A 56512-nucleotide genomic window follows, 5' to 3' on the forward strand; every position below is an offset into this window, starting at 1 on the left:
TAGTATACACAGTTCTTAAGTCTTTCCAGTTCAACTTAATTACTCTCAGCCACTCTCTGCCAAACAATGGAGGTGCATCCACTTTCACTACATACAAAGGCAGTTTAGCCTGTTGTTTATTTAACTTTACTTGCACTTTGATGACCCCTTCTGGTGCCAGTGGTTCTCCCGTGTATGTCTTTAATATGACATCTGTAGGTTGTAGAGGCAGCTTACTTAGAGTACTTTTGTATAATTTCAAAGGAATCAATGACACTGCAGCTCCTGTATCAAACTCCATCTCCATTTTCTTTCCATGAATTTCAGGCAACACAGATATGCGTGAATATCTGCCTTTCTGAGGCAAAGAATATAGCCCCAACTCAGTCTGTGTCAGATTTTGTGTCTTCACTTTCATTATTGCCTTCTCTGGTCTCTACATGATATATTCTTTTCTTTTTATCTTTTGCACCGTGTTTCTTTGTATGTGTATGTGTATGTGTTCCAGTCTTTGTGGTTTCCTTTCTTTGGCTTGGTTACTTTTGTCTTTACTCCTGCACATGCGTTTGGTGTGGCCTTTCCTCCCACACTGATGGCAATCGCGATCCTTATACCAGCAGTCCTCTTCTGAGTGATTCATTTTCCCACAGTGGCGGCATCTTTCACCTCTCTGTGCCAACACGGCGTTCACTTTGAGCGAGCTGCTTAATTGCTGGATGTCGCGCGCAGCCGTCTCAGCTGACACTGCGTAATCCACTGCTTTCTGAAAGGTGAGGTCTTTCTCCGTTAAAAGACGCTTCTGCACGGTGTCACACTTTAATCCGCACACAAATCTGTCTCGTAGTGCCTCTTCCAGATAAGCACCAAACTCACAATGTTCTGACAATCCCTTTAGTACAGCCACATACTGTGCCACAGTTTCGTCTTCACCCTGGTTCCGCTTGTGGAATCGGAATCTTTCCGCTATAACGAGCGGTCTTGGAGCGAAATGAGTTCGCAAAACATCCACAACATTGTCATAGTCTCGTTCCCCCGGCTTGTCAGGAGCAACCAAACTGCGGAGAAGTCCATAAGTCTTTGCCCCCATCACACTAAACAGCACCGGCAATCTCTTCGCGGACCGGATCTCATTAGCCAGGACGTAATGTTCAAAACGTTCAATATACGTTGTCCTCGGTTCTCTGGTTTCATCGAAATATTTCCAATCATTCTCGCCATTGTGCGTCTTTCGGTGGGCTCCACGGACTCCTCAGATGAAGACTGGCTCATTAACTCGAAAAAATTCACTCCTTAGCTCCGCTCAGTAGCTTGCCTTCATGCAGCGCGTGGTCTAGCTTTTCACGTCCGTCCACACTTGACTCTCACCGGCAGTTCAGATGATGAGAAAAGTTCAGGACTACACGACTCGTCGCCAATTTATGTTATATCTCTCGCCACTGAATCCTTATGGGAACACACGTTCAAATATCCCGGCGAGAAACGACACCACGGCTGTTGTTTTTGTCACACTTCTTCGGTCTTCTTTTATGATACAGATAGAACACAAACAACACTCAAACAATACAGACGCCACCTAATGTTCGGTCTCAGCATAGCGTCCATTAATCCCATACACAACACACATGGTTTGGATTTCTTTCCATAAATAAACTCCAAAGGTTTGTGATCGGTCACAAGATCAAACTTTCGACCATAAATGTAGTGATGAAGTCTTTCACATGCCCACACAAGAGCAAGCGCTTCTCTCTCAGTTTGAGAATATTTCCGCTCACAGTCAGTCAGACTACGACTGATATAGCACACTGGTACCATCTCCCCTTCTTGTTGCTGCACCAATACAGCACCGAGACCTACAGGACTTGCATCTGCAATTACCTTGGTGGGTGCATCCTTATCAAAATAGGCAAGAGTACCTGATTTTGCTGACTCATTTTTCAAAGCTTGAAATGCTTGTTTTTGTTCAGGACCAAATTTAAATGGTGTGTCTTTCCGAGTCAGTCGTCTAAGTGGTTCTGACAATGTTGCAAATTGTGAGATGAATCTGCTACTGTAACCTACCAGTCCTAAAAAACTTCTGACTTCGGTGGCATTTTCTGGTTCTCGAGCTTCCAGTACTGCTCTCACTATTTCTTTTGTTGGTGCAATGCCCTTTTGGGTCAACAGTATTCCCATCGACTAACATTTCCAAACTGACACCACCCACTGAAAATGTAAGTTTTTCTGACATTTCACTGTCTTTTACAACAAATGCATCATTTTCAACTCAATTCACTTTTCTGTCCGAGTGTCTTTTAGTGCGACACATTTTTGAAAAGTGGTCCTTCCCTTTGCACTTGCAACAAGTTTGTCCACGTGCTGGGCACTTTGGGTCTTTCCCCAGGTGATCAGTATATCCACATCTGAAGCACTTCTTGTCTTTAATATCCTCTTCTCTGTTTCTCATTCTTCCACTGGGATTCTTGAACTTCCCTCCTTTTTGAGCAACTTGATGAACTGTCTCAGTCTCCCTCTTTTGGCCATTGGAAGACATGGCTGCCAGCTGTTCCTCCACTCTTTCACACTGTGATGCCACTTCCAAGGTCCGAGCTAGAGTCAATCCATGTCCCTCTTCCAGCAATTTTCTATGCACATATTCGGATGTACATTTACTCAGAATTGCGTCTCTTATCTGATTTTCCATTTCCATTCTAAAATCACAGTCTCTGGCTGCTTGCCTCAAACGTGTGGAAAATTGTTGCACCGTCTCACCTTCTTTTCTGATGCAACTTGTGGAATGTCTGACGGGCAAATGCGGTGTTTACTTGTGGCACGAAGTACCTGTTCAACGCCTCCACAGCTGCTCCGTAATCCGTCTGCGCTCCAGTGTTCGGCAACGTCATGAACACGTCCTGTACATCTGCGCCAGCAAGGTGTAAAAGTAGCGCTCTCCTCCTCTGTCTGATGACATACTCTGAATTATCCGTGATGATTAATCCTTTTCCGTCTGCATAAAGCTCGAACGACGTAAGCCAACGTCTCCATCGAGGTCTGAGCGTCGCAGGGTCCGAGTAGCAGGAAAATGACTGAATTGCAGACTTTTCCATGTTAATTGGTTACCTGAACAGCAAACTTTTATCGCGCTTTTCAGTCTGACGTTTTCACAACTCCGGTATCCTCGTCGCCATTGTCGTGTGTACACTGTCAATCTATTGCATAACACACGTTTCTGAATTGAATCACAACGGGTTCGACAGTTCTCAACCGTGTTTATTCCTCTCCTCAGACCACCACATACCCTTCTGTTTCCCGCTTACATCCGGGTTCCTTTCTTTCCTTTCCATCACGTGACATACACATTCAATACACGACGGTGCCGTCTTAGTGACAGTTGAGTGTCAGAACCGCGCCGGAAATAGTCCGGATTTCTTCCAGTTGTGGGCAGACAACATGCGGTCGTGACCTGTGTGTAGTCTCCCCATTCAACGCCAGCAGGCCGTGGAGAGAGAGCTCAACTTTGATACGACGGGCAGCGAATGACAAGAGGCGCGGGAGAAGATCAAGCGGGAATCTCCTTGACTCCACCACCCGGAACTCAGCCAACTCTGGGAACTGAGTCTCCGGATCTACCTCAAAGCAGTGCGTGGCTCTCGTGAAACTCATCCCATGGTTTGGAAGCAGGAAATGTGGAACGGTTCGGCTGTTTGTAGTTCAGTCGCAGCGCCCTATTCCTAAAGGTTTAGTGTTGAATATGCTAGAAATAGTGTTTTTCCTATAGTTGCAGGTGAAATTTTCATGTACAGATGCATCCGTGAGCAGTGATTGAACAGTGCAGAAAACGAGTTTTCAGCCCGAAGGACTGTGGTTTTCAGAATCGACAAACGTAAAAATGTTAACTATCTGAAACCACTTCAGACATGTTGAATTCGTTCGGCACTTACGAGAAACACCCCTTCTGCTATAGTGCCAGGAGAAAATTTCATGTTCTGAGTCAGCAATAAGCAGTGAGTGAACAGTGCAGAAAACGCGTTTTCAGCCAGAGAGACGGTGGGTTTCCGGTAAAAGTAAATTTGTTGATGACCCTTTGAAAACAGTTCAAGAAGTTTAGTTTAGTGCCAAATATACTAGAAATAGTCTTTTCTCTATTTTTTTACAGTTGATAATTTCATTTTTCTTAGTCTAATCTGATCAGCGATTGAACAGTGCAGAAAACGCGTTTTCACTCCAAGAGGCTGTGGTTTTCAGACCAACAAACCTAAAAATGTTAATCTCTGAAACCACTTCAGAGAGGTTGAATTAGTTCTGCTGCTACTAGAAAGACCGCTTCTGCTATATAGACAGGTGAAATTTTCATATTCTGAAACATTGCTGAGCAGTTAGTGAACTGTGCAGAAAACACGTTTTCAGCCAGAGAGAAATTGGGTTTTGGACAGGCAAAAATAAAATTGTTGATAACCTTCTGAAAACAGTTCAGAAATGTAGGTTGAATGTTGTTGAATGTACGAGAAGGAGTGTTTTTCCTATAGTTGCAGGATACATTTTCATGTTCCCAGGCATCCCTGAGCAGTGAGTGAACAGTGCATAAAACAGGTTTTCAGCCAAAGAAAAGGTGCTTTACAGATGGACAAAAATAAAAATGTTGATAAGTCTCTTAAATCACTATAGACACGTTTAATTAGTTCTGCACCACCTAGAAATACCTTTTCTGCTATAGTGGCAGCTGAAAATTTCATCTTTTGAGATATCGCTGAGCAGTGCGTGAACAGTGCGGAAAACGCGTTTTCAGCCCGAGAGAAGCTGGGTTTCAGACCAGAAACAAAAAAAAAATGTTTATAACTCCCTGGAAAACAGTTCAGAAAGGTAGATTAAATGCTGAATATTCTAAAAAGGGTGTTTTTCCTATAGTTGCCGGTAAAGTTTTCATGTTCTGAGTCAGCCCTAAGCAGTGAGTAAACAGTGCAGAAAACTATTAGAAAGACCGCTTCTGCTGTAAAGTCAGGTAAAAATGTCATGTCCTGAGGCATCCCTGTGCTGGGAGTGACAGTGCAGAAAACGCGTTATCAGCCCGAGAGAAGCTCGTTTTCAGACCAGGAAAAAAAAATCCCCTTGAAATACAATTCGGAAAGGTAGAATAAGCACTGAATTCACCAGAAAGAGTGTTTTTCCGATAGTTGCAGTTGAAATTTTCATGTTCTGAGTCACCCCTAAGCTGAGAGTGAACAGCGCAAAAAACGCATTTTCAGCCCGAGAGGAGCTGGGTTTCAAACCTGGACAAAAAGAAAAAATGATAATCCCCTGTAATGCAGTTCAGAATGGTATTGGATTTAGTGCTGAATATACTAGAAAGACTGTTTTTCCTAAAGCTGCAGGTGATATTTTCATGTTCTGAGGGGTCCCCGAGCAGTGAGTGAACATCACCTATCCCATCCCTCAATGACGAAGTCCGGCTGTAGCAGAGATGGGAGAACCATAGGCTAATGTGGAGCTGCGCTAGCCGGGGCTCCGCCCGGAACTCCAGGTTCGCCAGGCAGGTCAACTTGACGAGGTGGAGACAGAATCCTCACCACATAGTCTGACCTGAATAAACCATGTGATATGAACCATGGCCACCCTGACAAACGTCGCACGGACTCGCAGCCCGAAAAGTATAGCGGTCGTCCAAAGGAGAGTGTGCGTTTTGCCGCACTTAACTGCTTACAAACAGGTGACGCAGCACCAGCAGAGTACAACCAGGACAGCACTGCAACATCCAGACCTCGCGCCTTAAAGATTTCAGCCGGACCTTGCGTGGTGGCCACCACTGCGCATCAGTGGAAGATTCACCGGTGGCCTGTCTCTTCAAGGTCTCTGCCAAGAGACCTGCTGCTATCTCCAAACACCAGGTCTCACGCCAGTCCGGCCTACTAGACGTCTTGAGCCAATTACCTCACCCCTAAGGTCACGCAAAATGTTGTTAGTCCGAATGTGAAGTGGCACAAATAACCCTCCATACAATGGGTGTGGGCGTCCCCCTGGGGCACTCTCGTTGCCAAATTAGGTGCCTCCCTGCTCCGGCGACTACATGGGGAACCTGACGCCATACCATAGTCACAGCACTGGTTTCAGCCCAACGTGGAAGAACACAATTGGCACTAATAACCGTCCATATTTGGAGGGACAACTCACCAGCGGAGACACGTTTGGCCCATGACAAAGCGCTGCGGAAGAGAAACAATTGCACCAAAAATACAAAAGCATCAGCGCTCCTGAAGTTCGCTCGGCTCTGGAGGGAGGGCGCTGCACCACCTGACCGAAGGAAAAAGGTGCATTTAGATGAAGAGAGCCTCTCCTCAGTCAGCTAGCAATTCTCTCATCTATTGGCCAAAGCTGCTGGAAGCACCTGCAGACAGGACAAAATGAGGCAAAGAAGAACCAGCTACGTCAGACAAATAGAAATCTGCAAAAGTTGAGGCGGAAGCCCAGGAGGCTGCTTGGCAGATTTCTGCCAAAGAAAATCCTCTGAAGGCAACAAGGCCTGTTGCCCCTTTTTACCACCTGCCAGTGCCACCCAAAGCTTCTTTGTTTTCCTGAAGGCCTTGACTCCATTCAGATAAGCTCTCAATGCCCTTACGGGACACACCTTGTGCAAGCGCCAGTGGTTCTCATCCGGGTGGGGGCTAGGACAGAAAGCCTTCACCGAAAAATTGCTGACCTCAGAAGAGGCAGACAGAAATTTGGGAAAAAAGGTCGGAGTGAGACCGCCGAATCACCAACACCAAATGAAATACACTCAGGACTAATCGAGAAGGCACATAGTTCTCCAAACCCTCCTGATGGAGGGCAGAACCATGACAAGAGCTGCTTTGTAAGCCACCAGCTCCAAGGGAGCCTGATTAAGTGGCTCGAAGGGAGCTTCAGAGAGAGACTTCAGTACCAATTGAAGATCCCAATAGGGGCAGATGCGTCTGGAGGTGGGTCTTCGTCTTCGAGATCCCTGCATGAACTGGACTAGCAGTGGATGTTTACCCAACGGACAGCAGTCCACACCCATTTGGCATTATATGCTTTGAGTGTTGCGGGTGCTTTAGCATTTCAGTTAGTCAACTGTGTGGTGTCTTTGCAAATAATCCAAACAGATGCAGAGATTCATACCACACAACTTTACTAGCAAGCGGTCGGAGCGTCAATCTTAGAGAAACAGATCAATGCGCTGGCACAACATATAGTGCGTGACAAGGCACAACAGGTAATATTACTCCGATGGAATAAATAGTCCATACACTACAAACTGCACCTTGGGGCACAGAGGACTCCCTGCTAGCCTTGAAATAGCCATGCTTTGAGGGGACGCCCCAGGATCGGCGGACCCCTCATAATTTCTGCCCCCTGCTGCAGGACTGTTTGGGAGGGAGGCTGGGTCCAGGGACAGCTGGACACAAACATATTCCAGGAATATTACACCAGGTTTCTACTTCACTGGAAGTGCCAGGGGACTCTGCAAAATGTGACTGTGAAATTACAGAGACGTGAGTGATTTTTTAATTGTGAAATTACAACCATAGTCGGCGCATCTGGCACATCAAGAGAAGAAGCTTGAGACCTGAAGACGAGCGGAGCGCCTCGTCTGGACCACGGAAACTTCAGGCAGGACTGAGGTCTCGTCGCAGTCACGGGACAGACTTGTCACATCAGCGCAGGAGCGGATTTAACCGCAGAAGACTCAGCGCTGGTCACGGTGTGTGCATGGACATCGGGATCTTCGGCAGCAGCTTCACCCGGGGCGGTCGGCTTCCATTCTCTGACCGGAGGAAATTTCTGTTTGTGTGGAAATTTTTTTTTAAATAAAAGCATTGCTTGAAGCATAGTATTTGCGTTTTTTTATTCGCATTGAATTCACTCCTTCCAGCGCCTCGGCCTCGAGCGCTCCTCCGGGCCTGGTCACCTGGGGTCCTGTAAATTGAAAACTCCTCAGAGAGACGCACTGGACCCTGGAGCAGAGGATGGTCTGATGTTGGCAGTCAGCTGTACATGCGTCACCTCATCCCCCGGGCAGAGTTGCCTTGTCTGCGGAGAGTCGATCCAGAGCGCCGCACAAAATGGCCAAACTGTTGGCCATTGCTCTGATCTGTGCACCTCCCCTCCCCCATTCCTTCCCATGTAGTAGAGGGGAGCCGCCGTACGATCTCGCTGAGAGGGCTCCGTCCCAGACAGGTTTTGGCTGAACCCCGGCATCAGCGTCTCGTCTCGCCTCGTCTGGTCCACGGGAACTTCAGGAGAGACTGAGGTCTCATTGCAGTCAGGGAAGAACGATTGCCGCGCACCCTGACTCGCTGGTCTTTCACAGCTAGTGATGCCGACATCCTCCTATTCACGGGAGCAACACCGTGTAGCTTCAGCCGAGTACCGAGGCATGTCGGACTTGATCCGGTAAACTGTAGGGTCCCCGTCTGCCTGTAAACTCTTAGCGGTCACATGCACTGCCGGAATATAGTTGCTGTTGATATTTTCATAACAGTACAGTGGCCACCCTCTGCCATACTGTGGTTCGGGGTTGGCACGATTCACACTCTCATCCCACCCTGTTGAAGTAAGGTGGAGAGAGAAGTGTTGTGATGGCTGGACAAATCACTCCCAAAGTTTCAGAAGAAACTAGCCGCATAACTGTGCTGGATTTGAGATAGTAGAACAACCTAACAATATGCTTATTAACGTCAACTTTGTTTGAATGAACTGAAGGAGACAAGTGATCCAAACACTAAAGCACAGCTTCAAGAAGCAACGCAGTCCTTGGCCACTCTTGAGTTCCTGAGTTCCACTCCTCCATCCTGCAGTGACCGGAATCCGAGTGTAGCCAGGATGAAGGGGGAGCTCAGGTGAGCAATCCGGAACTCTGAATCACCTATGAGGTCATCTTGACCACAAGACTTGAACCCTAGCCTGGCAATGAAGCCTGACCTGGAAACCAGGGGACAAAACCATGGCCGGACTCACACCGGACCAGTCTACGAGAGTTCCTACGCCTACACCGGTCTATCCAGCCGGAATGAATGAATGAATGGGTTATGAAGATGTATCATTAACAACCCCTCATACATTGAGTGTAATTTTACACTCCGGGTGGCAGGAGTTACCGCCTCGCGTTTGCCAGCATAATCTGAAATAGAAGGTGGCATTAACAACCCCATATATATCGAGCGTAACTTACACTCTGGATCAGCAGGAACTGCGTTGCCCTCTTTCAGCCACTAAAGCTGAAATAGAAAGTGGCATTAACAATCCTCCATACCTGGAAAGAAAACATTTACTGAGCAGCTACAGTCAGGGTTCTAGTCTGAGCTGAGCAAGAAAGAGGGTGTTTATTCACAAATGAATAGACAGTTATTCAAGAATCCGGTGGATCTTGGGACGCTGCACACTCCACAGCACACACTGTAATGAAGCATATACTGGTGTCCCAGAGCCAGTGCTGTCAATGAGGGCCGACTGGTCGCAGTGTTCGGCTGCTTCTGAAGACAGAACGACATGAGGGAAGGAGGATGCAGACATTAGACAAATAGTGGTCAGCAAAAGTAGAGATTGATGACCAAGAACCTGCCTGGCAGATTTCTGCCAGAGATACTCCCTTGAAAGCAGCCACAGATGTTGCCAGGCCTCTGGTCGACTGTGTTCTCAGGGATTCCGGTGCCTGTTTTTCCGCTGTCTCATAGGCTTTCGCGATGGCAATTCTAAGCCAATGTGACAACCTGTGAGGGGACAGCGCTTGCCCCTTCTTACCATCTGCGAGAGCCACCCACAGACTGTCCGTCTTTCTGAAGGGTGGGACTTGATCCAGTTAAGCTTTTAGCGCTCTAACCGGACACATTTTGTTTAAACGCTCATGTTCCTCGTCTGAATGCGGAGGAGGGCAGAAAGCCTTTACTGAAAAGGTGCTGACCTGTGAAGAAGAAGAGAGACATTTAGGTGCAAAGGCAGGGTTGGGTCTAAGTGACACCGCCAAGTCATCGACACCAAAAAGATGCATTCAGGGCTGATAAAAAAAAAGAAGAGCCGCCTTGTAAGCTGCTAGCTCCAGGGAGGCCTGATCAAGTGGCTCAAAAGGGGCTTCGGAGAGTGAATTGAGTAGCAACTGCAGGTCCCAGTAGTGACATAAAGGTCTTGAGGTGGGTCTAAGCCTTAGCACTCCTCACATGAAGCAGCTCACTAGACGATGCTCGCCGACGGGTTGGCCGTCCAGACCATTGTGTGGCATGGAAAGGGCTGCTACATAAACCCGTAATGTAGCGCTGCTGCCTCCGTTAACCAGATGCTGGAGAAAAGAGAGGATTAGAGAAACAGGTGCCGATTCTAGGGAGGCTTACTGGGTTCCACATCACCGGGAAAAAAATGTCCATTGAGCATTGTATCCTCTGAGGGTTGACGGTGCTTTAGCGTTCTGAAGAGTCAATTGGACATCAGTGGGCAAGTGACTAATTGTTAACCCTGGAGAAGCCAAACCTTGAGGGGTCGTCCTATTATTGGGGGAGCCCTCGGGGTTCCTGATGCTTGCAGAAGCGCTGACCTCGATGGAGGGAACTCCCAGGGGCCTTTGATCCGCATCTGACACTTTAGACCATGTTTGCCATCTCCTGAGATAAACTCCATTCATCTGGGAGTGGTCTCCGAGATAATTCTTCTGGTGCCACATTGTCTACACAAGGCACATGCAGAGCCCTCAATGAGGCTAAATGTACATGAGCCCAGAGCCAAATCTTTCTGGCTATGTTGTGTAACGCAGACGACCTCACGCCACCTTGGCGGTTGATATAGGCCACTGCGGTGGAGCTGTCTTATCTCACCATAACGTGGTTCCCACTTAGATAGGGAGAAAGAGCCACCAACACTTCCAACAGTTCCAGCAGGTTAATTTGACGACCTTCGGAACTGCTACAGATCCCGCTGACGCAGATCTGATCCAGGTGGCCTCCCCAGCCTGACAGAGATGCATCTGTAAAGACTTGTAAAGAAGTGTTTTGACAATCCAAGGATACAGTGCGATGGAGGTTTGAAGCAGAGTTCCATAACCTCACATCTCTCAGAGCTCGTGGATACACTTTCACCAACCGTCTCGGATCCTGGACTGGGTGAAGATTGAGCCGGCTGAACCATGACTGCAGACTTCGAATGTTCAGGAGACCCAGGCGGATGACGGAGTGGGCTGCTGACATCATGCCCAGGAGCCTCATAATCCATAAGGCTGGCACCACACATGGAGAAACCGCCAGAACCTGGGCTGACAGATGGAAAATAGGATAAATAAAGGATCTGCTCGTCTGTCAAGTGAGCGCACTTTCCATGAGAGTTCAGAAGTACACCAAGATAAGCTGTAAACTGAGATGGCTGTAGTTGACTCTTGTCTTCACGCACTAACTTCAGTGACTACCTCTTCATAAGGCTGAAGAATGGTGAGAATCTCCGTGGCCATTTTCCACTTATCTGGTATCAGAATCAGAATCAGAATAGAATTGATTGCCATGGTCAGCGGGGGTCCCACTAACTAGGAAAGTGCTTCGAAATAAAGTGCTGTTAATAAAATAAAATAAAATAACAAAGGCTGATCACAAAGCCCGATGATGGTGGTGTCATCCGCAAACTTGATCAGCTTCACGGTATAGTGGCTGGAGGTGCAGCAGTTGGTTTACAGGGAGAAGAGCCATGGAGAGAGAACACAGCCCTGGAGACCCGATGATGAGGGTCCGAGTGTTGGAGACAGTCGTCCCCAGCCGCACACACTGACTCCGGCTGGTCAGGAAGTCTGTAATCCATCTACAGAGGGAGTCAGGCACGTTGAGCTAGCGAAGCTTGCCTTCAAGCAGAGCTGAGAGAGTTGTGTTGAAAGCAGAGCTGAAGTCTACAAACAGGATCCTGGCATAGGTTCCTGGGGAGTCCAGATGCTCCAGAACGAAATGAAGGGTCTGGTTCACTGCATCGTCCACAGAGCCAGCTCAGCAGCACAATGCTTCAGGATGGCAGGGGAAATTCTGTCCGGACCCGCAGCCTTCCGAAGGCTTCCAGCTTCCTGAACTGAGTGAGCACGTCCTGCTCCATGATGTCAAGAGAAAGAGGGGGAAGGGAGTGGCTCATCAGTGACTGTGATCGTCTTTGCTGTCTCAGTGACATCGTTCGTCTTAGTTGTGTCACTAAGAGATGGTCTTGGAAGCAAAGATCAACCTTGTCAGTACCTCGAATGTGTTCAGACTCTACATAATTTTCTGTCACAAGCCTATGCAGTGGCCAATAGGATGTCAAGGATTGCAAAGGAGCAGGAGAAGAAATACTATGACTTGAAAGCTAAGAGTTCAGTCCTGGTGATCGTGTCCTGGTAAAAGTGTGCAATATGGAGGGCCGACAAAAACTAGGAGACAATTGGGAGTCCTGTCCCCATAGTGTTGTGAAGAAACAGCATGGTCTTCCAGTGTATATTGTGAGGGGCATGAGTCAGAGAGCATGGTAACCTGCTCACACAATGTATGCTCCTACCAGTGGAGGAGAGCACTTGCCGGAGACAGAGGAGGTAAACCAGGCAGAAGAAGCCACAGAGGCATGAGTAAGAAGTGATGTGAGACAAGAGGTCAATGTGCAATGTGCCACTGACGCATGATGAAGTTGAAAAGCGGGTCCAGCCGAAGTAGAGTGTGTGACAGCAAGACCCTCCCATGATGTCACACCGATGAGAAGAAATCCAAACCAAAATCGTCGTGCTCCAAAGAGGTTGATCTGTGAGCACCAAATTGTGGACTGTCCGAATAAAGATCCGGAGAGGTTTGGAGTTGTGGCAGAAATTTAAGGCCACAAATGCTGCCACACGGGGTACCGAGTAGTATGGACGCATGTTGTCGTTTGTCAGAATCAGTTTTTATTTACACATGTTCAAATGTCATAGCTCCCCCACACGGGGGCAGCACTTGATCGGTTTGGCGTGTATAACCTGCCAGTCGTGTTCTGTATGTTGAAAAGGAGTAAAAAGTCCATACACAACTTCCGAACCGAAGCCTAACCCCGCACATCAAATCCAACAAACACAACGGAGAGTACCGGCGGGTTCAGAGTCATCGAGGCGGCAGTCCGGTGTAGGTACCAAATGCATCCGCTTACCAAATGTATCCTACCTGCCACTGAGTGATGATGTCACATCCGGCATATACAATATCTTTTTTAAATGTTTTAATGAGCCAGAGGAAATTGAAATGAATTGTTTCAAAGCGCTTTCTACCACATTTGTAGCATTTATTTCTACAAAATACAATGATTGTCATCGAATCGTTTGCGAAGTTTATGTCTGTTCTTCTTCGCGGTCTGCGGAACAACGCGTTGTGATTGGCTGACATGTGTAGTCATTACTTGCTGTGATGCACGCACACACGCACTGTGTCCACACTAGTGAGAGCTTTAACAGTAATCTCCCATATTTTAACTAAATGGAAAAAAAGCATTTTTTTTTCATCAAACCTTAAAAGTTGTGGTAAATATATTCTCTTGATTATCACAGTCAGCAGAGAGCTTTCAAACAAACCTTTTAATGATTTCTGAACAATGGGAACATTTGGAAGAAATAAACCAGTCCACTGCAACAGTAGCTCCTTCGGTGTCCACAAATCCAATTATAGGTTGATTTGAGGATGAATAAGGATATTTGCATTCTATCAGTAAACGTTCATGAAAACTAATGGGTTTCTTTCTCAACTAGAAGTGCATGCACAACCTAAGGAATTACAGAGAATCCAATGTCAACCAAAACATATTCATCAACAAGAAATAACAGTAAACATACAAGTTCATGTAGTGATGGCAAGTGATTTGGGGAATGTTTAGAGTACTAGTTATACAGCTACAGATTTTCACCTCAAAAATATGACTTCCAGAGTAATAAGGGGATTAATGGTGTATTTAATCTGACTATTTTAAACATTCTTTTAATCTTGTATAGTAATTTTGACCAAGCTGATGTTACCTAATTTTTTTGAGGTGCACAGAAAAAGAATCTTCAGTTCAAGGCAAACTAAACCACATTTTCACAACTCAGGTCTTTGCCGTGGACTTTGTTGTTTGATATTAGGTGCTATTTAGCACTATGTCACTGGATCACTCCAAAAAGTCCAAAAACTACTGAGGAATAACAACAATAGTAAAAAGGTGGAAAATTGTCGTTGACGTGTCACAGTTCTAGACACTTCCCAACAAACTGGAGTGTATCAGAGATCAAATAAAGGCAGAGCTACTTGAAATAAACATTGCAGAGTAAGGCATCTGGACTTTCCTTCCTGAAAGATCCACAAAAATACTGCTGAAAACAGATTGTCAGAAATCAGGTTAAAAAGCTTTGAAAAGCGGTGTTTTTGGCAGTTTGACTGACAAATACTGGCATGTTTTAGAGACACAGTCGGGAGGCAGAGGAGTCTTTGTATCATTACAATCAGATATAACAACCAAGCATTCTTGAAAAACTATTTTAAAACCCTAAAACAATGACGACTCACTGCCTTTCACCGGCTACATATATTGAGGCGAGGCGTGGGACCACAAGAAACCGGTGTCCTCCTGAAAGATTTGGATAAAGCCATCACTTTGAACACTTTCATATTGATCAGCAAACAGGGCAGTTGAGTAACAGTAACAGGAGAGAACCTCTTTAAAACTGAAGTTCCTGTGTCTGTCCAGTTCATTCGGTTTCAATAACATAAACAGTCATGCACAGTTTGTCCCGAAACACTACATATTCAAGAATTCAGTTACTCTCTAAAAACGTAAAAAAAAAAAAAAAGCACACAACTGGGTACAATACACAAGAGGAGAAGTCATTAACTCGAGAGCTAACATAGCTTATAATCAGGCAAAAAAAAAGATGTGGGTTTGTGTCGAGTCCTGAAGTCCCTGTGTGTGGAGTGTGGAGGTGGGTCCTCTGAGGCGAAACAGGGCTTAGACTCTGAAACTCTCTCCTTTCCCATCAATGTGGCGCAGACGCAGGTAGACGTCAGTGCCGATGCCCTGCATGGACTGAATGGAGAGGGAGCCACCGAGGTACTCAGCATAGGCCCGGGATGTAGGTAAGCCAAAGCCGAACCTGCAGGGAGAACCACGCAGACACGAAGCATTCAGAACGCAGACACGAAGCATTCAGAAAGAAATCAGGTGACTCTCTCTTTCTCTCAGGTGGCTCTTACAGTATGCTTGAAAAAAATCTCAAACAACAAGAGAACAAGTCCGACCATTAAACCAGGACATAAACATCAAGTGTGGTCCAGCTCACCCATGCATGGGACTGGACTGGTTCCCACTGTTGGTAATGTTGTTGAAAAGGTTGTTCATGCGTGGGTCCTGTGCGCTCTCCTCGGCCGTGCTGAAGTGGTAGTCCATCACTTTGTCGATGATCTTGTGCGGGATGCCGCCGCCGCGGTCCGAGATTCTTTAACAACAAAGGACGGATGGTTCAAGCTAACACGGCAGCGGTCACACAAACCATTGCACCAGAACAAATGCTGACTCACCTGATGACAAAATCAATGTCGTTGTTGGCGATGGTGACGACTACATCAGGGACATTGTATGGAGTTTCCAGATGAGACTCCATGGTGGCTCTGCAGGGGAAAATGTAGAGTCAAAATGAGTGAACCTATAAGAATCCCTGCACTAATTGTAACCAGCTCAGAACAACAGATGCAGAAAACAATTGTTTCTCTCAGCAGTGTGTCCAGTTATATGTTTGCCCCCATTTTAACAAAGGTCACCTCATAGCATTCTTGAGGAGTTCAGGCAGGATGTAATCCAGCGGCAGAGGGATGAAGGGGAAGCGAGCCGCTACGTGTCCGTTGATCCTCACTCTGGGAGAGTTTCCATACTGGTGCTCACAAAGACGTCTGGAGAACAAGCGGACAGCATGTCATCAACAGCTGGAAGATATTCTGGTTTTCTGAACCACCTTTAAGTAGTTCAAATAGAGTATTAATTGAAATTTCCTGAAAATAATCGTCTCAGAACTATGTGAAAACACGTAGCTTGATGGGCAGTGGTGGTGAAGAGAAGTTGCGGTTTCTTAATCCATTCAATCACATTTTAGACATCAAAAGACAACACAAATGCAAGACTGTTATTCCCATCATTTAAATTGAAACACTGACGGACAGAAAACAAGCAAACTTCACCGATGGGGGGAACCCTGAAGTGCTATTTGGACAAAGATCCCCTGTGGAGCAATTCAACAGGGCATTGGTTTGAAGGCTCCAGGGAGAAAGACCCAACCACTGATACTCAGTGCATCATCAGCATGTGTGTTCACAACATTCACCACATGATTCGAGTGCACAAGAGGAGGCTTCTCTTCATGTCATAGATGACTGACTGATTGACTGATCCTGAATTTTGACAAAGACGTCATTTTGATCACTCTTTTGTGTGTTTGGATAACTAGCTCAGAAAAGACGCTCACCTGACCCAAGGAAACAGACACTTTGATCAGTATTTTGAGGCACATGTCCTCAGACAACACAACCCTCCATTAGATAACAGGATAGTAGAAAGGAGATACGGCAACTTTGTCAACAGCTGATGTCATCAGAACACTTATCAGATGACTTCTCACCTCTCCTCTCCTCTCCTCTGTGCAGCCAATGATCATTATCAATAGATTCCGGTGAAAAGGTCACGGATCAAGTGGTTAGAGTGGTTCAATAACATTTTGAAAATAACATCAGGAGCCCATTTAACTGACCTGGCAAAGTCCACCCACTTCTCAATGATTTTCTTTGGAGACAAGCGTCTGCAAATCATTCCCACAAAATCCGGCTGCAACGAAACAAAGCAAGAAAACAATCAACTTTCACTGTTCAGAATGTTTCATGAAAGTCCTTCAATTGGGTTTTTTCAAATGCATATTTTTCGATTTTCTTAACTTCAGCTTGATCTCGGGATCAACAGGAACCGTATAGAAATATCATTATAGATATCATCATAAGTAATTCCAACTCTCACCTCACTCTCCATGAACTGCCACAACAAAACTGACCTTTACCTCAGTAACAATTTACCATGGGATTATGTTTTAGTTTACAGAACTCAAATATCCAACTACAAAAGCTCAGTATTTGCTGCAGCTACCTTTGTGTTTATTTCATTAGATTTTCTGCTACTTTAAATTAGACCTTTCCTGATAACTTCACTTTCAGTTAAGATTCTTCCACCTGTCTTCAATAATTAGCTAATCGCAGCACAATTTCAGACATTTTAAAGCAACATCTTTCACATCTAAATATAGAAACATTCTACTTCATCATTTCATTTGACACAAGCTGCAAATAAATTAAAAACAGCTACCTCAAAATGTATTTCTGCCCTAAATATCATTCCTAAAGTGCTTCTTTGTGTCCATTAACTTCAGGGTGTATAGACACACTGTTTGACAGCGGGGATTAAAAAAAATTACGACCCTCAAACCAAGCACGAAAACCCAACAACGAAGACCTACATTGTCTTCATGGAGAGCCAGGTGATGTGTGGCCAACATCCGGATACCCAACCGAGAGCACAGTGTTGTGTCCAGGAAGTTTCGAATAATGGTCTCATCCTGTGGAAGAAAAAAAGAAAAATTGTTCTTGGATAATTCGTTGTCCTGACTTTACAAGGCTTGGCAGCACTGACCTGGATGTGTCGGCGAGACTCCCGAAAACCCTGAGCCAACATGGTCACCACATCTTTGTGGTCATCCAGCAGCTGCCTGACGAGCTTGCAGAATTGAGTGTCCACCTCCTGATCTTTAATCTGTCGATACAAAACAACATTTCACAACAGTGCGAGGAAACACGAGGGAACAGAAGCAGAGGAGGTGACTAGGACAACAGCAGCTAAACTTCTCAAAGGACTCAGATGTGACCGAGTATACTAAGATGTTATTGCGCTTCAAGTTGTTCATCAGCTTGGTAATAAATGTTTACAGTAAGGATGTATACTGATTGTGTCAGTAGGAGAAACAGTATACAAATAAGAACCAAATTGCATGTCTATGTAGGGCGTAGGGGGACTTGTGTTTTGTGTTCCTACGACCTTGGATTACCATGAATAAGCAGACAAATAAATACAAACAGCTATTAACCTTACATGCTTCAATTCTCTTGCTAATCTTGCGATCAGAAAATAGTCTGCATTACTTTAGGTGTCAACAACAGGAGAGGCCAGATCGCATATGCAATTGTATGCAAAACAGCTATTGATCCTAAACGACAGCATTTGCACGTAAACTGACATTCATTCTGGTGGGTTTCACCCTTAAAAGCCTGAAATGATACCTAATTGACTCATATACATAATAAACATTAAAATCTAAAGCTGATTCAATGACGAATGATGAAGTGACGATGATGAAGTTAATGCAATTGCATACTGTTCTTTTATTGCATTACAACAAAGGAAGCTGTATGATGAAAAATAAGAAAAGATAAGAAGAAAATTATCAATCGAAAGAGAGCCAAATGAAGAGGCTTAAGCAACTAACAATGTGGTAGCATAGTGAATACTCCAGTAAAGAAGTACATTTTGTGGAATATTTAATGAGTAAAGTAGCTTAATAGATTTTTTTTCAAGTTAGACCAATATGAGAATGTCACCAAAATATAAACACCTCAAGACAAGTGCATCACACAGATCGTTCAACTTCCTGTTCAGAGAAGTTCCCACTCAGCCGGTGAACTTTTAAACCCTACATATTTTCACTTCTTTGTCGAGTACATATGTTGAGGACTCACCGGGGGAAATTCACTTAGCATATGGTAGGCTCTGATGTAAAGCTCGTGCTGTAGAACAGAAAAAAGGAGGTGTTAGAAAACTGCTGCTGCTGTCCATTCAGACAGAAACCAACCAGCCACGGTGCCCCATAACCTGCCTCCCTTTCCAGACCCACACGTGGCTGCTGTTACCCTACTTCATTATCCTGGTCACCATGACCCTTCAACAAGTGTGTTCCTGGATGACACTCAAGTATGTAGGGGCTTTAAAACATTATCAGCCAGTTGCAACATTCGATCAATCACACTTGCAAACGGTTTAGATCCTGTTCACTCTGATCTGAAGGCAATGAAAGAGTTAATCCAAGTTGACCCACATTTCAGCTGCCCATATGACAAAAGTAAGCACAATTTTGCAATCGACACCGAGAACCTCCACAGTACAGGGAAAGTAGGAATCTGGGTGAAAGTTCATCTCAGGAATAAGGCAGTGCAGAGAAGGAGGAAATGCTCCACAGTAGAGGCAGGGAGGACTGGAAGACATGGAGGTGGGAGTTTGATCCCATACATAATTTCTGAGACAATTTTTCACATTTAGAAAAGTCTCACAAGAAGGGACGGAGAGAGACCAATTGCATGAACATAAATTTTATGACTTGACTGTTTAATTATACTAATTACAGTAGGTGCACTCAAACCTGTTCGCAAACTTGATGTTTTAAGCCACTTGCTAAAAATTACTCTCATCAGAGTAAGGGCAATTGTGCATTTATTATACAATATTAATATTGTTGGAATTGGAACTTGTGCCACTAATAAAGAAGTTATTGACACGCAGAGATACACGGGGGTGTATTTCCAACAAGAGACAGCCAGGGAAAAAATGTCAAGGATATCTGGTTATCGTGTGTTTCATGGATCTGTTAGTATGAACGTGTTTATGACTGTTTTTCAGCCTTGAAGAGGGGAGCTCGAAGCTCTGCAACCCAAGGGTATAAGTACAGCCTTATACCCATCCTGTGGGGGCTTCATTAGCAACACTTACTCAATTGGCATCACAGTGGTTGAGCCCTCAGTGTCACGTCCACTGAGGCAACTGTTCTCACAGCAACAACCAAATTATTTTGAAGCCCGGAGTGCTGCAGTTTTGCAAGGTAAAATAAAATACCACAATGGTCTATGACTCTCTTCTACTCTGCCTGCTAATCATTTACCACACCAGGAAACTCCAAAAATGTTTATGCAACACAACTTAGAGAAGAAAGTGTTGTTAGAGTAAAAACATTTGCATCTGCAATATTTGAGAGAAATTGAAGCTTAAAATTACAGCTGATCATGAGTACCTACCACTTGCAGAATTGTGGGGTTGCAGCCAATGATGAACGGCAAACTACGAAAGCCCTTGATGCGATGGGCAATTCGCACAGGCAGCTCCTTGTGAAGATACTTGGCACTGCTCTGGGGGGAACACACAAGGTGGGACATATTGATTGAGTGCGAAGTCTCAAAAGCATAACAATGGCTGTTCATTATTCACGTGTGAGAAAAGCTTACCAAGATGTGGTGTCCATCCGGAGATTTCCCAGAATACAGAAGGGTTGCTAAGGTCAGCCTAACTGAGGCCTAGAGACATTACAACAATGTTAGCAAAGAAAAAGTTATAAATCAGTAACAGGAAGTGAGTGTAAATGCCCTGATTAGATTACTCATTACAGTAAAAGCGTGGACAGGGCGCAACCTTGACTCACTCATCACTACAGATAGCAGGCATGACAGACAAACTATTATAAAGATGATACATATTCAAGACACATAGAGTGAATGATCAATGAGCAAAGGTTCATTAGTAGCCATTAGATTTTTAATCCCATGAATGTAACAATGTAAATTCTATATTAAGGTTATGAGAAAGTATTACTTAATACAAGAAAAACTCCTGAAGCGAAGTGCCGATGGGGAAACGGTACTGCACTCACGTTTCACTCGTAGCTGAAGAAGCTATGCACCTCACGCATCAAGAATTTTCGCTACATGGAGGAATGCTGCTGCTTCGTCTATCACCCTTATGTTAATGTTGTCGACGATTAGTTATACTTATTGGATATTCTTACGATTTACACTTCGATGACCTTTACAATTCTCCGTTAATGTGTATAAAGCGTACAGTTTACAACACTCTCGGTGTTCTTGAACGCAGCACAGCCATTGCTAGCAGCTAGCTTTACAGTAGCGCTGCAAAGAGCAATACAAGGAGGCTATTGAGTAGATTTTTTGTTACGAATCCCAAATGTACCTTTTCTGCTGAAGCGTCGATAGCCGCTTGGTTGTAAAACGACGTGACAGTAGCCATTGTAAAAGTGGCGTGGAAGCTTCCGCTGCTTGACTTCGGCGTAACTGTCTTGGTGCCAGCTGCGAGCAGGAGGCTGCCCAGCCTTGAGCTGGCTCTGCCGGTCAGGCTACACAGCATCTTTCTCTCTGTTCAGTGTGGCTCGGTTCTTGAGAGGTCTTGTCTAGAAGTACCGAGAGGCCATCTGGGGTGCAGGGCTACAGTGCACAATAGCACATAGCTGGATACAGTAGAGAGGGTACTGGGAGAAGAGATCACATGACGTCAGGACTACCAAGCCAATCAGCTGTCGAGGGGGCGAGGCCACGCAACATCAGCGTACAGGAGAGAAGTAAACACTTCCCAGTATTCCCAGTACTCGACCCTTGAGGTCACAGTCTGAAAAACAACTGAAGACGAAGCTATTTATTTTTAAAACGTGCATATGTACACTATCATCAAGTTCTTATGAAAATAATGCATAATAATGCTAAACTGAGCAGTAAGAAGAGAGAACTGCCAGACCAACAGTGACGAGGATAGTCAACAATAGTAACATCTTGCTTAGTACCATAAACACAGTAACATAGCTCACACTTTGAACCACCTATGCTGTTAAGACACCATGTATGCATGTAATGCAAGCCAGTAGCCTTTTCATATTACGAGAAGGGGAAAAAAAATGTGCACTGAATTGCTATGAGGAACCATAAAACTTAAAATATCAGATAGACGTCTAATGGTGGTCAGACAAAAGATGCGTTGCAAACTATATAACCTGCCGCCAAAAGAAACACATTTGAAGTCAAACACTGTTAGCTTAAATAGCAGTAAGTCACCATATTAACAAAAATTTAGGATTTATAAACAATGACAGAGACCCAGAGTAAAACAAACATTGTTTAATAAATGAAAACAAAAACACAGTGACAGATATCAACTTAACAGTAAGTCTCATGAACAAGTCAAATGACAACATGAAGAATTAACATTTTCAAATTATTCCACACAATTAAAAATATACATTTTCTTTTAAAAAATGTTGCCATTGTAAATAAAAGAAAATATTTACAATCTTTTGTACGGATATTGTTGAAATTCCAATCCATCAAAACAGTGTTTTTTGAAGAGAAAGACTTAGCAACAGCTAAGTCACTAGCTTGTCTTACTTATGTCAAGTGGGAAGAAAAACAACCTGTTTACACTGAGATGACTGAAAAAGATTAGCAGGGATGTGTTTCTCACTTGATGTGGGTTAAAGAAAACGAGAGGCACGTGTTCTGAAGGTTGGTTATGTAGTTCTTCTATCTTGTTTTTGTACGTCCACAAATGTTACCTCAGCCAAAGATGTAATGAGCAGTTTCATTATTTCGCTTATGTTTTTCAACCATTTTTAATACCTTTTTCTGTCTTCACAAGGCCTCAGGAACAAAACCTCACCCTATTCTGACCGAATCATGACTGATAAGGTGTCTTGAATCTTACAAATTCATATAGTGTTATTGGTGAAATTAGGCTGTTACGTCATCTTTTTTATTCGCTCCTGTACTATTATTGTGTTACAAAAACATGTAAGCCAAATTTTTACTTTAAACCTTCAACTAAGATGTCAGTCTGAAGAAGTTTCCCAGTTATTTCTGACAATATTCCAATGAATTGCAGTTAAAAGGAACCCCAAGTGTCAACATATAATTTACCAATATGTGGTATTAAAACAAGACTATAGATGATATAAAGTAGCTCAGGAGGACTTTTCTCTCTTCCACACAATCACCATGTTCTTGTCGCTGAGGGCCACTAGGTACTGAAGGTCCGGGTCCATGGCAACATTGTTGATTGAAGGACCCGCAACTTTGGCTTGACCTTTTTTCAGGGGGCACGGCCACTTTAACAACTGCCAGGGGGAAAAGAATAAGCAGCACTTAAAATTTCAATAGCGAATTCACCCTGAGGCGATTTTCCGGTCCATATGGAAGATAAAAAAAAACACCAGACAAATAACTTCAACTTTTGCAAAATACAAGCAGATTATTGTATTTATTGTTCCATAAGGATTTGAATACTCAATACAATGAGTTCAGATATTCTAAATCAACAAGCAATAAGAATATCAGAGGTACAAGTTGAAATAGACAACAGAGCCCTACACCTTTATAGATTTGGTAGGCAAGTTTACAACAATGTGGCTAATATATAGATTTTTACGAGGGGTGCTCTAATCCACAGGTGTCAAACCGGTCCTCAAAGGGCCACAGGCTTTTGTTCCAACCAATCAAGAGGACACCTACTCACCAATCAGGTATCTGACTGAAATCAGTTGATAGTCAGTCTGGTGCTGTTTGTTTCAGCTGACACCTGATTGGTTAACCTGTTTGTGCTTTCAGGGCTGGAACAAAAACATGCACCCACTGCGCCCCTTTTGTGGGTCAGTTTGACACTCTTGCTCTAATCGATTGGCCACCGATTATAAAAGGCTGATCTCGGCGTGATCGGTAAATGCCGATCACTGCCTGTCATTGCAGATCACAAAATCTGATCACGTGACAGCCGGCGCTCTGATGAAGCACCGCGTTTTGTGATGTGTCCGCTCCTCCCTCCCTCCCTGCCGACTTTTTCAGTCACTCATGTAAAGTTTGCATCCTGCAGGACACGCACATTAAAAGGCGTCAACGGCACAAATTTAATACGATATTTCAAACACCAGAACTAGACGGAGCAGAGAGTTTTCTGGTGCTCATGAGAGTGAAACTGTAGGAACCAGCAATCACTCGTGGACACTAGCCGGTCTGAGTGTGACATTCGGAACGCAAAGCATATTGCCCAAGAAATAATCATTAATTTCACCGAGCCTGATGACCAGCCTTTCTCATGTGCCGTTTTAAGATGGAATCGATCCCGACCGAATCCACTGCTGTTCTGTGTGTGTCAGATGCAGCGTTCTTTGGCCACCTGAATCTGAAACTTCCAGAAAGTCCAGAGTGGGAACTGAAGAGAGCTGCTTCCGCTGAGTGCTCTCCCTGTCTCTCGGAGCATCCCTAGTTTTTACAGTCTAAAGAGCATCATGCAGGCAACAATATAGAGCCTTGTCACATCAAACGGATGACATCACAGGCATTTTATTTACCTTTAAAGTGCTCAAATTGCGCTGTTTTCGCCACGTGTCCGCAGCTCTGCCAACAGAGACAATCTACTGGAGGGTGAAAACAGCGCTTTGAACACTTTAAATGTGAATAAGATGTGAGGAGTTCATGATTCAAGTTCAGAACATTTCCGTGATTGTGTCATGAGTCTGTCTCAATGCTGGATCCCGTTTTCAAAACTAGAATAAGCATTTTCTGCGGCACAGACAGCAACAGTGCCCCAGCTTATGTACGAAGAAGATCTATTTTCCTACTGACAGTAGATTTTGTGGGTGCGGCTAATATTATGGTGAGCTCTATAGTATGTAGTATGTATATGGCGTTTAAAGCAGTTGCACCTGAAAACACAGAACTGACGCGAGTAATACCACTGGAGTGAAAAAGGCAGTGTACTTGAGTTGTACCTCAGTGGGCAGGATGGGTTTCTGAAGGTTCTTCTCAAGGTTCTTGACATGATACATCCACAGTCCTCCTTTGTCATCACCGCATGCCACATAAGCTCGTCCTGCAGGAACAGGCAAGGATGGTAGTTAATACATCTCAACGCACATCAGCAATTTTTAATAATCAGGAAAGAATGAACTACGAAGATTTATTTTATCAACTTGCTTTTCCCCCTTTCATGTGGTATTTTCCCTCATCCTTATTTATCATCACATCTTGCTTCCAACATCACTTTCCATGGTGTCTCTGGTTTATATGGGATTCCAAGCATCTTTCCCCAAACCAGTTTAAATTGGATACATGCTCTGAGTGAATAAATAAAGGAAACTCTTCATACTGACATTATTACATTATTAGTTACTACATTAATATTCTATATCCCGATAGAAAGGATATGTTCTACTGTATAACAGAAAACTCATATAACAAGGTAATCAATGTCACGTCTGGTGGACTAACCAGGACACGTATTGAGAGCGAGGTATGGAATCTCTGTTGTGGTCCACTGCAGTTCAGCCAGGACCACAGCAGACACGGTTTTATTCTTGTCAGGACGCTGGGCTTTAGTTCGACTCCAGCTCCACAGGTAAATGGAACTATGCATGAAGTTCTTGGAAGCTGCAGGTGGAATGGCACAAAAGAGTTGAACAGAATCATAAATATAGCGCTGCAACGTGGGAAATGCACTCATCAGTTTTGTGGAAAAAAAATCTATATACCAAAATTATACCATGTTGTCAGGTGTAATAAAGTTGTCATTATTATGGTGGAGAACTAGGAATTTCACCTACCGACAATGTCATCAGTAAGAAAACTTAGGCCGTCGATTGTGTGAAAATCGCTGTCTTTGTTGTCTTGTTTGTAAATTGGGAAAATGATCTCCATTTCACTTGTCCTATGATGGAATAAATCAAAAGAGAAAATTATACAAAAAAGTCCTCAGTAGTACAGTTGGTCAACATTCAAAGCCAACAAGGCAGTTCCAGGTACGTGGTTCCTTTAGTCAGTCTTGCACCTTTGTGTTCCCCTTTCTTGAATGTCGCAAAAGACTTTTTCAAAAGAGGTTTAAAACATGGCAGTGAAAAGGTTTACATGGCACACTTACCTCTTTGTTGAGTCTTTAGTCCCCAGTTGTGTCTTGTAGCAGTGCAGACCGTCCTCAGAGGCTGACAGCAGGTGGGTGCTCGGGGACGAAGGAGGGAGGCACAAGTGCAAAGGTGTAGCACTGCTGTCCAACATCAGCAGCTGACTGGAGGAACATAAGCACATTAGCTAATTACTTTTACGCTATTCCTATGATTCTACACTGTAATACCACATTGTTGAAGTAGAGCATTGCCCAAACAATTGTTTTATTAATCATTTGTTTTCATAGCAAGACCAGAACAGGCAGATTGATTATTAACAAATCTACTGCAAGAAAATACCTTAACAAAAAGCTACAATTTCAGCATCAGTCACTGAATTGGACTAATAAACTCTACATGTGGATAGGCAGGAGCGCAAACTTGGTTACAGGTAAACACACTTTTTCAACTGATGCGGGTGTTCAAGTTATTTGAAGCATGCTCACTCAAAGCGAACCAGGTTTTAGTTTGCCCTTCAACAGGTGGGGACTGCGATGTAAACACCAAAATAACAGATGGGTTTAAGCACTGAGGTGACTGTAGAGCTTGAAAAAGCACGACACTAGAATCTGCGCAAATAGAAACAACCAGAAAGGGCACGGTAAGAGCAGGAGTGTTTGCTCATCTCCCATCTGCACTCACCAGCTACAACCTGGTGTGTGTGCCTCAGTGCAAACACACAAATAGACTTCTGCTGATTTACTATACATAATAGTATAGATCAACACGAAATACAACATTTGAGAGATTGTTTTAAAAAATGCAGAAAAATAAACATCAAAGATACTCACACTAGTTTGTAGTTGTAATTGCTGTCCACTCCACCAATGTCCCACATTATGATCTTGTTGTCATAAGAGCCCGCTAAAGGAGTGGAAAAGAAGGATTCAAATTAAATTAAAAGTAATTAAGAGTGAAACATTTTTTTATTCACAGACATTGATGTAAAACTAAAAGTTATGAGTAGAACTGACAATACAAACAAGTGCAAATTTGTATATTGTAGTATTGATCGCATAACTATAATGAGCATTTTCTGCTGTGGCAGACGTGGCTCAGCAGAAGAGTTTACTTCTTGACTGTATCAGCAGGTTAGTACTTAGAGAAAAAAAGTGATTTATTAATCATCCATTCGCAGTATTACCTACGCAAGTGGCATATCTGCAACTGAGGTTGTACAACTCAGAAACCGCCTAAACAACTCACTGATGCTCCACCTTGCCCTTGAGAGTCGCACTGCTGTACGGCGCATCAAAGCATGCAGAAACCTGTTTTGTTTGTAGCCACTTGCATGTCTCATGTCTTCATTTCTCCAGGTGATGATGTCACCTCATCACCTCATGTGTAAATAGTTTTTATTTATTTATTACTTCCGCTAAGGTTGTTTTTAGCTTCTACAACCTCATTGCTATTCATGATATTTCAAATGCCAAAATAGCAAGTCATAGATTACATAATTGCAGAGCAAAAAATGGCTAAAAAAAATCACAAGAGTTTAAATGAGCTGCTTGGCACAGGTTTGCATCCTGTGAGTGCTTTTCCAGGTAGACTGACTCAGTACTTCTCATGACACACTATCAAGGCCGGCCACAGCAAGTCAGCCTCCTCCACCCATCTAGTGAATTCTCTCCTACCACACCTGTCCTCTTCACGTCCTTGTTTACCGCATCCCCATTTAAATATGGATAAATATGGGCGCCATTCAATGCAATGGGTACAGACTTCGCACTTGCATCAAACGAAGAATATCGTTAGATGGAGGTAGCAGCACTACAGGAAGACAAACATTGAGAATCAAGGATGCACTGAATAGCAACATGAAGACAATGGGTGTGACTGAGCAAGATTGGTTAAGGTGCAGGAAAACCAACTTGGCAACCCCAGGGGGGAAATGGCAAAAGATTGGGGTGCTGAAAACAAGACACGCATGAACACAAAGAAGTGGCTTAACAGACTGCTGCTTTTAAACAGATTTCAAGAGTTTAACGTACCACTTATCGCTGTTCTACAAACCTATAAATGGAGCATAAACCCACAAAACATGAAAGAACTGAGAAGTGCATTGCAAAAACAAGGATCCGGCATATTGTTTAGTAAAAATTTAGTATGAGATCATAAACACCAGCATACAAGCAAAATGACGGACAGCCTATTATTTAAAATATCATGACTTGTCTGTTGTTGCCCTGTGTATTACATTACTATTATCGTTCACAGTGGTGTGGAAGAAACCAGAAGGCTTACTGTATAAAAAGTTTCCTTGTTGATGGTTGAAGCGGAGGACAGACAGCGACTTGCGGCTGGCACGAAACTCCCCAAAGGCTATGTTGTTGCGGGGGTGGATCAGTTTCACAATCCCCCTCTTCCCTCCTGCCGCCAGGATGCTGCAGTGCTTAGCTGCAGCCCCCCCACCAGAGGACATCAGCACTGTCGTCCAGCAGAGCGAAAAAAACTCCTGTTGGTGTGCACAAAAGTGGATTTTTATAACAATCAGAGAATTAATGCTCAACTCCATATCAACAGCAAATTTATGAAGCTCTACCTATAATGTTATAAAGGAGTGTTTTCATAAATTCATGAAAAAAAAGGGAATTTATCACCAGAGGCAATGACCATTAACTACTTGAATTGTGAATATAGACTAAAGAGCTGCACAAACTTGTTGTGAACTTACCTCCCCAGAAACTTTGTACTTCTTCATGACCATTCCAGTTTCACAGTCGATCACACAGACTGAATCTCCTCCACATGTTGCAACCAATCGAGTTCCTCCATTACAAACTGTAATAAAGATAAGTGACAAAGTCAAATAGTGCATTTTAATGTTTGTTTACAATCGTCCCTGGTGTGAGGTCTCACCGGTGGAGTCAGGCAGTGGCTGGAACGCACAAGCCCAAAGCTGGGTGGACAGGTCCTCTGGGTTGTCCTGTTTGCTGTGACACTGGAGGACATGGAGGGGCTTCAGATTCACCGACTTCTCCAATCAAGGAGAGACAAAGGCGAGGTTATACAAGGGATGAAGTTTGTGTTCAAAGTTATTACTGCTGTGTCAATATGGCGACAACTTATGTGTTTTTCTCCAACAATGACACTACCTAACAATGGTAATACCTTTAAGGTAGAACACAAGAAAATAAAACCTAAATATTGTAGAAATGTAACTTGTGTATAGCAATTTCAATCATTCACATTTTTACATTTAATTCTTAATCAATGAGCAGAATTACTCGACAATCACATTACCTCTGTCTTTGGGAGGAATCCACCAGTGGTATTTTCTGGCTCATTTGACCGTGTCACATTTTTCATCTGTGTTTTTTTTAAAGGATTCTTAGTCGTCTCTGCCAGAGAAGCTTTGGTGGGAGTCGCAGGACATCGTCCGGTTCTCTGTGGGCTCAGAGTAACTCCATTCTCCTGGACCTTCTTTGAAGGTATGAGGCACATTGCAGATTTGCGTGGACTTTCTTTAACTGCAGGTGATGAGGGTTCAGCACGCAGTTTTTTTCTGGGTGTCAGCCTCAGTTCTGTCACTGGTTCTGATGCTGGTTGTTTTCTTTTGGGGGGAGAAGAGATTTTCTGGAAATAAAAAAAAAGTCATTGTGTGCAAAACAGAGTGTCAAAATAAATCTGCAGAAAGATTTATTTTGCTTACATCTACATCTTTATTGTCAGTCAACTGTTTCTTCCCCTTGCCCTCCTCCGGATGTGTCAAAGAACGCAGATACTCCTTGGCCAATATTTCAACCTTAATAAACACAATACATTTCAATGAAAACTTAGATTCCTTTTGGACATGAAGAGCTTATCTCACTAATCACAGACCTTCCATTTGGTGAAGTCGCTCACTGAATTCGGTCCATAATTTACCACCTGACGACAGGAGTTGACAAACTTTTCCTCTAATGTGGATATATTTTCTTCTGTGATGGGGTCAGGCAGATTGAAGTTTTTCTCCCAGTGAGCAATCACCTGAGAAGGACCAACCATTTCAGGCAAGGTTACATCAAAATACCACATCAAAACATAATAAAAAAGGTTCTCTGGCTATACTATTTGAACTTACTTAACCATCTGAAGTTGATGGTATGCGAAATTATAACTGAATATAACAAGTACTGATAGAAGATTTATATACACCAGAAAATGGAGAAATATAGACATACAGTCTTGTATTATTGTTGCTTGGTGTAAAGTATCACTGATTATCTGTTGCTTCTTCAAGCTGTAACGATGTCAGTCTGAAAACAGTGGTTGGGAACTTGACATACCCTTGTCCTCAGGTTCTCTGTGAAAATGAAACGAACGTGATTGGCAGTGGTGGCGATGTCCTTGCCGTTGTACAGCCGCAGGTTTGGCAGTGAAACCATCATCTTGTAATTATCACTCAACTAAGGAAGATAAGGGAACATTAGAATGCTATCACATGATGAGTCTGTTGGTGTGATGACTACCAAAACTTATATTGGCATACTACGAATATTGAAAAAAAAATACCTTCAAGCGAACTCGTGATTTTATTATTCAATGCAAAAGCTTTAAAACACCAGGAATGCTCACAGTGATATACAGGTTGTCGTCCATCTTGAGCTCCTCCAGTCCACTGAGGCCTTCCAAGGTGGTCACGTCCTCCATTTCATTGTCACTCAGGTCTAGAAAGCGAAGATTAGGCAGTTCAAGGTTCCTTGGAAGCTCGCGAAGGCGGTTTTTAGACAAATTCAACCGCTCGAGCGACCGTAGACGTGAGATCAGCTTGAGGGGCAAGTCCTGGAGTGTCAGGCCCAGTTTGGAAAGACTGAAAGAAAACTAGACCAGTGAGATGCTTTCTATAACTGTAGCAAAGTGTTGAAATTAAGTGTTAAATTTAAGTGTTCATTAAAGGGCACAAAATAAATATGGAAAGAAAGTACTTACTTGAGTGTCTTGATTTCTTCTAATTTCTTAGTTTTAGGAGAACATTTCTCCAACAAAAGTTTCTCACTTATTTTGTCCTTCATGCATTCCATCTGAACAGAAAAACAAAACTGTAAATATAGGATATGGATACATAAAAAGTTAAATCTTAAAATAATTCCACGTCAAAACTAATTTATAATGGCGATTTGAATCACAGCACGATAACGTAAATAATGAGGTCACATACAATATATGAAAAGATAAGTTGAGTTAAATTCGAAACATGAGTAACACATTCACACATGCATCATGTCATTGCATCATCTGAAAGTTGAGAGAGTTGTTATTTAAATTGCTGTGCATTTGCATCTTCTAAAGAGGTGTGAAAATGAACTGACCCCACCCTGGGTATTGTCTGCTCACCCATGCATGCACACAGAAGAAATCAAGCCTCCAATCAGTTGGAAATGAACCATCACAACCACCGAGAGAGCCCTGTGTTGAAGGTGTGTTTCTCCACATGATCAAGAGACAGATGCTAATGATGAACCCCAACGATGCAAAACCGGATCACCTCATCAATATGTGCATTTAAATCCACATTTAGGACGCCAGACATGAGATTCCACAAGAGAGTATTTTATAGGTATAGATAGTCTTCATATTTAATTCATATCATTTGAGTCTACAAAGAAAACCCTTTGCGTTAATTTTAATATAAAGAAATATCCCCAAACAAATTGAATGCGAGACAGACCGTAAAAGCAACCGACTCCGCAAAGTGTATCAAATGGTGACGGAAATAAAAAGAGCATGCTCGCCATTCAGCTTAAAGATGAGAATGTTTATAAGAATAATAGGCTGTTGACTGTTCAATTGACGTTGTTTTCAATACGAACACGCTAGGACACGAAAATATACAATGTTTGCATGGATTCCAAAATCATATCGAACACAGTAAAATGACTAAGTAAGCCTTTTAAATACGGAGTTTATAATTACCAATGTGTTAAAACTACTTACCGTTACTCCTTTCACTCTTCTCCTTGTACTGTGCAAGCTTTCCCGGGGAAAATATACTAGTTTCCGGAGGGCGTGGTCAAGGGTTCTACTCTTCAACGTGGTCAAACTTAACATTGACTCACTACCGCCATCAACTGGAATTTTGGATAATCGGACAGTCTTGAATTAGAATTAAATGCTTGATTTACTCATTGGTTCTCTCTCAGCAGCTGGAGTGAAAGGGACACTCAATAGGACAGTTACGAGACGAGCCATTAAGGTTGATTTAGAGATTTCTGGCAGGATGCAGACTTTGAGTTAAAGATGCTCATGTAGATTAGTTTGGAGACAAAGTTACGCAGGCAAGACTCCCCTGGTTTAGACACAGAAAGAGGAGAGACAGAGAAGAGGTTGAAAAATACTGGAAATGGAAGCTCCGGACAAAATAATAAGACAATCATTGAAGGTGGACGTGATGTAGGAGGTCATGAAGGTGATAGGCGTGTTACAGTGGATTAGACTGAACTGGAAGTGATTGATCCTATCCCAACTGAAGGAAAGACCTATCGCTGCATTATGAGAAGACTGTCATCAACTTCCTCACCTCCTCCGTTACCATCTGGTGGTTCATAGCAGCTGCTAATGACAGGAACAAGCTGCACCCAGTCACTCAGAAAAGGTGATCTGCTCAAGTCTGCCTTCAGAACTGCAGGATACACATCGCCAACCATGCACTGTCATGCTCACACTTATTTGGTTACCACCCACAGACCAAACGCAGACAGAGGGTACGTTGAGGATGAGGACAATACATAATTTGAAATGATTAGTGGGAGCTTGGATGCTCAGTGTGATGAAAAAAGCGTAAAATGGAAAACAGGGAGAACAACACTGATTTGACTAACCTAATCGATAGCATAAAGCAAAACAAAAACAATGTTTTGATTAAGGTTTTTGCATTCTAATGTATTGTTGATTTGTGACTGCTCACCAAATTGACGCCTTTCATAACTGTAAGATGTGAAAGTGCAGATATATTTTCGTAATAGAATGATAATACTTATTTGAAAAACATATTTAAATCATCGTAATAGTAATAAAACTGCGCATGTTTGTCACATGTTGCGTCACAATCCTGCGCCGACATACGAGTTACTCAGCGACTTCCCCGTCGGCGTCTTTGTGTTCAACTGTTTTTCCAGCCTTTTGTGGCTGAAACTGGCAGAATTGGTTTTTGCCGAACCGGCTGCTTTATTAATCCCCCTTTCATCTGTTTTGGCACCTCAGCGTGATGGCCAAAACAATACGAGGAATGATTTTGGCTACCGTTAGCTTTAGCTGAAGACTGGTATTACGTATATTATCTTATTCTAGCCGTTAAGCACACGGAATTAAAGTTCCACACAAGTCTGAGTTCCACTTTTTATTTCGTCAAGTGTCGCCTACGCCATTGCTCTAAAGCACAGTCTGCAGGCGGTAAGTTTGAGAACTCCATTACGTTGCAAATGTTGCGCCTACTTTATGTACAAGTATGTTCATTCAACCTTATTCCTGCGTTTGTTTAAACGGATGCTGCTACTGTTGTTTCGTTCTCGTCAAATTGTTACGACGTCGCAAATAATGTCAACATATCATTGTTTAATTTCTGGCAACGGTCTCATGATTGTTTATGCACGTTTGCGACATAATCATTTCAAGGGGAGTATTGCATTATACACTGCAATATGCTACGTGGATATTTGTCTTGTTTCTGCAAATGTATTAATGCAAATTTGAATGTGTGCAAATGTGAAATTATTTAGGTGGATGGTGCTACACTTTTGACAATACTTTTTAGTTGATCTATCTTTGATGTAGTAAGTGAAATAAATAATGAATGGAAAATGAGGTAAAATGGGTACACCTTCATTTTGAAAGGAAAAGCACGTACAAATTAATAACTACAATTTTAAGTTATTGGGTGTGTGTGTGTGTGTGTGTGTGTGTGTGTGTGTGTGTGTGTGTGTGTGTGTGTGTGTGTGTGTGTGTGTGTGTGTGTGTGTGTGTGTGTGTGTGTGTGTGTGTGTGAGCCTCTTTGACACAGCATGCTTGCATTCATGGTCATGAATCTGTTTAAAATATCTGTTGCAACATGTTTAAGAAAAGGAACTTTTGAAATTAAAAAGTAGCCTGGACTGTGATGGGTTTAGTAATTTACACAATAAGTATGCGTTCATTGGAACCCCACTTTCATTGTTGCTGCCAAACACTTTCCTTTCTGGAACTTATTTTTGTCTCTGTCTCTCAATGCAGGGGTTTGGAGCCATTGTCTGCTGTCATCTACACTACTGATAGTTGACCATGAGTTCTCTGCAATCTTAAAGTCAGTAATGGCCTCCAGAAAAGTTGATGGTGTCCATGGCCAGACCAGGAAATGTGACTCCATGTCTGGGCTTCCTCGGAGTGGCAGCATCTCAGAAGGGCTCCAGACTGAGAATTCTTTAGTTAAATCTCAGAAGTCTGGAAAGTTGCGAACAGCTCTGACGTTTTTCGGGGTGCGCAAAAGCATCTGCCTATTACCAAGTTTTTTTGGAGGACGGAATAAAAGTCAGAACAAGAATGGAGTTTGCAAAAGCAGAACTCATGATGGGCTTAGTAAGTCTAGTCATGAAGACAGTGGAAAGAGTGGGTACACCACTGCTGTGGACTTTGAGTATCACAACCATCAGGACCCTGCTGGAAACTGCCACTGCGGCTACGATTATAGTCCACCTGCTGCTGACCACAAGTCCTTTTCGATCCCGCGGCAGAGGAAAGGCTTGAAGAGTCTATTTCAGAGTTTTAAGCAACACCGAATGAACAAAAATGTTGATAAAACTGAAATGGTGGTGATGTCCATGCCCCACTGCCAGCCAGAGGAGCGTGTAGTTCAGAACAACAGTGAGCAGTTTGTGTCCGAGTGCCTAGGATCTGAACCTGATGTGCCTGACTTCTTTGACGATTGTGATATTTCTCCTGATCCCGAATGTATTTGTGATAATATTGCAACATCAGAGCGAAGTGTGGAATCTGAAAAGCTGTCTTCAGCACATGGCGAGCATCTCTCTGACAATCAAGTGGAGGAATATAAGTTGACCACCAGTGATTTAGTTGCGTATAAGGAGAGTTTGAGAGGACACAGTGAACCTTGCCTGAAGCTGGAGTCAGTGCCAGACACTGTACCGAAGTTAGCCACTCCTGCCAGTTCATCAGATCAACTTAACCTGATTTTCGGAGAAGTTGCATCTCTAAAAAGCTTTGATTCCCTCACCGGCTGTGGTGACATCATTGCTGATCAGGAAGAAGACAGTATTACAGAAAGCAGTGTGTCTGGAGAAAGGAGTAGAAATGGAGGTAAGAGGGCCTCCTGTTATCTGACATACCAAGGTGGTGGTGAGGAAATGGCCTCCCCCGAGGATCTGGATGAGTCTTGTCTTCAGGATTTCTGGGGAAATGAACCAAGTGATGAGATCTGCCAGGACAAGTCTGAGTTGACATGTACTCACAATACTGAGCCAGTGAGCTGTGTTAGCGCTCAGCAAGCCACCGGGGTCGATACCTCCACCATGGATGCTTTAACACCTCAGAGTGAACATCAAGAATCAGTTCCGAACAGTGATGAGGGATATTATGATTCAACCACTCCGGGACCAGAGGAAGGCCAGGATAAACTCGACAGACTTCAGAAAGAGAGACTACCTAGAGACAGCTACAGTGGCGATGCTCTCTATGAACTCTTTGCTCCGGATGAAAGTCTTATCAGTCCACATTTTGAAAAGCAACCTGGTTTCAAACCCTCCGAGTTTTCTCGGCAGTCTGCTGAGATGGATGATTCTGTCTTTGTTCCTGAGATGGAAAGGGAACAACTCTGTACTGGAATGTATGAAGCTCTTGAGACATCAAGTAAGTCTTCGGAGTTAAGTAAAGATAGAGTTGGAGTACGTGAAGGTGTCAACAAAGGTTTGAGTTCTACAACAGGGAATGTTAAGCAGAATGTATTTGATGCTTCAGCTGTTGCCGACTGCGAAAAAAGGCTTAGCAACATCTCTTTCAGAAGTACGTCGGACACAGAGGTTGACATATTTCGTGAAGCCAAAGAGCAACATCTTGTGGAGAACAAACCTCTGGCATCACCATACCAAAGCGTTAGTGATGACAATGAAGGACAAGCAGTGAGCTTCTCCCAAGCACTTGTCGATTACACAAAAAACTCTCGTATGATGAGTGACTTGCACATGGGTGGATTTCAGGCAGCATCTGCCTTCTCCGCTAATATGGAGGCCTTGCCAAGCATTGTTACTTTTGATGTGGTGGATATGCACAACGAGGGGGAATACGATGAACAAGTTGAGCTTGGAGAGGACATCGCGTCACCCTTCCAGCTGGAGGAAAGCTACCTGCAGAAAGATGTGTTTGCTCAATGTGATTATCAGATAATGGACCTATATGAACAGAGTCTTACCGGTAACCCATGGTCTGTTGCAGCTGGGGCAGGGCACTTTGCCAAACTGAATCACTCCAGTTCACTTAGTCAAAACTGCAGAAGTAGTCCCATTGAAGCGGAGATGATGGGTGTCTTTAGAGACAACAGACCTGCCATTTCTCAAGCTCAAAGTAAAATGGAATCTGTAAGTGACTGTTCCTCACATTACAAGAAGAATTTATCTACATCTGAGTTGTCCTTATCTTGGGAGAAGAGGACTGAAGGGGCACCAAACCTTGTTGTGGATGGGGAAGTAATTGAAAATTCTCAGAGCTTCACACCAACAATTCAAAAAATATTTCCACCCCCTTAATACCTGAGCTTGATCTCATGGTGAAGAGCTGCCAGATTTTTTTTAAGATCATGTTTATGTGCCAATCAAGGGGTCTGCTTTCCCAGTCATGATGATTTTCCTCATTTCTGTTTACTAGAACAGATGTTGCTGTACACTACTGTGACAGAGGCTTCTGGGACGACATTCATGAAAGAAATATTGCACATGTTTCTTTTGCAGTTGGGCCTCGTGAGTGCATCCCATGATATTTGGGAAGAGTTTCTCGCTAGTCCTGTTTAGATATGTAGCCTCACTTCGTAAATTTTTTGGAATGTCATTATAAGCTTACCTATAAGTTTCTTTCTAATCATACTAAATGCGTGAATTGTTTTGTGTGTGCGCTGACACCAACACTGAGTGTGATTGTCTTCATAGTTACTTGGCTTACTCTTGGTTCATGTTATTTATGGTTGAAGGTGTGTGACCTTGTTGAATTCAATCCATGTTTTTTATGATTCATTTTCCTTTTTAGATTGTATTTGTGTTTTGGGAAAGAAAAGCATTTTAAACTGTTTGACCTTAAATCTTAAATAGGTCACACATTTGTGGCTCGTATTTACAGTAAATCAGTTGGGAATTGCAGGGTCACTAAAACTAGCTGACCCAATATCAACAAACATTTAGACTCCTCTTTGATACAGTCAGAGGACCTCTAACCAAGTTATGTTTAGACTGTGTATATTTTGTGGTAAAAGATAATTGTCAAATGCTGTTTCTTTTCTTTTTTTTTTGCATATCAAAATCAAACGGAAAAGAATGTGTAGTTTTACACTAAAGCTAAATAGACTGAAATAGTTGCAATATATTTTGTTAGTATTGTTTTCTGACGTTTATATTCTGTTGGTTGCTGTTGAAACGTGTGCTGATAATTTGTCCTTGTAAAACACTGCCTTACTCTGAAATAAACAAGTCAAAACACTATTACTTTTCATTCTTTAACTTATGACAATATGTGATTTTGGTTATGAAGTGGTTCTACTGTTTCAATCAATTTAGATTTATAAATGGAGTAGGGAAGTTTACATGTTGCAGTAGCACAGAACATTCAAGAAGATGGGATAACTAAATAGCATGAAAACTAGAATGCTGTTGCATTGGATGCTTTGGTCAAGCCAGGCAAAATCATTTAAACATGGTCTGTTAAATATTCAGTGCAATGACCTCAAACGGACAGCAGGTGACGGTAGCGCTAATGAGCTCCGATAAGACGCATTTCAGACAGAAGGAAGAGGCCACTCTTCAAGGAATTAATCAGAAAACCATCTAAGCATTGGTAAATCCACATTTTGACACCGTAGTCGCATGCAAGTTGATTTATTACAGTGATTCAAAGGTGTGTTTTCTTAGGGCAAAATGTCATGTTTCTGCCTTAATAGGACACATGTCCAGATATACCCTTTCTCTCGGTTTGTGCGTCCAAACAAATTTAGAGAACACCACCAAATTCAGATCACTAATAAGTTTGCCCTGTCAACCAGTCCTAAAAGTTAAATTGGAATGTTCTGTTTAGAGTTGTATAAAATGATGAGCTGAATGGATGAATGGAGAAAAGAGAGGTGCATGCAGGACACCAAGTAGAAGCTATGAAATAAATGATTTCAGGTAGTAGGGGTCAGTTATTTAAGGCTAGAAAGCAGATTTGGAAGTGGAAGAGGTGGAGGATCAGAAAGGAATATATACTGTATAAGGGAGACAGCTTATGTAAAGACAAAGTTAGGGAGTCCAGACTGATGTTATAACTGAAATTGACAAAAGAGGGGAGTGCTTCACATAGAATAGCTGTTAAAAACAGATGTAATTAAATTAAAGTAAATCAACTAAATCCAAATATAAAGTATTATGCGGCTTATGTCTATTATTTGATGAGTAGCCTGTCCTGTTTTAATTAATTTGCATCTAAGCGATTGTTAATTCTGAGTGAGAAAAGCTTCACCAATGTTCTGTCTAGCAGTTCACAGGACGACACGTTCGAGGGATGATATTCAATATTTGGAATCAAACTTGAGATAAACCTGTGTTTTTGAAATCATACTGGCGCTTATAAATCATGTACTCGAATTACTAGCAGAAATTCAGTCGCAGTAAAACACAAATGTATCTTTAATTTGGGGAAAAACAAACTCGTGAGGAAGTCGAGCCTGCGTGTTTCCATCTGGTTATCTGGCAACCCTGGACCAAACTGCGACAGCGCCAATGGCAGCACAACACTTGTGTTTCAGCGAGGAGGGTGACAGCAACAAGGTGAGATGAACTCCTCAGTGGAACTCGTTTTACACCAACCTATATGAATACTGCGTTCCTTAGTTTGACATGTACTGTCAGATAATGTTCAACTTTACACCAAGTTACGTTAGCATTTCGATGAAGGTTAGCACAATCTCCGTTAGCAACCTGCTGTTGAAGATAGCCATAATTGCTAACAACCTAGCTCCTTTGCGTTTACGAAATGGATGCTGACCTGTAGCGGGACTCGTATTTGTGATTGCTGCACAGCTACAGGTTACTTTTGATGCCTCTCGCCGCTACAATAATCAAAAGTGGAGTACTGCTGTTTGTAGAGTGAGACTTTACCGTCAATGTAGCCTGGGCTAACCCCGGCCTTGTCTCACCACTTTAAATTGAATAACAAAATAAAATCATCCGTTGTTTGTACCAACGACACAGTATGACATTAATATTGCTGCTTGGTTCATTTTGTTGTCATTTTGTTCAAACCACCTCTCTGCTCAGAGCGCTGTTGCTAATGAGATGAATCATTTCAGATGTCATATTCATGTTCGTGAATGCAGCATATGTAGACACTTTTTAAAATAAATAAAATGTATTTCGGCTAACTTCTCGCCAGAAATGTTAGTTATTGCACTGATTCCCTTCAACAGGGCAACATTCATGTGCAATAAACATTGCAATTCAATGATTCGTATCGAATGTCTAAATAACAGTTATTGAGTAAACGCGTGCTGAAACACGTGACTCCGTGATGTATATAAAAGTAATGAATTAAAGGGCATATCGTTTAAGTAGTCACTACTGGATAGTGATTATTTGCCACTTTGTTATTTTGCAATACATAATCAGAATTAATTGGACAAGACTTGAGTTCGTCTGTCACCGTATTACTTCAATCAAAGTACCATATATTGTTATTAGTCTCTTGATTTACAAAACTGATGATACAAGTGTTGTGATCATTAAGAGTTATTAAAATCAATATTTAAATGCACATGCAAACACTACTCCAGAACATATTCTTATCTTATATGTAGGATGTTTTGCGTCCATTCAATAGTTTTCTTGTGACTCAACTGCTTTGTTAGTTTATTCGTGGTGTGCATGATTGTGTACTTCTGTTTCGGTATGGTCAGGTGTTGTGGAATTGTTTTGTCTGGTTAATAATTATTTCACGTCAGTTGCTGGATATTATGTTTGGTCTGTAATGAAGAGACATCCACAGGGACTGCTACACTTGTTGCTATGAGACAGAAATATGTGCGTGCATGTGCAGTGGTAGTATGAAGGCCTCACTGCATTTTAACATGTGACTCTGGAGGTGGAGGAGAAGCGTGGTGCTACCCTTAACTTGATAAATGTCGTCACAAAAAATATCCTGAGAATAGGCAAAATGTGACCATCTGTCCTATGACTTTCATTATGTTATTAAAAATCCTGGATGCTGTAAACCTACACATTGCTGAATTTTGTGATAAAATCCTAAGCTTTATTATGTGTCTTACCTTTAAAGAAGTAGCTCTCACTTTCTCCACGTGTATGCATTGTCATGTGGAACAGAAAACGGAACCTTATTTATCTTTTTTGCAACAAGATTTTCTAATTAACCCTTGAAAGTAACGGGTATTTTTCATCTTATATGATGCCCTAGATTTTTTGTGCTGAGAGTGTTCTAGCTGAAGTGTCCTGCATTTACTGGCTACCTGAAGAGAGATGATGAGCTGTGTTTGCGTTAGTCGTGACTGGTAAAAAGGAGTTAGCTGATGACAAGGCTGTGTTGCTTAGCAACGCACATCATGGGCTGCGCCTCTTGAAGCTCAAACTGGATGTGCTGTGCTTGCTCCCTCCCAAGACTAAGGATGAGTGTTTCTGATCATTAACATGATTATTTGGCAACTAATACATTATAACATACTGTGCTGTTTATACTGCAGTCTAATCACCTGAGGGTTTTTATTGCTCCTCAATCGACATTCTGTATCAGGTTATATGCACATGCACCTCGTATGTCTGCCTTCAATATTGTTTTGCGCTGATTGAAGCATGACTTCTGTATCTTTATTACAATCTACACTAATGGCAAAACGGTTTTGATGTGGAACTTTGATATTAAAATAGCCAGAGTAGTTGTAAGTAAGTTGTTGGCTATGATTGGTTATGGGATAGTAAAATATATGGTATATCTTTCTATACTATATACAACACAGGATGTTGGATATAAATAGAAATGTTGACATCCTTATTGTCAATTGAAACTACAAGGTCGGCTCATTTGCATTGTATATATTTTGCATGTTTAAAGATGCGTTTGTATATGTGCCGTTAGCCGATGCATAAAGTATGCTTTTTGAATTGTATAAATTTCATTTATTATTTAACTCATCAACCTTTTTGTTTATGTATGAATGAACAGGTTTGTATTTTGAGAAAAAAAAATAAAAATAATATTACTGGTAGTTTATTTCATCACACAAAGATACAGGTGCGTTTAGTCCTACACTATGCTGTTTGATATTAATCGTTCCAATTCACAGAGGGAAATGGTGATAAATTGATCACATTGTGAATTGCAATGTATTGTGTATGTCCTAAAATTAAAATATGACTTTTGGTTTTTCCACTCTCTTTTTTTCCCAGCATTGAACACCTAGTCAGTTTGCTGTGGCTCAACCAATTGATTCCCTTAAGTGAAAAAAAAATGTGCAAGTTTGCCTGGTTGCTGTGGAGGTGAGGGACCATGGGGCGAAAATTGAAGGTGTCTACACAAACTTGACAGCATGTTCCATTGTGGTGAAGCTCAAAATGGAAAAACGCCCATGCAGGGAGGAGAAAACGGACTCTAGAAAGGAACAGCATGCCACTGACGAATCTGATGATGGAAGCAGCTCAGAGAGTGAATCTGAGGAGCAGCAGGACCAGAAGCGTCAAGTGCATGATGGTGGCTGCAAGAAGAAAGAACCACTGTCGGTCACAAAACCCCATCGGCAGCTCTGTCGCTCACCATGCCTGGACCGGCCCAGTTTCTCCCAGAGTAGCACTGCACAGGATTTTCGAGAGGATGAAACAGGCTCAGGGTCAACAGTTAAGCCTTGTAGTGACAGAGAATATCAGACCAAGATGGAATTTGCGTTAAAGTTGGGCTATTCTGGGGAGCAGGTGGAGACGGTTCTGAACAAATTAGGCACTGCTGCTCTTATCAATGATGTTCTTGCTGAGTTGGTGAGACTTGGGAACAAAGTGGATACAGAAATTCAACCGTGCAGCAGCACAACCTCGTCTACATCCAGGTCACCGCTGGTGAAAGAGATTGTTAGTCCTGAGGTGTCTGTGGAGGAGGAGTCTGTGGACACCTATGATAATCTCCGGCCCATTGTCATCGATGGCTCCAATGTGGCAATGAGGTGAGATATTGATGCATTGTGCTGCAGTATTGCAGGCTTTTAGCTAGGAAGGTGTTTGGGCGTCTGCAAAACATAAAAAAATGGACGTGCGATTCTCGTAGCTTGGGCGCCAGATTATGCCAGTATATGGCAGCATCTGGTGGCCAAGCTATGGTTGAGATTTCCACGTCCATTTTTTCATGTTTTGCAGACGCCCCCCCGCTAAAAGCCTGGTAGTGTGAATCCTGGTGAACACTAAGAAAACTCAGACATTACACATGTCTCTGATGCAAAATAATCACTTTTGTTTTTTTTAAGCTGTTTTATTGTTAGAGTGCTCATTAATTAGACAGTTGGACACTTTTTTGTTGGTATATATGGCAGCAGAGAAAAAAAATCAAAGCTCAGCCAACAAAAGGTAAACAGAAGGGACCAATTTCAGCCTGGTAGGAATTATATCAGAAAGCAATCCAGTGATCAGCAATCAACCATGACCTCTCCAATATATGTTGGCCAATCTGTGTCACATACTGTATATTACCTACTTATGATTATGAAAATGTTTTAAATGGTTGTGTTATGAAACTTGAGATTTAACTGAGTATGCTTCCAGACCGATTTCTTTCTGACAATTCCGATGCTGTATTCTGTAGAAGTCTTCCATTTTGTGTACACTGAACTGTGTGTACAGTTGTGATACCACAACAAGATGCATCATAGTGCAGAAAGTTAATCAGGACACAGAGTTTCAGGAGGTTAAAGCATATTCCCATGTTCTGTTTTTAGGCAGGATGTTTCCCTTATTGTCCCTGGAGAAGCTGTAATGCTTTTTGGGTGACTAATGCGGTGCAGAAGGTTCCTGTGTGTCACACACCTAAAGATAAAATCATGGTGGCATCAAAACTAGGGATGCACCGATAAAGAGTACTTTTAAAGTAAGCCACATTCATCAATATGTTCTTCTTGTAGATGGGTCACAGTCACAGGTTTCACTGCAGTACAAACAAATTTTACAAAATTGTCATAAACTGACACAGTTCAAAAACGTTATGCTGCCATATAGTGGTATCGGTGGCTAATCTATGAGTGCAAGTACTCAAACCGAGTATGGGACTGATACCACTATCAGTTCAGCCCTAATAAAAACTAATGATAGAGTTAAGTTGAGTGAGTCGGGTGTAAATTTGAATTAAATTTGTTACTTTCAATGACAAGTGAATCTAGCCAATGTCGATCTCCTTTGCTCTTGTCTGCTAGTCACGGAAACAAGGAGGTCTTCTCCTGCCGCGGCATACAACTTGCTGTGGAATGGTTCCTAGAGAAAGGGCACAAAGACATCACTGTGTTTGTCCCCGCTTGGAGGAAGGAACAGTCCAGGCCTGATGCTCTCATTACTGGTAATAACGTCATCAAGCTCAGTACAATTAATCAGCTCTCAATATGCTAAAGTGCTGTTTATGTTTGTGATTCTTTAAAACGCAACAAAAGGCTTGATTCAAATTCAAAAGTCTTGTTAGCATGGGTGTCTGCCCAGCAAGCAAAGCAAGCAAAACGTTTAGTGGGGTGTCACTCTGACTGAGAGAAAAACATTTTTGCTTTTGCATTGTTTTTGCATTTAACTATTTAACTGATGTCTAACTTACTTTAATTGATGTCTAACTCAAATGAGATCTAATGGTTTTGTATGGATTTAATATAGCGCTTAATTTTTAGCTGCTTAACCTTTCTGGCATGCATTTGTTGCACCCACACAAGTAATCCCTTGATTATCGGGGGTTAGTATCCAGGCCTCCTCTGTGACAAGTGGAAATTTTCTATTATTATGTAATTACCACCATTACCTTTTATTATAAACCTGTTTAGAGCCATTTAAAAAAAAATAAACTGTCACAGTCTTGCTTCCCAGCCCTGTCTGTGATGCAACGGCAAGGTTTTGGAAAATGATGTGAAACACATGCTACCCTGTTTGTCTTGCCAGTTGCATATGCGGAACTGAAAGCTTACGCCACACTTCAAAAAGCTCTTCTTCAGGTGCTGCCATGATAATGTCATCTTCCTCCTTGGCAACTGAAATGTGCTGTTATTCAAGAAAAAACAAATCTGCGACATTTCCAGCAATATTGGGCAGAATTATTGCATAACCATTTTTAAGTTAGCGTATGGTTTTATGACTTTAAAATATCTCCATTCAGACCAAGAAATACTGCGCAAGCTCGAGAAGGAGAAGATCCTCGTGTTCACACCATCACGGAGGGTTCAAGGCAGGAGAGTGGTCTGCTATGATGATCGCTTCATAGTGAAGCTGGCTTTTGATTCTGATGGAATTATTGTGTCGAATGACAACTACAGAGACTTGCAAAACGAAAAGCCAGAGTGGAAGAAGTTTATAGAGGAGCGTCTTCTGATGTACTCATTTGTCAATGACAAGTAAGTGACTGTCTTCGCTGAGTCACAGATTCAGTATATTATGCAAAATCGTAAGCACAGCATGTGTCTCAAGCAGATTCAGAATCATGTATTTATTTTCAATTTTGTTTTTCGTGATTTGGGTCAGTCAAGCCACAACTTTTTTTTGGCCAGTACACATCTAAACCTTGGGGTATTTTTGTCTTTAATCCTGTGCAAACAGGCTTTGTGCTTGTGTGACTCAGTCTTTCTGTAATTGCACAGCTCAAACCAGACAAGATTTAGGATTCTCATATGTCAGATAATTAAGATTTTTTTTATCAACAATTTGATGTCATCAAAGGGTTAATGGTGTCACACTCTCATATGCCACATCTATATATTGCCATGACAATGTTTTATATTTTATAGGTTCATGCCACCTGATGATCCGTTAGGGAGGCATGGTCCAAGTTTAGAAAATTTCCTTCGCAAGCGTCCTGTTGTTCCTGAGCACAAGAAGCAGCCTTGCCCCTATGGTACGTGTCTTTTCTAAACTGAGACACTGAAAGTGACTGAACTGTCTTTGCTTACAGTTTTCTCTTCGTTTTTCAACCAGGGAAGAAGTGTACATATGGACACAAGTGTAAGTACTATCATCCAGAGCGGGTCAATCAACCTCAGCGCGCAGTGGCGGATGAGCTCCGGGCTTTCGCCAAGTTGTCAGCAGTCAAGACAATGAGCGAGGGGGCTTTGGTCAAATGTGGTACTGGATCAGCGACTGCAAAGGGAGACGCTGCCTCTGAGGTCAAACGCGTGGCACCCAAGCGTCAGTCAGACCCCAGCATTCGTTCGGTGGCCTGTGAACTTCCCGAAGCGCTATCAGCTGTCAGGAAGTCTGAGACAAATTCAGTGCCTTCCCTCGTGTCTGCCCTCAGTGTGCCCACCATGCAGCCTGCCAAGAGCCACGCAGTCGGAGCCTTGAACACCCGATCAGCCAGCAGCCCGGTGCCTGGTTCTTTGCAGTTTGCACACAGTTCATTAGAGCACATGTCCAGTGTACAGTATCCACCAATTCTGGTGACCAATAGTCATGGAGCCTCTGTTACATACAGTGAACAGTTCCCAAAGTATGACTCTGTCAGCGACCATGGCTATTATTCACTACACAGTGATTTTTCTAACATGAGCATGAGCAGCATGCACAACGTGGATAGTTTCTGTAGCATGGAGCACGAGCATGGTGTGTATCAGAGGAACCTCAGTCACTGCCCTGAATCCTGCCTCAGCCACTCGAACAGTGACTCCTTTTCTTCGTATGGGGACATGTACCCCAGTTCTGTGGATAGCAGCATGGAGGAGAGCATGAAGGGGCAGCAGCAGTCTCCAGCACCAGGAAGGATGCAAAGCTTCTCTCATGGGTATCGACATGAAACATTGTCAAGAGTACAGAGTTATGGACCAGAGGAGCCTAAGCAGGGTCAGCGAAAGCATCCGGTACCTCATCTAGCACCACACATCCAGCACACTGCAGTAGGGGCAAGGTCCAGTTGCCCCGGAGACTATCCCTTAACTCAGACAGTCCTGCCGCCTTTGTCTTCACAGCCCACTCGATCTCTTGGTATGACTCGCATGGACAGCATATCAGATTCACGGCTGTATGACAGCAACCCAATGAGACAAAGGCGGCCCCCCTTGTGCCGTGAGCAGCACGCCAGCTGGGACCCTCTGCCATGCGGTAATGAGTCTTATGGATATCATTCATATCCACTCAGCAACAGCTTGATGCCATGTTGTGAGCGTGTGATGGTCCGCAGCATGCCCGAAAAAATGGAGCAATTATGGAACTCGCCATGGGAGGCGTCATCTGCTGGTGATCATCTCGAGCGCTACGTCATTCCAGAACACCAGTATCAAACATATCGAAACCTTTGTAACATCTTTCCGGCCTATGTGGTCCATTCGGTCATGGAGAAAAATCCCCATTTGACAGATGCTCAACAACTCGCCGCAGTCATTGTCACCAAAATGAGGTCGTGCCAGTGAGGTCTTCTGTTCTGAGGTTTGGATTGCTCAGAAAGGCACTTGTGAAATTCAACCTTTGCCCTCAGGAGTTCATTGTATACATACAACTGGTCGTCCAAGTTCCCTTTAGTGAGTTAACCGTGGAAATCGGCAAAACGTATTCAACCTTGAGAGCATTTTTTTATGAAGTGCGCTTCATTGCTTGTAAGAGTTTGAGCAAGAGCTACATTGGAATGCATTTTAAGTGTATCTCCTGCACTCAACGTTCTTGGAGTGCAGACCGCACATGCAGTAGTTTTACTGTTTTGAATGCAATTTCAATGGCATTTCCAACAATGTTCCACATGGTCCTAGAGCTACCTAATCCTTCACATACACAAAGAGGTGGCAAGCAGGGTCGGCAGCCTCTTTGTTTTGACCATTGTATAGCAAGGACTCAATTTGAACTGACGGAAGACATGGTTTTATAGCTCTGTCCACGTGGGACTCTCCATACAGGTTTGTAAATGGCATGCTGGATGAGTGGTTGTGGAAAAGATCCTTCACCAACCGGAATGTAGCTCTTGCTCACACTCTTTAAGCGCGTTTTAAAAATAGTAAAACTAAAAATATTCTCACTTCACTCAGCTGGTGCTGGAAAAATTGAACGTCAGTACTTTTTAGTGCATTTCTTTTACCAATAAGTAAGAGAGGTTGGAGGATACCTCACAGCATGAACTGAACATATGGCCTTATATCCGAATGACCTCACGCTATTGTCATTGTTTTGATGGAATTTTCATCATTGAAGCATAAAAGCACTATCACCGTATATACAGAAGTCTATTTTCTTAGCTTCACTTACAAAACCTACTATTTTAGTAGAATTTGAGAGTGCACAAAGAAAGCCAAAAAATGGACTTGTTTACACATATGTAAGTAGTATCACACAAAAGCCATTATTTTAAGTCATTTATAAGCTGCTAAATGATGCCAAAAATATATAGGTTATATAGTATCTTTATGTATTGTAATTCATCACTATTAAATTTTGAATAATACAGTGAGCATCTTTTTGGTCAATACTGGATGTTGTCTGCTAGATTAAAAGGCATTTGTGCAGATTACTTTTCAGGGTGGGATTGAGCAAACTTGTTTCAGTCAGTAGTTACTATCAGTTTCCACCGGATTTGCCATCGGTTTTTGGAGCTAAGACTGATATAAGAAATGATTTTTTTAAACAATCTATATATGCTTTGCAATGCCACTGAAAATAAATCAACAAAAAGATTTTTGTCTCAACTGCATGTATTGAAACTACAATTATTCACTTCAGATGCTGCGATGTAACAAGGCCATGTTCACATTACTCATCTTTTCGGAAAGTTTGTGTGGTATTTTTGGTTTAGTTTTTTTAATCTTAATTTGAAATTGCTGAGCAGTATTACATTACTGTGACGCAAAATTAAAATACTTGACACATCTAATGAGATGAACAGCAGCTAATTAATAATAGCGTGTGTAATGTGAACATAGCCGTATTTTGGAAAATGTGAGATTAAAAAAAAAAAAAAAACTTCCCAATGCATCTCAACAGTTTGAATTACAGTTTGTGCATTTTAAATTCAGATTTCTACTCAATATTAAAGACAGGCGTTTTAAAATATGTTAAAAATGTTGGGGCAGGGCCACTATTTATAAGGAAATTGAATTGCCGACACGCAGCTGTGCGTCCAAACACTTGGGTATGTGGAGGGATTTGGCTGTGCCTTGCTGCACATTGCTCTCAGGATGCTTTCTTTTTCAGTTTTTAGTGCCAGAAACCAGTGGTTTCCAGCAAGAATATTGTCTAGTCGGGATTATATTTTGTGAAACACATACATGGATCCTGTAGAACGCTATAGTTACTTGTGTATAGTTGAGGTGATGGGATTGCAGAATGTTGTACTGTTGAGTAAACTCTAGTTATGCACCTTGACTTTGGCTTGTGGGATGGCTTTACGTGATGCTGCTTCTTGACATCTATCAGGATGTTTACCTGCTTCTAGTTATGATTGTTGAAAATACTATTTGGTAGTGCTGTCAGTCAATTTAAAAAAAAATTGAATTAATTACAGGATTTTGTAATTAATTAATCGCATTTTATGTCATATCTGCTCCTGATAAAGAATTTGAGTTCTAGGGTATTAAAAAAATTGTAGTGCATGAGTAATCAATTGAATACAGTAAGAAGAGAAGATTGGAAATCCATTTTTTTATTGGTGAACTGTGCTTCATAAATGAAATCCAAAAGTAACGGTCAAGCACATCAGCAAACCAGTTAGGCCAGGTGCATTATTCAAAAATGTAAAACGTAAATGTAAAAAATACAGCAATACAGTGAAATAAATAAAATAAAGCTGTCTTCAAAAATGTAAAACAAACAGCCATACAGTTAAATAAATAAAATAAGGCTGTTTTCAAAAATGTAATACAAATACAGCGATTCAGTTAAATAAATAAAATTCTGAAATAAAATAAGGCTGTCTGAAATAGGTACTTAAGCTCGATATAGCAATTCAAAAATTAATAATAGAAGTATAACACGCCTCTCCGGGTCCTTCAATGGGCCAAAATTCAAATGCGCAAGCATTGGCTCGCCACTGTTTTTTTAATGTGTGAAATTGCGCCGTAATTAATTAATCTAATTAACGTGTTAAAATGACAGCACTACTATTTGGTTTAATTGTCCAACTTTCTGGCAGGTGTTTTTGAAGTTGCCTGAGAGTTGACGAACATGGTGGAAATGTGACAGCCAAATTGTTTTTATTGGAGCTATGCTTTGCTCGTCTCATTGATCTTAATTCATCACCCTCGAGTCAAGGAGTGCGGCCATCATGTGTAGTTCACCCTATCAGAGGTCGCACTGTCTAAAGCTGGATTAAACGCGGAGTGTGTTGAATGGGAATTGCCACTTTGAATCCATAAATCATTTTACTTGCATCGCAAAATGATCTCTATAAAGTCAAGATGGCTCATTTAGGTGTTTGTAGGATCTCAACAGTTAAGTAACTCTAAAGCAGAGCACTGTATATCAGCCTGTTTGTGGTGCTTAAATAACATTTCTTTATAATGTTTCAGTAAAACAAAGTGTGTGTTCAGTCGTGAAACGTAAACAGAAAACAAAAAGATTTTTATGTGTTTTGCCCGAAAATGATTTTTGGGCTTTGCTGACTTGTTTTTTTTTTTTTCATGAAAAAGGACACGGCCACTTTGCCAGATGTCTGTTCATGAGAAGGTGAAACAAACCGCCTAAATGTTTCTCCATGTGAAACAATCAGATTGCAAGGCTGCTGTCAAGGTTGTTTCTGGCATTTGGCTAAAAGTTTGCGTGCCCTCCCAGTAACCCCCTCTCCCCCTCCTAAAAGAGTGGAAGCTAAATTAACAGTTTATTTTTTTTTTTATCCTCCACAGAATCTGTTCCTATGTTTTCCTACCCAAGTTTGTACAGTGGGACCTCAGAATTTCAATGTTTAGTATCAGAAGAATCATGAAAAGGCTATTTTCAAATCTACTTTCCTCAAACTAGTGGTTGAAAAAGAACTCTAGGCTAATCAGCTACATTAGATACGTAACACTTGTTTCGTGTGAATCTGGACTGTTGTCAGTCACCAGAATGAATATGAGGCCGGGAATAGATGAACACATTTTAAGGTTGAATGTGGTTATGAATGACCCATAATGATTGATATTGTCTGACTGTGTGATTATGGCAAACCTGCTCACAAAATACCAAATATTTCCACGGACAATCTTCGTTTCACGAGTGAGTCGTGAACAAAAATCTAAATAGTGCGGCAAAATTTTGCACTGAACAGTGAGACAGTGTGATTTCAGAATCATTTTTATGAACAACGGAACTATATAGATGCCGTTTTGTTATGATTGCGAGTCGGCCAGCACAAATCGGAGGAAAATAGGAATCGCGAAGAATTGACATGACGATTCTCTGCCACACTTTTTTTCCCTCATGAAACACGAAGTTTATTGCACACACAAACCATGACAAAACATAGTTGTTTGAGATGCTGAAAAAACATTTTGCTGCCGATCACAGATACCGATCACATGGGTTGACAATTAATTTGTAATCAAAATGATAAGACCATCTGTGTACATATGTGAAAACATGAACCATTAAATCATTTTAATTCAGACATGTTTTAATATACCCCACCTCTTCAAGAAGGCAAAAAAAAAATATTTGTCAAAAGGACAACTAAGAAACATTTAATTTGATGTGAGACGTCGCAGTGTGGTGAGTCTCTTGAGACTTTGCTATGTCCGTGAAATATTTCCATTGAGCACTTTTACATACTTTCACATTTATGAAAGTTTCCTCTCCAGACATTTTCAGAAGTTTCAGATTCAGGTTGTTAATGAACACGGCACCCGACTCCAAAACAGCAACGGATCCAGTCGTTTCCGTCTTCTTGAGAAAGGCTGTTCATCTAGCTCTGTGAAATTAATGATTATTTCTTGGGCAATTAGCTTCGCGTTCCGAATACCAAGCTCGGACTGGCAGTTGTTGCCAAGTGTCAGCTGCACAGCCTGTTGCAGAGGAACCAGCGAGCTCACTTTCATGAGCCTGGAAAACTCTCTGTGCTCTGTCCATTTTTTCGGAATAAGTTCGTTATGACACTGTTTGGTGGGCTGATTCTCGTAACTACTTCCCGGTTTGTCATCCATATTCCTTCAGTGTCTATCCTGTCGCCGAGCTATGCAATCACTACCGCATTCATGTCAGGAGTGAAACACGTGACTACAAGGCGCTTCGTTATTGGCTGAAGGTGAAGCCTTCGTGGGATCTCAGAAAGTAGCGTGAAACTCACAAAGTAATGTAGTATTTGTGATGCAAATCCGGTCAGTTTGTAAATTAAATGCGAATCGAAATTAATTGAAAATTAAAGGGTGAATCGAAATTGTGTTTTTTTTATACAATTTATCATGCAGGCCTAATTGTGAGCTTGGCATTTATCAGTTCCGCTGTCAGACAGACTGAGAAATTCATTGCCTTTCTCTTTAATAGTGGGAAATGTTTGAACCCACATACGCATATATATTATGCATCCTAAGGAATCACCTACTAAAAATGTGATGTTAAAATATTATACATTTTGTGGATGCTGTCTCATTTCTATCAGTACTCACCGTGTCGTGATCCTGAATTCTGGGAAGGGTTAGATAGACCTTGGGGACCAACCTTTGAGATCCCACTGTACTCTGCTTTACTCATGCTTTATTTTGCGTGCCAGTCTTTGCTGTAATGAAGCCAAAGTGCATCAACCGTCATTTTTATTTCATTTGATTTGTAATAGAATGAATAAAGGCCCAGATGTTTGGGACCCCTTGCTGTGAATATTAATTTTCTGTGGGTGAGGATAGTAATGGGCTGATCATGAAGCGTATACTCATTTCCGCCCTCACTAGGTGGCGCTCTCTGTAGAAAAACAATCAGAGGTTTGACTCTAAAAGAGTGCCATTTAATGATAGCTGGATTAAACTGAGTACACTGTTTCATGAAGCTTTACAAGCCCGTTGCTGACTGAGTATTGCTGCCCCACCCCCCACTCCCAATTCTCTCTCCCTTTATTAGTGCCGCAAACAACCAAGCCACAAATGTCTAGAATTGACTTTTGCTTGTTGATACAAATTGTATCTATACCTTGAATGTAACAAAATACAAGTGTAAAATACGAAAGTAGTTTTTATTTAAATAGGGGGAATAAACAATGCCATGTTTGTGACACTGTGTGTCACTGGGAGTAGCCCATTGGTATGTACTTATTCTTACTGGGTACAGAAGTTTATTTACAGGGACATTAATGTGCTCCAGTGCACTGTTCCCCTGTGTACAGCAGTAAGCATTGTGTCTTCACTGTACATACTCTCACCTGTGTGTTTATATATAGAAAGCAACTTGTAGATGTAACACTGTTTAAAAACGACAATTTCTGTAACGCTTTCCTCTTCTGATCCTCTGGACTCACTTTGTGTTGGTGTTTTTGAGTATATTTACCTACATGCCAAAGTTATTCTTGTATGGCTGTGTTGAAAATGACACACAAATGCACACAAAGAACTCTGTGTCACAGAGGATTTATTGTTTATATCCTGTAAAGTGTGTAATTCTGGTTGCAGACTCTTAACACTCACTTAAGCTGCTTCATGAAAAAGTTTAGTTTGACCGTGTATTAGACAAGTGCAAGTGTCTTCTGACAGACTGGCAAATATTGTCCATGCATGTCCACTTCTGAAGACCAGCGGGCTCACCCAGAGCCGATCCAACAGTAAGAACAGTAAGTTAGTAGTTAGCTGGTGCAAAGACGCTGCATGAAAACAGAAAAATCTCTTCCATTGTTTCATGTTAAGCAAGTATACACTTAATCTTGGGTCAAAAGTCGAAGAAATTGATCAACTTTCACCTTCCATCTTCTATGATGTCGCTTAAATCATGTGGAACTGTTGGAATAGATTTCAAAAACCTGATTGGCAAATGTTGAAATGTGGTATTGTTTTGGTTTTTTTTTTAATTGTATTTGATGTTATGTCCATTTCACGTTTGTTTTTAGGTTATTTAAAACTTGTGATTTATTTATATTATTATTTATTCTGACTATTATTGTAGAAGTGATGTTCTGTTCCTGTTTGATTTATTAGCCCGGCCAGGTTGTTTCCTCTGATCACTGAGAAGGGTTTTGGGTGATACTGCTGAAGAAAGGACTGCATATGTTTTCAATGAGATTGATAAGATTTGTTGTGTTTTACTGAACAATGATCCCGATTGAAAATGTGTTTTTGCACATAACGCCAACAATACGCACACACGACTACACAAACGCGTTACTCAGGAGGACTTACACTCACCTTTGAGCCGCATGATACATTATGACATTTTCGGGGCGGCAAAATGTATTTTTAAAAAGCTGCGACTTAAGAGTGGTTGAAGAAGCTAGTTTATTCTGTGTTGTGATAATCTGCAATATTGTAATCCACACTGAATGGAATGCATCGCTTTTGTAGATCGGAACATATATAAAATATAGACTATTTGGGTCTTTTGACTCAAACAAAATGTAAGTCTTTATGACAAAATGTGTTTCTTTCCTCGAGTAAATAAAAGTCTGTTGAAATTGTGCAGTGTCTGGTTTCAGGAAACATGGTGGACGAATGAAGGAAAGCACATCACTCATCCTCAATGTTGTTGGTAACTTTATAACAGACAAATTCCTCAGCTTCTTTTTGAATCATTTGAATTGTTGATGGTATTGTATATTCCCTCAGCCAAAGGGATTTCTGTCTTTATTAAAAAAACAGTCTATTCCTAAATTAACAGAGCTTTTCCCTAGTTCAATTATAAATCCTATTACATGAGCAAAGGTGCTAAAGACACTGCAAACCTAGGTGCCGTCTTTTGCAGTCACTCTCCACTGCTACTGTTGCTTTCTGTGTTGTTCCAGCTCAGGTGGCGTGTCGTGCTTGGTGACTGACTGATGGAGACAAAGTCCTTTCTCCTGTGATCTGCTTGTTCCCAGCATTGATTTATGAAGAACACACACCTTCTTCCCTTTGTCTCTGTGATTAAGTCTCCTTCACTGAAGGAGGTCATGCTGCCCCCAAGAGTGAGGATGAGTCAGCTAACCAAGGTAATGACGTCTCACTCCCACACAGTTTTCAATTTCAAAAGTGCAGATTTCACTGGAAAGTGTAACTGCACGTGTATGAATCATTAGCTACTCCTTAGCTACTTCCCTTGCTGTATAGCAAGGGAGAAATCAAGCCTGTTATGGAGCAACAAAATGATCCTAATGTTAAATGAATTGATGCAGGGTGATCTGGTGTGGTGATTTGTGTTCACTTATTTTAAAGCTCCAAAACAGAAGGATGGGAGCGTGCAGAAGTGTTCACATCTCGGTTATGGCCACTGGGGGCACGGGTGTCGCATCAGCCTCGCTACCGTGACTCGGACTAGATCTGTCTCAAATGAAATTAAAAATGTAAAATTGTCCTGGATAAGGTGTCCTAGAACATAATCATTATGTTTTCACATATTTTGGACCATTTTCCGAGTTTATAGAAAAAGTATCTAAGGAGTTTCTTTCTCTAATAGCAACCAAAAACCACCATGCCAAGTTTACGTGCAATGAGTTTCACACTGTAAAACAAATCAGACATAGTGTGGTTTGTGTTCTCAAACACAAATGTCAGAAGGATCGTACAGACTTTAAATGGAAGAAGATCAAATCACATTATTTGCGTGTACATTATCGTATTGTCAATTATAATATTTGCCTTTAGCTTTCTGGTTGGAGCCAGTCTGAAAGACCCTCTGCTCCTCCGAAAAGCCTAAAGCTGAAAAGGTTTCAAAGATGAGCTGAGAGAATTGTTGTGCAGTGCCTCTGGTTCAGGTGATGGTGCATAATATAGAATACATTGTAATTTCTGCACATAAAAGGAAACAATATTAAATCCTCCGATGTTGCAAAAAATAATAATTTGTTGAAAAATAAGTACTGTGCATTTTTACTGAACGAGGTGCTGTACACAGGTGAATAAAGAAAGATTACACATGAAAGGTGCAATAAAGTGCATTGAATACAAGTCATCTCAAAACAAAAACACTCCAAAGCCAATATGATGAAATAATATGATCAGCTATATGCTTTGATAAAAGCCAAAGGGTATTTTAAGAGATGTTGAGAAATGGACTGATGGTTCCTGTCTGACATTAAGTGGGTGGGCATCCCAACTACAGGGGCCTCAAGGCTGTTCAGCTGACCTGGAAAAAAAAAAATAAAACAGTCTTGGTATTGTACCCGTAAGGTTTTATTTTATCCAACAACAGAACCAAATGAAAACTAAACAAATGGGTTTCAAGGTCACCTCTAATGCGGGACCGCACACAGTCATGTTTTGATTGACGTCACAGTCACTCTCTATCGGAATTATTTCACTTGATAGTGATGGGTAGATGAGTTTACATGAAACAGTGCCGCCATTTCCAAAGTCCACTATATGGAAGTCTGCTGTATATTCTTTGGCTTTCAATTATACCTACGTTTTTTAAACCACTTACTGAGCCCTGAAAATGAGGAGACCGCCACTTACAATGAATCCATCACTTTGAGCAAGTGACCTTGCCTCACGGTCCACACTAGTTACCTCACTGGGAATCAAATTGGTGACATCTTACTCCCTATATTTAATTTTTCCCCATGTTGACAGTGTTGCATGATGTACTTGCTGCCATTCCTGCAACTGCTCTGTCTTCAGAGGGAGGATCAGGATGGTCTCACAGATGTAGCGGAATACAAGGTCTTCTGCTCTGAAACGTCATATTTGACACATGGATGTTTGAGCCAAATGTTTAGATACCAATATGTTGTGTATGATTTTGCTACCTTTTGATTTCAATTTTCTTGACCGCTATAGCCAACTTGTTTAGTTTCGGTATTTACATCTGCTCCCCTTTTAGTTTTACTCAATTAAATTGCTTTAAAACAAACGAACAACATTTTTTTTTTACAAGAAATGCATCCAGTGTTAAAAGGAAAAAATGTATGATTCATGGTATTATACGCTTCTGGCCAGTCTGCGATTTACGTGTGATTTACGCTGCAGAAAACCAGGTGTTGATGACCAGTATGATGGCACTTCTCGGCCACCGTAGACAATTGATAACCATAGAAAAGAAATGGGCGAGGAAGGATTAGCAGTAATATGAGTAACTAAGTTTCTCTTGTTTTTATTCTTTCACTAGACGATTAGACACTAAGTCAAGTTAAAATACATAAACTACGCTCTCACTCAGACATGACATAGTTGCTGTACTTCCACCTGCTGGCGAATAATGGATACTGCAGTACAGAAAATGAATCTGAGATGCGAAGTGCATTGAGTCATTGCTGCGCAAATTCTTCCAAATCTCCAATTTAAATGTGATTACTGCTGCTTCTACTACTACTAATTATAATAAATAACGTGCACCTTTACATCGCCTCTGTATAATTCTCCAATTTCACCTTAGT

General features: G+C 41.9%; 5 protein-coding genes and 1 pseudogene across 10 annotated transcripts; 2 read left to right on the plus strand and 4 right to left on the minus strand.

The window, feature by feature from the left end:
• LOC128748895 (uncharacterized protein K02A2.6-like) overlaps positions 1 to 397 on the minus strand; it is a 3366-nt pseudogene extending 2969 nt beyond the window's left edge.
• Positions 398 to 7834: 7437 nt separating this feature from the next.
• Positions 7835 to 13210, minus strand: LOC128748897 (uncharacterized). 5 transcript variants are annotated; one of them, XM_053847964.1, is made up of 4 exons: positions 11354 to 11993; positions 10770 to 11198; positions 10429 to 10621; positions 7835 to 9868 (listed from the first exon to the last, which is right to left on the minus strand). In XM_053847964.1, exons 1-4 carry the CDS (start codon positions 11444 to 11446, stop codon positions 9810 to 9812), a joined length of 774 nt encoding a protein of 257 aa, XP_053703939.1. In that variant the 5' UTR covers positions 11447 to 11993; the 3' UTR covers positions 7835 to 9809. The 5 variants fall into 5 exon arrangements, with proteins under 5 accessions (XP_053703939.1, XP_053703940.1, XP_053703938.1 ...); XM_053847965.1 differs by having other exon boundaries at positions 7835 to 10621; positions 10770 to 10903; positions 11001 to 11203; XM_053847963.1 differs by lacking the exon at positions 11354 to 11993 and adding an exon at positions 13006 to 13210 and having other exon boundaries at positions 7835 to 10621; positions 10770 to 11203.
• A 311-nt stretch (positions 13211 to 13521) lies between these two features.
• On the minus strand, positions 13522 to 21259 carry bckdk (branched chain ketoacid dehydrogenase kinase). The gene is made up of 11 exons (XM_053847960.1): positions 20974 to 21259; positions 20235 to 20303; positions 20028 to 20138; positions 18702 to 18749; positions 17602 to 17721; positions 17429 to 17527; positions 16676 to 16749; positions 15696 to 15824; positions 15456 to 15545; positions 15218 to 15373; positions 13522 to 15031 (listed from the first exon to the last, which is right to left on the minus strand). Exons 1-11 carry the CDS (start codon positions 21145 to 21147, stop codon positions 14887 to 14889), a joined length of 1215 nt encoding a protein of 404 aa, XP_053703935.1. The 5' UTR covers positions 21148 to 21259; the 3' UTR covers positions 13522 to 14886.
• Positions 21260 to 21965: 706 nt separating this feature from the next.
• lrwd1 (leucine-rich repeats and WD repeat domain containing 1) lies at positions 21966 to 32055 on the minus strand. Of its 2 annotated transcripts, none has more exons than XM_053847368.1 (16): positions 31634 to 32055; positions 30629 to 30720; positions 30275 to 30509; positions 29986 to 30105; positions 29540 to 29686; positions 29370 to 29462; positions 28961 to 29293; positions 28577 to 28694; positions 28392 to 28498; positions 27962 to 28172; positions 26509 to 26581; positions 25696 to 25839; positions 25382 to 25485; positions 25050 to 25208; positions 24551 to 24651; positions 21966 to 22900 (listed from the first exon to the last, which is right to left on the minus strand). In XM_053847368.1, the coding sequence occupies exons 1-16, from the start codon at positions 31745 to 31747 to the stop codon at positions 22748 to 22750; spliced, it is 2304 nt and encodes a 767-aa protein (XP_053703343.1). In that variant the 5' UTR covers positions 31748 to 32055; the 3' UTR covers positions 21966 to 22747. The 2 variants fall into 2 exon arrangements, with proteins under 2 accessions (XP_053703343.1, XP_053703344.1); XM_053847369.1 differs by having other exon boundaries at positions 28577 to 28691; positions 31634 to 32030.
• A 703-nt stretch (positions 32056 to 32758) lies between these two features.
• LOC128748371 (APC membrane recruitment protein 1-like) lies at positions 32759 to 37378 on the plus strand. Its single transcript, XM_053847070.1, has 2 exons — positions 32759 to 33088; positions 33905 to 37378. Exon 2 carries the CDS (start codon positions 33982 to 33984, stop codon positions 36424 to 36426), a length of 2445 nt encoding a protein of 814 aa, XP_053703045.1. The 5' UTR covers positions 32759 to 33088; positions 33905 to 33981; the 3' UTR covers positions 36427 to 37378.
• Positions 37379 to 38413: 1035 nt separating this feature from the next.
• Positions 38414 to 53889, plus strand: zc3h12b (zinc finger CCCH-type containing 12B). Its single transcript, XM_053847356.1, has 6 exons — positions 38414 to 38688; positions 41314 to 42077; positions 43314 to 43453; positions 44249 to 44483; positions 44874 to 44980; positions 45061 to 53889. Exons 2-6 carry the CDS (start codon positions 41479 to 41481, stop codon positions 46485 to 46487), a joined length of 2508 nt encoding a protein of 835 aa, XP_053703331.1. The 5' UTR covers positions 38414 to 38688; positions 41314 to 41478; the 3' UTR covers positions 46488 to 53889.
• The last annotated feature ends 2623 nt before the right edge of the window (positions 53890 to 56512 follow it).

The sequence above is a fragment of the Synchiropus splendidus genome, chromosome 17 (genome assembly GCF_027744825.2).
Source record: "Synchiropus splendidus isolate RoL2022-P1 chromosome 17, RoL_Sspl_1.0, whole genome shotgun sequence".
In the NCBI taxonomy this organism is placed as follows: domain Eukaryota; kingdom Metazoa; phylum Chordata; class Actinopteri; order Syngnathiformes; family Callionymidae; genus Synchiropus; species Synchiropus splendidus.

What these genes read in the sequence shown, in the direction of transcription:
- LOC128748897 (XM_053847961.1), bottom strand. Translation starts at nt 11,446, where the DNA reads ATGGCAATCAATTCTATTCTGATTCTGATTCTGATACCAGATAAGTGG. An exon ending in TTCTTCAGCCTTATGAAGAG is followed by an intron (nt 11,199 to 11,353) that starts GTAGTCACTGAA and finishes CTGTCAGCCCAG; the next exon opens with GTTCTGGCGGTTTCTCCATG. An exon ending in TAAGTGGGAACCACGTTATG is followed by an intron (nt 10,622 to 10,769) that starts GTGAGATAAGAC and finishes TGCCTTGTGTAG; the next exon opens with ACAATGTGGCACCAGAAGAA.
- bckdk (XM_053847960.1), bottom strand. Translation starts at nt 21,147, where the DNA reads ATGCTGTGTAGCCTGACCGGCAGAGCCAGCTCAAGGCTGGGCAGCCTC. An exon ending in CGGATGGACACCACATCTTG is followed by an intron (nt 20,139 to 20,234) that starts GTAAGCTTTTCT and finishes TGTTCCCCCCAG; the next exon opens with AGCAGTGCCAAGTATCTTCA. An exon ending in AGTCTCGCCGACACATCCAG is followed by an intron (nt 17,528 to 17,601) that starts GTCAGTGCTGCC and finishes TTTCTTCCACAG; the next exon opens with GATGAGACCATTATTCGAAA.
- lrwd1 (XM_053847368.1), bottom strand. Translation starts at nt 31,747, where the DNA reads ATGTTAAGTTTGACCACGTTGAAGAGTAGAACCCTTGACCACGCCCTC. An exon ending in ACTAAAGACTCAACAAAGAG is followed by an intron (nt 25,486 to 25,695) that starts GTAAGTGTGCCA and finishes ATTCCATCATAG; the next exon opens with GACAAGTGAAATGGAGATCA. An exon ending in CGCTCTCAATACGTGTCCTG is followed by an intron (nt 24,652 to 25,049) that starts GTTAGTCCACCA and finishes CTGTTCCTGCAG; the next exon opens with GACGAGCTTATGTGGCATGC.
- LOC128748371 (XM_053847070.1), top strand. Translation starts at nt 33,982, where the DNA reads ATGGCCTCCAGAAAAGTTGATGGTGTCCATGGCCAGACCAGGAAATGT.
- zc3h12b (XM_053847356.1), top strand. Translation starts at nt 41,479, where the DNA reads ATGGAAAAACGCCCATGCAGGGAGGAGAAAACGGACTCTAGAAAGGAA. An exon ending in GGCTCCAATGTGGCAATGAG is followed by an intron (nt 42,078 to 43,313) that starts GTGAGATATTGA and finishes CTTGTCTGCTAG; the next exon opens with TCACGGAAACAAGGAGGTCT. An exon ending in GAAGCAGCCTTGCCCCTATG is followed by an intron (nt 44,981 to 45,060) that starts GTACGTGTCTTT and finishes TTTTTCAACCAG; the next exon opens with GGAAGAAGTGTACATATGGA.